This window comes from Aythya ferina (assembly GCF_964211825.1).
Source record: "Aythya ferina genome assembly, chromosome: Z".
In the NCBI taxonomy this organism is placed as follows: domain Eukaryota; kingdom Metazoa; phylum Chordata; class Aves; order Anseriformes; family Anatidae; genus Aythya; species Aythya ferina.
The window spans coordinates 42,109,568-42,181,656 of NC_140299.1; positions in this window are offsets into that span (position 1 = coordinate 42,109,568).

Here is a 72,089-nt window from a genome sequence, read left to right on the forward strand (position 1 = left end):
GATCATTGATAAAGTAATTGAAGAGAATTGGCCCCAATACTGGGCTCTGGGGAACAATACTTGTGATGGGCCTCCAGGTGCATTTAACTCCATTCACCATGTCTCTTCCAGCCACAGAGGCTGCTTTTAACCCAGCAAAGCACACACTTATTGAAGCCATGATCAAGCAGTTTATCCAGGAGAATGCTGTGGGAAACAGTGTCAAAAGCTTTACTGAAGTCTAGGTGGACAATATCCACAGCCATTCACTTGTCCACTTAACATGTCACCTTGTTGTAGGAGATCAAGCTGATTAAGCTGGACCTACTTTTCATAAACTCATGCTGACTGGGCCTGATTGCCTGACAGCTCTGTAGCTGCCGCATGATGGCACTCAAGATAATCTGCCCCATGAACTTCCCCAGTACTGAGGTCAGACTGCCTGCATCCTCCTTCCAGCCCTTCTTGTAGATGGGGATCACATTTGCTAGCTGCCAGTTGACTGGGACCTTCCCTGATAGCCAGGACTGCTAATAACTGATGGAAAGCATCCTGGTGAGCACTTCCACCAGCTCTCTCAGTACCATTGGGTGGATCACATCCGACCCCATAAACTTGCATATGTTTAAGTGGTTTATCAGGCCATTAAACATTTTCTCGTGGATTATGAGGGCTTCATTCTGCTCCTTATCTATTAGTCCTGTTCCCTTTCTACTAGTCCCCCTCCCTATCGCCATCTACTAGTCCTTCTTGGGGAACTAGGTACCTGGAGAACAACTGTTCTTGTTGCTAAAGACTGAGGCAAATAAGTCTTTGACTACTTCAGCCTTTTCCTCATCACTTTTCACTATTTCCCCTCACATCCAATAAAGGATGGAGATTTTCCTTAGACCTCCTTTTCTTGTTTAGGAATTTGTAATAACATTTTTTACTGTTTGTAATAACATTTTTTACTGTCTTTAACAGCAGTACTCAGTAGAAAGGAGGATCCGGGCAACTATAGATTGGTGAGCCTCACCTCTGTGGCTGGTAAGATCATGGAACATATCCTCCTCGAAGCAATGCCAAGGCATATGGAAGAAGAGAAGGTGATCTGAGATAGCCAGCATGGCTTCACCAAGAGCAAATTATGCCTGACCAATAATGGCTTTCTAGTGGCTTTCTATGATGGAGTGAGTGCATTAGTTAACAAGGGAAGACTGAACAATCTCATTTACCTGGACTTCTGGAAGGCCTTTGACATAGTCCGACATGACATTCTGGTCTCCAAATTGGAGATGGATGAATAAGATCACACCCAGAGAGTGGTGGTCAATGGCTCTGTGTCCAAGTGGAGGTTGGTGATGAGTGTTATACCTCAGGAGTCTGTCCTCTGACCAGTACCATTCAATATCTTTATCAACAACATAGATAGTGGCATTGAGTGCACCCTCAGCATATTTACAGATGACAGCAAGTTGAGTGGTATGGTTGATGCAATAGAAGGAAAGAATGTCATCCAAAGGGACCTGAACACGTTGTATAAGTGGGCCTATGTGAACCTATTGAGGTTCAACAAGGTTAAGCACAAGCTGCTGTACCTGGGCCAGAGAAAACCCAGACATGGGAGAATTCATTGAGTGCAGCCCTGCAGGGAAGGACTTGGGGGTTCTGGTTGGTGAAAAGCTTGACATGAGCCAGCAGTGTGCACTTGCAGCCCGGAAGGCCAACTGCATCCTGGGCTGCAACAAAAGAGGAGTGGTCAGCAGATTGTCGGGCATGGTTGTCCCCCTCTACTCTGCCCTTGTGAGGCTCCACTTGGAGTGCTGCATCCATGTCTCGGGCCCCCACACAAGAAAGATTTGAGTCTTGTAAAGCAGGTCCAGAGGAGTGCCAGAAAGACGATCAAGGGGCTGGAGCACTCTCCTGTGGAGAAAGGCTGAGAGAGCTGGGCCAGTTAAACCTAAAGAAGGGAAGGCTCTGGGGGGACCTCACTGAAACCTTTCAGTACTGGAAGGGGACTTACAAAAAAGATGGAGAGCAACTCTGTTTTTTCAATCGCATAATGACATGATAAGGAGGAATGCTTTTAAACTAAAGTAGAAGAGATTTAGATTAGAAGTTAGGAGGAAATTATTCAGTCAGAGGGTGGTGAGGCACTGGAACAGGTTGCCCAGAGATGCTGTAGATGCACCATCCCTGGAGGTGTTCAAGACCAGCTTAGATGAGGCTCTGAGCACCCTGATCTATTGGGTGATGTCCCTGCCCATGGCAGGGGGGTTGGAACAAGATAGTCTATGAAGTCCCTTCCAACCCAAGCCATTCTATGATTTTATGATTAAGGACAAAAGAGGTTTGAAATGCACTCTAGAGTCCAGAAAGGAAGGTAATTATTGACAGCATTGAAAATCTTAAAAGTTAAGGAAAACAAAACAAAACAACTATAATACAAAAACATCAGATGATAATGGTGAACAAAAATAAGGTGTTGAGGTTATTTAAAGTCTCCCATGATATGCCCCCAACAATTAAGAAAAAATGAGAGGACAAGTAGCCAAATAGTGCTGTATGCAATGTTCTGATTTGAGGGAATATGCAGGTGTTCACCTCTGTTGAAAATAAGGCCATTAAATGATAAAATATCTCTTAGATGTAGGTGGCAATGATAGAGAGCATATGGCTGTGAGAAATTAAAATCTCTGTGTACATATTCCTAGCCAGAGACAACAAAATTAAGAATAGAAATTAGGCAACACTGCTGTTCTTAGGATTAAGTATTTGGGTGTATAAGAGAGGTAAAAATGATAACTGATACAGCTGATGGAAGTAGCTCAGAACAGGAGATAGAACTCATTTTTTCAAAAAAGCTTCAATTATGTAGGTATAATCAGTATTCTTACTTTCCAGATGGTAGGAACTGTGAAGATTGTCCTTGGGTCAGGGAAATCCCAAACATGAAGAAAGGCTGGGCAACGAGTGGATTGAGAGCAGCACTGTAGAGAAGGACATGGGGGAACTGGTGGATGACAGTCTCAGAATGAGCCAGCGAAGTGTGCTTGCAGCCCAGAAAGTCAACTGTTTCTTTGACTGCATCAAAATAAGAGTAGCTAGCACTCTTATTTTCTAATAAGAAAAGATTCTCTCCCCCTACACCGCTCTTGTGACACCCCACCTGGAGTGCTATGTTCAGCCCTGGGGTCCCCAGCATAAGAAAGAGATGGACCTGCTGAAGTCAGTCCAGAGAAGGGCCAAGGGGATGATCAGAGGAGCCTGGAGTACCTCATCTACAAAAACAGGCAGAGAATTGAGGTTGTTTAGCATGAAGAAGAGAAGGCTCGGGGGAGACCTTACAGCTGCCTTCCATTACCTAAAGGGGCCTACAAATAAGCTAGGGAGGGATTCTTTGTCAGGGAACATAGAGACAGGACAAGGGGGAATGGCTTTAAACTAACAGAGTGTAGATTTGGATTAGAGATTTGGAATAAATTCTTAATTGTGAAGGTGGTGAAACACTGGGACATTTTGCCCAGATAAACTGTTGATTCCCATGTCCCTGTCAGTGTTCAAGGCCAGGTTGAAAGTGGCTTGTCGTGGTTCCGCTCGAGTGGGCAGCCGAGCTCCACCACAGCCGCTCTCTCACTCCCCCTCCGCAAAGAGGAATGGGGAGAAAATATGTAAAAAGGGCTCAAGGGTTGAGATAAGGACGAGAAAATCACGCAATAATTATTGTAACGGGCAAAACAGACTCAGCATAAGAAGATAGTACGATTTATTGCTCATTACTAACAAGCTAGAGAAGTGAGAAACAAAGGAAAGAAACCAAAAGCACCTTCCCCCATCCACCCTCTTCCACTTCCTCCCCCCCGAGCGGCACAGGGGAACGGGGAAATGGGGGTTATGGTCAGTCTACAGCACTTCTTCTCTGCCGCCCCTTCTAGGTCACTCTCGTCCCTTGTGCTGTGGGGTCCCACCCACGGGGTGCAGTCCTTGATGAACTGATCCAGCGTGGGCTTCCCACAGGCAGCAGCTCTTCCAGAACTGCTCCAGATATGGGTCCGTACCACAGGGTCCATCCCTCAGGAGAAAACTGCTCCAACCTGGCTCCCCTACGGGCAGCAGCTCCTGCCAGGTCACCTGCTCCTGCGTGGTCTCCTCTCCACGGGCTACAGGTCCAGCCCGGAATCTGCTCTGGCAGGGGTCTTCCACAGGCAGCAGCCTCCGTCGGTGCAGGGCCACCTGCTCCACCGTGGTCTCCTCCACGGGCTGCAGCGTGGAACCCTGCTCCACTGTGGTACTCCATGGGCTGCAGGGGGACAGCCTGCTTCACCGTGGTCCTCACCACAGGCCACAGGGGACTTCTGCTCCTGCACCTGGAGCACCTCTCCCCCTCCTTCTACACTGACCTTGGCACCTGCAAGGCTGTTCCTCACTCCCTTCACTCTCCCAGCTGCTGTGTGGCGCAGCGTTTTTTTCCCTGTCTTAAATATGCTTTCACAGAGGCGCAAAACAACATCGCTTATTGGCTCAGATCTGGAAAACAATGGGGCCCTTCCCAAACATGGGGCAGCTTCTAGATCTTTCTCACAGAAACCACCCCTATGGCCCCCTGCTACCAAAACCTTGCCACATAAACCCACTACAGGGCTTTGAGCCCCTTGGTCCAGTGGGAGGTGTCTCTGCCCAGAATCTGTGGAGGGTAGGGGTTCTGGACCCCTAAACTATGATACATTTCTTGTTAGTGTGATTCAAGAGATCAGCAGCATAACAGTAAGGGCAATATTGTTATTCATGCTCCTCTTTCTGTGACCTCTGGCTAAAAATGCTAATCACTGTCTCAGCAGGGAACAGTATCATGAGTTGGTATTTTAAGACAAGATGAACAATCTTCCTAAATGACTTGTATTTCTGACTTGTTGTGGTTGGTAACTGCCATATAGTAAATGTGGAAAGAAAATACAATGCTGAGCACTATGGAGCCTCTGATGATTTCTAATGAGATTCTTAAGATGGATGAACTAAGAGGGAGTATTTAACAGCCAATTTTAGTAGTGATTCAGAAACAGGTAAGCTGGGACATGAGCAGTAGCTTGAATTACGTAGAGTGAAAGAAGTGGAGAATAAGTTAAATGAACATCAAATATCATCTGATGGAATATAAATAAAGAAAATAGAGATCAGGTGGGTTAGGTAATCCAAAAATTACTTACATGCTGCTCTGCACACTGCTCTTTTGCCCCAGAACAAACTATAAGTTTAGCTTCCAAACTCCTCCTGCTGCAAACTGATCAAAATTTTTTTTGTGTGTTCTGGGATAGGAAGAAGTCTGATGACTTTTATTTATCCTTTTCAGATTGCTGACTATCTAGCTACTTTTCTTCTTTCTTTAGGCATCTTGATAGATCTATTGCTTCTGAATTTGTGCTACCACTGACTTCAACCCATGCAACAGAAGAAAGCCTAATAAGGCTATTTCAGTGAACTTGGATGTTTCAAAAGTACTTCCAAAATTTTCCAAAGATAAATCAAAACTGTGTTAGTTTTAAAGGGAAGTGAGAAATTTAATGGATTGTAAAGACAAATCAAAAGCTTGAAGGACAAGTTCAGGCCCAAGAATGGGTTCTGATGGAAAACCTTTCAAGAAAACTGGAGATAGTGAGGAGTTCTATGTTAAAGGGATAATTTCAAAAAAGTTGAAAAATTTTGAGAAAAGGGATAATTTCAAAAAAAGGAGAAGGCAAAGGCATCAAGAGAGCAAATCTGAAAAATTGTGTTGGACACATCACTGTGACAGTATAAATTAGAGTTCTTTGACTTTCTTTTGAAGCCTGTCCTAAGACATTTTCTAGTTTCTAGGGGAAAAGGTGATTATCTTTTTCTATATACTTCTTTGTTGTCAGGAAGTCTGACTTTTCCATTCTTTTTGGTTATACACCTGCATATATTTCAGCACTTAAATGGAAAGAGCTATATGCATTTGGAAAAGATTATTTTAACAATGGTAGAGAGTGGATATGTGGATAATTATTCAGACAAATAATTAAGAAGTGTACAAGACATTGTTCTAATTAAGAAGAGTTCAAGTTTTATTGATAAGTATTTTTAGGTAATCAGCTTCATATTTTTTACAGTGTTTTAAGAAAATAAGTACACCTCTTCTTAGTATATGATAAATGATAAATATTGATATATATATCATATTGAAATATGATAAATATTACACACAAGTTTTATTGATACATGTGTATCACTAAACATGAATACAAAAGTTCATTGTCTTAAACTAATAAGCAAGCAAACAAACAAATAAACAAACAAACAAAAAAAGTCTTTTCCAGAATAATCAGTAAAATATTACTGGTGCTTTTAGCAGTATTGAAGAGAAACTCCTTATTATGTCAGACTTTTAGTGATTCACAAGAAGATGTTCAATGTGTCTAAGAAGGCAAATCATTCAAGTTCATGTGATGCTTAATGCTGCTTCTGTCTGCAGAATTTGTAGAGTCAAGGATTTCCTGAAATTCTCAACTAAGTTGGCAAGCAAAGCCTCTGGGACTTCTAAGTGGTAGAATCACTGACTTTTAGAGTAAAAATTTCGTTTCTTTGCAGCTTTGGAAAAGCAATTTCTGGTTGTAATTTCATTGCTTTGAAACCAATTGTGAAGATATAATTGGCTGCAAAATGAAACACAAATTTGACCTCTTTGACATCACACAGCTACCTGCAAACAGTTCTGTTCACAGAGCTACAGGAATATTAGTTTGTATGTCTAAAACAGCAGAGTATTTTGATGTAAATCTTCACACAGCAGAAGGTAAGAATATTTAATCTGTAAGTATATTTAATCTCTAAATATGCTTTAATGGAGAACTAATAAATATATATATATATATATATATATATATATATAATTTCACTATTTTGAACATACATAAAATCCTTCATTTTCTGCCCTGCCGAATTATCTTACATACATATCCATGTTTTATTTTCATACATTGATCATGTTCAATTTCAAGGAAGAGAAATAAATCTTAGGTTTCTCATTCATCATACATAACATAAAGTAGCAGGACAGCTGAATGAAGAAGATTTGAATTTCCAGATCTCTCTGTATGGGAACCTTGAGTTCTGATACAAAAAGGTAATAAAGAGTCCCAAAAACACAACAATGACAACTTCATAAGGGAAACAAAACTGAATGATTGATCTCATCAAGAGTGATGTGACCATTTTATCCCAGCTTTCTACTAAGTTGTGTCATGATGTGACCATATCGAACTCTATGTTACCTCTGCATGATTAAACAGGGCAAGAAAAAACTTCAGAAGCTTTCAGGTTGTGTGGAAGCATAGTATGTTTTTCTCAGATGCTGTGACCATAGGGAGAGATAAATTTCCTGGCATCATCTTGAATTTATGAAAGAAGATGGGACAAGGAGTGGCACAATACTTTCCAGAAACACTCTTTACAGGTTTAATTTTTTTATTCTTTTCTGCTTGGCCTTGTGAACATTGGAAAAGTGATAACATTGATATCTTTCTTAAAATTACCAAACCTATTTTAACACGTAGAATACAAACTGTTCATTTTTGGGAAAACTTTCTAATGTAGATTTGGAAAGATGACTTTTCTTGTTGTTCTGTTATGATATATTTGGAACTGTGGTCTTTGTTGGCTTAAAATATTATCTTGTTTCCATTAAACATTTTTTATTCAGAATAACCTTTTTACTGTGTTATATTTGATATCATTTGAATAAACTCTTTATCTCTTCAAGTACTTAAATTTGTAGAGGAAAGTCATCTGTGACTAGTACCAGCAGTGAGGAGATATTGCTTCAATATTTTGCTGGGATTACTTTTTTTTCTCTATTACTAAGTCTATAGCACAACACATTGTAAAATCAGTCTAAGGTTTCTAATTCATCAGTGAATAATTTCAGCAGTAAATTCCTTTTTATAAAATTACTGCTCAGCTGTATGCTTTGGTGATATCTCTTTTTATCTGGCATGCCACGTATGCACTGTCTTGGGAGTCACACCATAAGAAAAAAAAGTCTTCCTCCTCGACAAGAGGTTTCTGATGTGATTTCAAAGATGGCTATCTCCACAGAATTCACAATCTGCACAAAGCTGACATTCTTTGTGCAAATGCAGACAGATAATGCATGCACTCTAAATAATTAGTCTTTAAGGTATTGGACCATATTTGGTGTATATTCATGTAATTTTTTGATCACCTTAACTTTGCATAATATATAATAATAATTGGTTGCAAAGACAACCAGACAGAATTCAGTATAATATTCATCCCCATTACTCGGGAATTCTGAGTGTCTGAATGTAAGTAAATTAAGTAGATTTTAACCTTCCTGTAGTGGAAGTGTAAACTTTGCATGATTTTCTTGAAATTTATTGGGTAGTGAATAGAAATGATATCTTGATATACAACCAGAAGAATTTGGTATTCTTGAAAATCTATTGTTTGTCTATTAGGCTGCTTTCCTTTTTTGTTTGAGAAATGAAAATAACAATGTAATATTAGAACATTTTGAAGCACACTATAAACACTGTAAGCACTGTTCATTTTTAATATGGAATTGTTGTTATTATTATTATTATTGTTGTTGTTGTTGTTGCCATTTAGGAAGGTACTACTTAGATCTGCTGGTATAAACTAAAAGGTTATTCTGGTTTAAGAGAACCAAAGCTTTCAGGGCAATCATACATCATCGTTTGTACAGAGTGTTGTAATCCAGGTACTTAGTATTCTGTAGAGAGATTAGAGACCATCAGCACTCATTTTTGAATGAGTTTCAAGAATTTCAATTTTTCTTATTGGGAGTATCAAGAAGATCATACATTAAATAAATAAATAAATATCAGAGCAATTAATTGAGTAATATGTTTAATTCAGATAAAAATAATATGAGTTTTCAGTAAAATGCTAGTAATAAACAGACAGACTTTGAAGAGAACTAGTTATAACCTGAACTGTGAATCTGAACTGGAGAGAGTAAAAGGTTTGTATATAAAAAACTTCCAGTGTTGCTGAAATAGATTGTCTTGATGTGTTATTAAATATTTTATTTCATTTATTGTAAAGGAGAAATTGTGAACAATATGACAGGCTCTGTGATTACAGTCACTCCTTCACTCCTTCACAGTGCTTGGCCAGAAGTTTTTTTGCATCTTGGAGACCATTGTTTTCTACCTAATATAGAGGCACACAAACACAAGCAGATGCTGCATATATCCAGCTGTTGAATCATTTAGGCACCTGGCAATATTTCTTAACTGATGTGGTATATGATATTGAAAAATACAATTATTTGTTTTACTGGGACCTTGCTGAAAAAGTATTAGCTAAAAGCATTCCTTCTGCAGAATATTTCCATATAACAACAATTCTACATGACTAGAAAATCAGTTATGCTTCATGTACTACTTGGTGAGTAGTACAATGTTTTAAATAACAGCAGAGGAAGTCTCTTTAAAGGAAGATTAGTTTTATTATACTGGATTTCTGAAAAGGCTGTAAGTGGATTAAAAGACCAAAACCTACTTGGCCTAGCCAAAGCTTAACAAGGAAAGAAGAATATCCTGCTTCTTAATTCTTCAGTAGGACAAAACTTGGGAGTATATTTTATTTTTTTATTATTTTTTATTATTTTATTTTATTTTATTTTATTTTATTATTCTATTCTATTCTATTCTTTTGTATTCTGTTTTTTATTTGTGAGTACTGCTATTGTCAATAAGGTTTTTGTTGTACTTCATAAGTAAGCACATCCTAAATATTGCTAAATATATACAACAGTTCTTGTATGATATTACAGTACGAATATCATGTATTGTGTTTTACCTTAGAGGTAACTAGTGTGAGATGGAATGCACAAAAACAGTGTCATCAGCAATGGTACTCCATAAATAAGGGCTGGTATTTTCACCAGATGTAAGATACTAGCTTCTAGGTATGATTCATAGATCAGGAGAAAGAGTGTTAGTGTTCATTTGTGAAAACTGTGGTAGGAAAACTAAAACAAGTCAGAATGGAAATCCAGTTCATTTTTCAGCATCACACTAATATTTTAGAATATTAGAACAAAGAATGTTAGAACAAAGTGCAATTCATTATTGACCCAGAATAAAAGTTGTGTTAGCTCATACAGAAATAAATGAAAACTCTATTAGGGTTATGAGAGATTTTCTTTGTTTCATTTATTTATTTCATATTATTTCATTAATTCATTCATATTTGGGGGCCAAAGGAAATGATTTTGAACCCTATACATGGAAAATGATACTCACACCCTTTCAATTTTTTCTTTTATTGTGTTTGTGGAATTTTCCACTTCACAAATTCCAAAAACTTCAGTCTATAGATCAGTCTACACATCTTCTGGACATCTCATGCAGGACTTTATCAGCACTGCTAAGGAGCTTGAATCTAACTCTATGTTGAGACTTCATCTGCTTTTGCATGATGTTGTTGAGTTATGCTCAATATAACATTTGGCATTGATTAGCATATATTTGTGTATTTCAGTAGAAAGTTCTACCATATTTAATATGACCTACAGTTGTGAGATGTTTAAAATTAAAAGATGTGAGTCTACTTCAGGCAAAGATGTAAGTATAAAGGCCTATGCTGACTACATGAGTGCAAATTTTCAAATTTTTTAAACACTGAAAAAAATATAAAATGTAAAAAGTTATGATACTTATAACAAAATGTAAAACATTGTAAAAGGAAAAAAGTATAGTGATATCTGTATTATTGGAAGATCTTTCTGCTCACCAAAGAAAATTATTTGTTTGATTTTTAGTGTTGACCTTGGTTATCCAGGTAAGAGGGATTTAGAATAGAATTGCAATGAACTGATTAAAAAAATAAATAAATAAAATAAATCAAAAACAGATCAAAAAATCACTAACTTTAATGAAAAGTTTCTGTAGATTGTTTTTTTTTTGGTTAGAGTTTTACTTAAACTGGAGCATGAAATTGCTCTATTATTGTTAGCATCAAATCAAGCTATAAATCTTTTAAAAAAGAAGTGCTGTATTTACAATCAGCAGCCTGACCTTAAATTTAGAAATATCTGGTACCTATTCAGCACCAACTGTTCAGTAGCAGTTCAGTATCACTATAACTTGTCTGCTGGAAAGACACACAAAGCATAAGTTTTTTGTCAGGCGTGATCTACTTCTGACAAACTCAGAGTACAGATCTGAACAGTAACTGAATTTTAGTCAAGCATTTCAAAGGAATAACCATATCTAATGAGACCAGATAACTCTCAAGGATAAACTATCTTGTGAAAATAGACATTGGACTAAAAAACACTTCTATATCTTTATATTTCACTTTGAACTACCATTTAAAGCTTTCAAAACACTCAAATACTCTCTCTGGAAAATATGACCAAGGAAATACTAGCTACTATTTGGTGGGTAACACTAATACAAACTATTGAACTATGATTGATGAATGGAATAAACTTTGATAAGTTATGTAATAAAAGCTCCTCTGCACACCCACTAAGGAGACAATGTCGGTATACTTAGCAAAACAAATACCCTGCTGGCTACATAGCAGGAGCCATCAGTCCATCAAAACTGTCACAGGAGACATCTATCCATCAAAATCCTACCTCTGCTCCAGAAAAGTTTTATGCCCAGGTGTGAAACCCACTGAGATGAGTCACCCAGAGCAGCTCTTTGGGTCATCTTTCAGAATAAGGAAGGTTGCTGTCCAAAGGCCTGGGATGTGTTATGAGATGCAGTAGAAGAGTATTTCAGGATAGCACAGAACTTACTATGGTATATTTAGAGGAGGAACTGAAGGTGGGAAAAGAGATGGACCTAAGTGATTTAGGGAGGAAGAAGTGTTGGAAAATAGAGGGATAATTGGATAAAAAGGGCTGGCCAATGTCTGGGGACCATTAGTGGTGTGGTTGGTATGCTTGTCTTGCCATGCATCCCATATCTTATGAAATGCCTTTGTAACTGTTTCCTGGGGGACACTGTATTCAGTGTGTATATGCGTTTCTGTGTCTGTATGGGGCTATACAAAGAAACCAGAGTCCGAAAGTGGTGGGAGGGCTCTGTGCCCATGGCATCTGTATGGGTGTATGAGTGTGTGACAGTGAAATTCATGCTAGACCAGTTGGTGACCAGATGTGGCCTTCAAGAAAACGGTGAGTGGGTATCTTAAAAGCCAGCTCTGGATGTGAGAGCACCTGACTAGCTGTAAGGGTGAAAGTGTACAGGGGTCTGCTATGGTACCAGGTGAGCCCTGTCTTACTCTGCATCTGTGTGTGTGTCCATGGCTGTGTGCCTGTCTGTCTGTAGGTCTTTATCAGTAACTGTAGTGGGTTTGTGTATGTTGATGTGCTGCCAGCTGGGGAGACTGGATCCAGGAATGGCTATTGGGCGGACTGTTTGATCCTGATTGTATATGTGTATATACATTCTTACTAGTAGACCTTGGTCCTGCTCAGCCAGGCTACTGTTAATGTTGATGTGGGTGCTCCATGTGTCAGACCATGGGCCAGCTACATGTATATATAAAAGTATATATGTGGTCTCTTTGTATGTGCCTATTGGGAAAACCCTTTTGATCTCTTTGCTGGTTGGAGCCGGGGTCATGATGCTGCAGCAGCCTCATGTCTCTCAGGTTGTGGGATTGGAATGACATGTTTTCCTCTAACAAAATTCTAGATACTTGTTTTCCTTTCCTCAGATGCTCTATCTGAGTGTGGCTCACTCATGCTGTTTAGATGTTTCAACGTGATTTTAAGAAATAAAATCATCCTTGTGGTGGTTTTACACTGCTGATTAGCTGAATTCCACCACAATCGCTCCTTCTTCAAAAGAACAGGGGTAGAAGAAAGCACACTGGACAGAAAAAAACTGAGGTGTTGAGATAAGGATAATTTAATTAAAGGGAAAGAAAAGAGGGGAAAACAAAACAAAACAAGAAAAGCAGAAGTAAAGAGGAAAAAAAAAAAAAAAAAAAAAAAAAAAAAAAAAAAAACACATGAGCTAGTGATGTTTCATCACATCCTGGGAAGAAATACCTACATGATTTCATGATTATGAGTGCATGTAGCTGTTACGGATGACAGACGTCTTCATAAGGAGAGTCCCCCCTTCTCCTTCTCCTTTTCATTCCCTAGCTTTTATTGCTGAGTGTGACATATGGTATGGACTATGCTTTTGGTCCGGTTAGGTCAGCTGCCATAGTGATGTCACATCTTGCCCACTCCCAGCCTACAGCCTTTGAGGGGGTAGGAGGGAGTCTGGATTATGTGCCATCTCTGCACAGTAATAGATAAAACACTGGTGTGATACAATGCTGTTCTAGCTACAAGTGCAGAGCACAGCACTGTATGGGCTGCTGCAGGGAAAATTAACTCCATCCCAGCCAGACCCAGTACAATAACCAAGACAATGTAGATTCCAGTTTGACAGAAAATTATGTAGGAGTGCTGTAGATCTGATCCATAGTGACTTTAGGGTTCTGTCCTAAGCTGGTGATTAGCTCCCCGTGATGTGGGGGAAAGGAACAGCTATTTTGCTAAGATATTTGTTAGCTGTTCAATGCTGGGTAGCTATCCAGAAAAATGTGCTAAAGAAAAGTCATCTTGAGTACTCGAAGAGATTTTTCAGTGTGAATTTGAAAGCCTGTCTTTAAAACTAAAGCATGGCTCATTGATTGCATTCCTAAGCTGTTTCTGTTAGTCCATGTGTCACCCTTAGCCTCACAAGGAAATCAAACTAACTTATGGAAGATACTCTGTAGGAATTAAGCTATAACAGTGCCAATATTTACACTTAAGGAATAACCCGATGGTATTTTTCTATGATATTTGTGGATTGGCACATGTTTTTTCCCTCCCTTAGTTTGCCTCACAGACTGACAATGATTCCCCAAAGAAATAAGGCCCTGACCACACAAGACTTGCATATAGGTTTCTGTGAATGTGGAGATTAGAGGTGTGATATTTTGAAGGCTGCCTTTCAGGCTATATCTGAGTCTCCTGGTTATTTGAGCAGAATTCAATTTCTTTGTATGTGTTTCTTGAGATGCAAGGACCTACTCTGAAGAGTTGCATCTTCCAATGGTATTAGATAAATGTCATTTAAATACCAAAACACGTAGGGAATATTGTAAATTCTTAGTTACGTAGACCAATCCAAACTTGTCTATTGCTTTCTAATCCTACCAGTAACAATCTTCTCCAGGATAATGAAGTTGATGGGTCATTTACTGTCAATACTGTCTCTAGCATCTCTTCAAATCATGCAGCTTATTAAGATAAAGGACTTCAATGTTCCTCTTGCATTCTCATTATAAATGAAAAAAATGAATAGTCTAATACTTTTGTATGGAGTCGAAGAGCTTAATGTTAGTTGTATTATCATTATGAACAGTTTTTCTTGCCTTGTATTTATTTGCATTCTGACTTAGAAATTGTAGTGTTTACCGTTTTCTTAACATTTTATTTATTTATTTATTTATTTATTTATTTTAAAGTGAAGACCAAAGATGAATAGAGTAATGAAAAAGCATATTCATGGCCAAAAATTGACTGGTTTTGGCTTGGGCAAGACGCAGGCTGGTGTTTACCCTTTTGGTTATGCAACAAATGCATACTTTGAAGAGACTGTTGTTTAAGAGAGTATTGAGGAATTAATGTTCTTCATAAAAAATATTCACTTACATGTGAAAAAAATGATATTTGTTTGGGGATTTCGTATTCATGCTGAAATGATCTGCCTCCTATATTATGAAGGTTTTCCTCAGTCACAGAATTGCCAAGCAGAAACAATGCCATGTAACTCATATGATTTAGTCACACAATACAAATAATTAATAAAAAATACTCAGAGAAGTACAGTAACAAGAGTACATAATTTGCAATCAACCCTTGGGCAGATATGTTCACATGAAGCATTTATGTTGAAATAATGAATACTCTCAGAAAACAGATGGTTCAGAGATCATTTAACAAAAAAGAAAAAGCTGAATTCTTAAGCAATCTTTTGTGATATATGTGTTATACTGGAGAAGAGACATAACATGTTACCATAGGTAATATAATCAGATTTATCTAGCCATTTTGGAGGAGAAAACACAAGGAGTGGTCATAGGTTCAAATAAGGTAAACTCTTATCTGTTTCTTTTTCACAGGCTCTGATGCAGTCAGGCTGTAAGAATTTTGAAGTTTTATGGGCATGGGGAACTCTTTTCACTAGGTATTTATAATATGTCTAGAAGTATATGTTATTCCTGAAACAACTTGACACAATCTCAGTACAAATACAGAAATCATCACAGAATCCTCATGGAATGGCTTGAGTTGGAAGGGACTTTAAAGATAATCTAGTTCCAACCTCTAAATGCCACCCAGTAGATCAGGTTGCCCAGAGCCTCATCTAAGCTGGCCCTGAACACCTCCAGGGATGGTGCATCCACAGCATCTCTGGGCAACCTTACCCAGAGTGCCTTACCACCCTCTGAGTGAAGAATTTCCTCCTATCCTCTAATCTAAATCTCTCCTCATTCGTTTAAATTCTTGTTCTACCATTATCTGATTGAGCAAAAAGTTGCCCTCTGCCTTTTCTGTAAGCCCCCTTTAAATATTAAAAAGCCACAATGAGGTCTCCCTGGAGCCTTCTCCAGGCTGTACAGTCCCAGCTCTCTCCTCTCAGCCTTTCTCCACAGGAGAGATGCTCCAGCCCCTTGATCATCTTTTGGGCACTCCTCTGGACCTGCTTTAAAAGACCCACTTGTGGTGGGTCTTGTGCTGGGGGCCCCAGACTTGGATGCAGCACTCCAAGTGGAGCCTCACAAGGGCAGAGTAGAGGTTCCTCAGCCTGTTGGCTGCTCCTTTATAGAACACTTTGTTGCAGCCCAGGATGCAGTTGGCCTTCTGGGCTAGCAAGTGCACACTGCTGGCTCATGTCAAGCTTTTTGTCCACCAGAACTCCCAAGTTTTTCTTCGTAGGGCTGCTATCAATGAGTTTTTCTCACAGTCTGTTCTCATGTCTGAGATTGCCCTGAGCCAGATGCAGCACCTTGCGCTTGGCCTTGTTGGCCCACGTGGGCCCACTTATGTAACTTGTTCAGGTCGCTTTGGATGGCATTCCTTCTTGCCACAGTATCAACTGCACCACTCAACTTGGTGTCATTTGTAAATTTGCTGAGGGTGTGCTCATTCCCACTATCCATGTTGTTGATAAAGATATTGAACAGTACCGGACAGAAGACAGACTTCTGAGGTACACCACTCATCATTAGCCTCCACTTGGACACAGAGCCATTGATCACTACTCTCTGGGTGCAACCATCAAGTCATTTGCTTATCCATTGAATGATCCACCCTTCAAATCCCTATATTTTTGATTTGGAGATCAGGATGTCATGTGGGACTGTATCAAATTCGTTGGAAAAGTCCAGGTAGACAAGATCCGTTGGTCTTCCCTTATCAGCCGATGTAGTCACTCCATCACAGAAAGCCAAGTTTAGTCAGGCATGATTTGCTGTTGGTGAAGCCATGCTGGCTGTCTCAGATCACCATTTTGTCACCAGACAAAAGACAATCACACCACTTACACCTTACTTACCTAATCTACCTCCAAACTAGTGTTCTTTGTTTTAAATTCATAATTAGATTCAAAGATCTAATGTTTAAAATATGTGGAAGAGTGATCAGAATATATAAGTACTTACAAACTCACTATCCTCTGAATATAATTTTTTATTTTTATATTTTTTTTAGCCCTTCTACAGTTCATTTACACAAAAACAGACTATTTTCACTTTATACCACTGAAAATAATACTAATTGAACTGATGTAGTACTCTCCAAGAATTCTGCATTAGTATATCAGGATGGGTGATAAGACTTTTGTCTCAAAGTCTACTAGTTGTCCAAAACGTCATATTGTTTCCCTAATATTTTTTACATCATGTTTATGTGTTACGAATGTAATAATTAACTAGAAATAGAACAATATGTAATGTAGAAAAATAAAAAAGTAGTGATACTATGGAGAAGAAAACTTGTGTTCTGCTATACATGTTCCAAAATTCTCTAAAAGTTACACTTATAGTAAAATACTTTTTTAAAGTTACATGTGGTAAGAGGAAAACTAACTAGCTCTCAGTTTAATAGCTCTTTCACATAAAATCAATCAAAATTTAAAGCTGTTAATATAAGCAGTTCATCAGTCTGATTATAGATTCACAAAATAGTTTTATTCTAATGTATGTTTGTGTTAAAATGTGTTTTCTGCCACCTATTAATTTGCAGATTCATAAACTGCAATTAATTCAAGCTATTTTTCCATTACACTTGTGTTAAGTGCTTACATGCCTATGCATGCATATATGCATAACTTTCTATTGCCTTTCAAGAGCAATAGTTTCCTTTATATATACATGTATTCCAGTGATCTGCTTTACACATATTTAGTAATGTAGAAGTATCGTAGTATGTAGGTAGTATGTAGTACATAGGTAGTATGTAGTATGCAGATAGTATGTAATGTAAAATGTATTACCTAATGTAAAAGTTTAACTGCTTATTTGACATCATTTGTAATACAGTTTCATTGCTTCCATTTTAAAAGTTTGGTCAGTAATGGTTTCTGATGATTTTCAAAATGTTTACCTTTGAGGAAAAAGCAAACAGGTTTAAACAATGTATATGGATATAGAATCACAGAATCAAAGAATCATTTAGATTGGAAAAGACCTTTACAATATCTAGTCCAACTTTTAACCTAGCACTTCCACTTCCACCATTAAACCATGTCACTGAGCACTACATCTACACACCTTTTGAAGACCTCCAAGGATAGTGACTCAACTGCTTTCCTGGATAGCCTGTTTCAATACATCAGAACCCTTTCAGAGAAGAAATTTTTCCTAATATCCAACCTAAACCTCCCCTGGCACAACTTAAGGCCATATTCCCTTTTCTTATCACTTACTGTATGTATATGTCACAACCACAGAATCACAGAATGGCTGAAGTTGGAAGGGACCTCTTAGGATCATCTAGACCAAACCCCCTGCCAAACATGGTCACCCAGAACACATTGTACAGGATAGCATCAAGGTGGGTTTTAAATATCTCCAGAGAATAAGGCTCCACAGCTTCTCTGTGTGACCTGTTCCAGTGCTCTGTCACCTTCACAGAGAAGAAGTGCCCTCTCGTATTCAAATGGAACTTCCTACACTTCAGTTTGTGTCCATTACCTCCTGTTCTCTCATTGAGCACAACTGAAAAGAGACTGGTTCCATCTTATTGACACCATCCTTTCAGATATTTATATACAGTCATGAGGACACCCCTCAGTCTTTTCCAGGCTAAACAGGCCCAGTTCTCTCAGCCTGTCCTCATATGACAGGAGCTTCAGTCCTCTAATCATCTTCATAGACCTCCTCTGGACTTGCTCCACTAGTTCCATGTCCCTTTTGCATTGGGGAGCCCAGAACTGGACACATTTGTGGCCTCACCAGGGCTGAGTAGAGGGGGAAGATCACCTCCCTAGACCTGCTGGCAACAGTCTTCCAAATGCACCCCAGTACACCATTGGCCTTCCTGTCCAAAAGGACACATTGCTGACTCATCAGCCTGATGTCCACCAGGACTCCCAGTTCCCTCTTTGCAGGGGACTCACTAGCCAGCCAGCCCCCTGCCTGTACTGGTGCTTGGGGTTATTCCTCCCTAGGTGCAGGACCCTGAACTTGCCTTTGTTGAACTTCATGAGGTTCCTCTCAGCCCCACTGCAGCCTGTCAAGGTCCCTCTGAATGTCAGCACAGCACTCTGGGATATCAGTCACTCCTCCAAGCTTTCTGTCATCAGCAAACTCACTGAGGAAGTACTCGGTTCCATTGTCCAGATTGTTGATGAATAAGTTGAATACTGGACCCAGTACTGATCCCTGGGGGACACCACTAGCTACCAGCCTATGAGACCACACCACTGAGCACAACCCTCTGAGCTCTGCCACCCAGCCAGTTATCAGACCACCTCACAGTCCACTCATCTAGCCCACACTTCCAGAGTTGCCTATGAGGATGTTTTGGGAGACAGTGTCAAAAGCCTTGCTGAAGTCAAGGTAGACCATATCCACCACTTTCATCTACCCAGCTCATTGTCTCATCATAGAAGACGATCAGATTTGTTAAACATGATTTCCCCTTGATGAATCCATGCTGACTATTGAATCCATGCTGACTATTCTTGATCACCTTCTTGTCCTCCACATGTTTGGAGACAACGTCCAGGATGAGCTCCTCCATCACTTTTCCAGGGACAAAGGTGAGGCTGACTGCCCTGTAGTTGCCTGGGTCCTCCTTTTTGAAGACTGGCACAACACGGGCTTTCCTCCAGTCCTCAGGCATCTCTCCTATTCTCCACGACCTTTCAAAGATGATGGAGAGTGGCCTATCAACAACATTGGCCAGCTCCCTCAGCACCTGTCAGTATGTTCCATCAGGGCCCATGGATTCATGGAAATCAAGTTTGCCTAAATGATCTCTGACCCAAGGCTCTTCAACTAAAAAAACTCCTTCTTTCTCCAGACTTCTCCTGTCTGCAGGGCCTGAGATTCCTGAGGGCTGATCTTAATAGTAAAGACTGAAGAAGGCATTCAGCATCTCTGCCTTCTCAGTGTCCTTTGTCACCAGGGCACATGCCCCATTCAGCAACAGGCCTACGTTTTCCCCAGTTTTACTTTTTCTACTGATGTATTTGAAGAATGCAAAGAAGAAAACAATGTACATGATTAACTTTTTTTTTTTTTTTTACTGTTAAAAATTCTATTTCTTTTTTCCTATGTGAATTTCATCCAAAAAGTAATAAATATACAAACAAATAAATAAATAAAAATCTGAACACATTTCTGAGAAATACTTTTTAAAGGAACATGTCCTTCAAGTTATTTTCTGTAAATATGCTGCTACTGAAATGCAGGATCTATTTACAAAAGCTAGGGATTTCTTTCTCAAAGGTTGTCCAACCCTGAATAAAAGCTATCAGGCATCATGTAAAACATAAAGAAAATGCATAGCTACATAGCTACATAGGAGAAGAGATACCCAGGTCTGCCCACAAAGATCCCAGGTCAACAGTGTATGGTTTAATTATGCTGCCAATTAGACTCCTTTTTCCACATAGCACAACATGGTCTTCATTATAAGAAAATGAAATTCTATTGGTGCTATCATATCCACTCAACGACCTACTGATTATTCTGCTTTATCTCTATTTTGTATTTTATTTTTGGTTTTGTTGTTGAGTCTGAATCAAGAGATCTACAAAGTTCTTTCCTGTGACTTAGCACCAGCCCAGTGAGAGAGTGGGAAGACAGATATTAGTACACTACAGTGGAAAAAAAAAAAAAAAAAAGAAAAAAAAAAAAAAAAAAAAAGATACCATCAGACCCAACTGAAAAATACGCTTGGAAATTCATTTTACCATGAAAAGTTTAAGCTTGATTTCATAGAATCATGGAATGGTTTAGGTTGTAAGGGACCACTAAGGGTCACCTAGTTCTAATCCCCCTGCCATGGGCAGGGACACCTTCAACAAGACCAGGTTACTCAAATCCAACCTATCCATGAAAATTTCCAGGGATGGGGCATCTACCACTTCTCTCAGCAATTTCTTCCAGTGCCTCACAAATTTCTTTCTTACATCTATATGTCTCCATGTCCACATGGAGACTGGTGATGAGTGGTGTCCCTTAGAGGTCTGTCCTGGGAATGGTTCTCTTTAATAACTTTATCAAGAGAGTTTGAAGATAACATCATGCAGAGTGGTACAGTTGATGGAATACAAGGAAGGAAAGCTGTCCAAAAGGACCTAGACAAGCTTGAGAAGTAGACCCATGTGGACCTAATGAGGTTCAACGAGACCAAGGACAAGGTGCTACAGCTGGATTGGGGGAATCCCAGACATGAGCACAAAGTAGAAGAAGAAATAATTGTATTGAAAGAAGAAGTAACTACAAGTATATTGAAACGGTCCTACAGGGAAGGACTTGGAGGTTCTGTTGGATGAAAAGCTTGACATGAGCTAGCAGTGTGCACTAGCAGCCCAAAAGGCCAACTGCATCCTGGGCTGCAACAAAAGAGGAGCAGCCAGCAGATGGAGGGAGGTGACTGTCCCCCTCGACTCTGTCCTTGCGTAGTGGGTTTACGTGGCAAGGTTTTGGTAGCAGGGGGCCATAGGGGTGGTTTCTGTGAGAAAGATCTAGAAGCTGCCCCATGTTTGGGAAGGGCCCCATTGTTTTCCAGATCTGAGCCAATAAGCGATGTTGTTTTGCGCCTCTGTGAAAGCATATTTAAGACAGGGAAAAAAACGCTGCGCCACACAGCAGCTGGGAGAGTGAAGGGAGTGAGGAACAGCCTTGCAGGTGCCAAGGTCAGTGTAGAAGGAGGGGGAGAGGTGCTCCAGGTGCAGGAGCAGAAGTCCCCTGTGGCCTGTGGTGAGGACCACGGTGAAGCAGGCTGTCCCCCTGCAGCCCATGGAGTACCACAGTGGAGCAGGGTTCCACGCTGCAGCCCGTGGAGGAGACCACAGTGGAGCAGGTGGCCCTGCACCGACGGAGGCTGCTGCCTGTGGAAGACCCCTGCCAGAGCAGATTCCGGGCTGGACCTGTAGCCCGTGGAGAGGAGACCACGCAGGAGCAGGTGACCTGGCAGGAGCTGCTGCCCGTAGGGGAGCCAGGTTGGAGCAGTTTTCTCCTGAGGGATGGACCCTGTGGTACGGACCCATATCTGGAGCAGTTCTGGAAGAGCTGCTGCCTGTGGGAAGCCCACGCTGGATCAGTTCATCAAGGACTGCACCCCGTGGGTGGGACCCCACAGCACAAGGGACGAGAGTGACCGAGAAGGAGCGGCAGAGAAGAAGTGCTGTAGACTGACCATAACCCCCATTTCCCCGTTCCCCTGTGCCGCTCGGGGGGGAGGAAGTGGAAGAGGGTGGATGGGGGAAGGTGCTTTTGGTTTCTTTCCTTTGTTTCTCACTTCTCTAGCTTGTTAGTAATGAGCAATAAATCTTACTATCTTGTTATGCTGAGTCTGTTTTGCCCATTACAATAATTATTGCGTGATTTTCTCGTCCTTATCTCAACCCTTGAGCCCTTTTTACATATTTTCTCCCCATTCCTCTTTGCGGAGGGGGAGTGAGAGAGCGGCTGTGGTGGAGCTCGGCTGCTCACTCGAGCGGAACCACGACACCTTGTGAGGCTCCACTTGTGGGGCATCCAAGTCTGGAGCACCCAGGAGAAGAAGGCTGTGGGTGTGTACAGAGAAGGGTCACAAATGTTATCAGAGGGCCAGTGTCTCACCCCGGTGCCTTTCCGTCAGGCTCAGCAGGGAGTTGCTCCACCAGTCTGTCTCCTACTCACACTCCCTGATAGCCCTTAACTTCTCCACCTCTTCCTTGAGCTCTGCCACCAGGCTGTCCAGGTCACCCACTTGTTCACACCTCACATGCACGATGTCTCTGTCTCAGATGGCAGCAACAGGCTCAGGCATCCCTGCATCCAGAGACCTGAACTGCTGCATTTTTGACAGGGCAGTCAGTCTGGGTCACCACAGACTTTCTAGAAAGAGCATGTTGTTGCTATGATTTAGGCCCCAGAGATGAACTTAGTAGTCCAAGTGGAATCTCACAAGAGCAAAGTAGAGAGGGAGAATCACCTCCCTTGACTTGCTGGCCATGCTTCTTTTCATGCAGCCCAAGATACAGGTTGGCTTTCTGGGCTGTAAACAAACATTGAATAGACATGTTTGTTTTTTTCAGCAAGCAATACCTCCACGTTTGTTTCGTTAGGGCAGCTCTCAAATCCATTCTCCACCCAGCCTGTATTTGTGCTTGGGATTGCCCCAACGCAGGTGCAGGACCTTGCACTTGGCCTTGTTGAACCCCATGAGTTTTGCACAGATCCACCTCAAGCCTGTCCAGGTCCCTCTGGATGGCATCCCTTCCCTCCAACACGGTGACCCCACCACACAGCTTGGCATAGCTGGCAAACTTGCTGAGGGTGCACTCAATCCCAATGTCCATGTTGCCAACAAAGATGTTAAATAACACCTGTCCCATTACCAACCCCTCAGGCATGCTACTCATCACTGGTCTCCACCTGGATATCAAGCCATTGACCACAACTTTTTGAGTATGACCAGCCAATTCCTTACCCATCAAATGGACCATCCATTAGATACAAGTCTCTCCAGTTTAGGGACAAGGATATCATGGGAGACAGTGCCAAATGCTTTGCACAATTCCAGGGAGATGAAGTCAGTTGCTCTTCCCCTATCCACCAATTCTGTAACCCCATTGTAGAACAGCACCAGATTTTTCAGGCATAATTTGCCCTTAATAGAGCCATGTTGGCTATCATGAACCACTTCTTTGTTTCCCAAGTGCCTTAGCATAGTTTCCAGGATGATCTGCTCCATGATTTTGCCGGGCACACAGATGAGACATACGAGGTGAGTTTGCAGTTGTAACTAAATTAGGACTCCCTTGAAAGCACAGAGAACTTACAGTGATATCCTGCCAAATTAAAGGGCTGGGCAATCACCAAACACATGAGTTTCAACAAAACGAAGTGCCAGATCTTGCACCTGGCTATATGTACAAACTGAGAGACAAGAGGTTAGAGAGCAGCCCCATGGAAAGGGATCTGGGAGCTATGTGTCATGCTGAGTTGGTTATAAGTAAATAGTGTGCCCTGGCATCCAAAAGGGTCAACCATACCCTGGGGTGCATCACACACAGCACTGGCAGCAGGTTGAGGGAAGAGAGTCTCCCACTCAGCTCTGTGCTGGTGCAGCCTCACAAGTACTGTGTACAGTTTGGGGCACTACCATGTAAGGACATAAACCTATTAGTGTCCAAATGATGGCAACAAAGATGGCAAAAGGACTAGAAAGGAACATGTATAAGGAGTGACTGAGGTCCCTTGGTTTGTTCAGCCCCGAGCAGAGTAGGCTGAGGGGAGGCCTCATGGCAGCCTGCAGCTCCTCACAAAGGGAGGAGAAGAGGAGGCACTGAGCTCTGCTCTCTGGGGACAGGACCCGAGGGAATGGCATGGAGCTGGGACAGACTCAGGTCAGGAGCTGGGTCAGGCTGTGTGTTAGGGAAAGGTTCTTCACTGTTGTGGTTGCACTGGGTTGTGGGGCACTGGGACAGGCTCCCAGGCAGTGGTGCCTGTCCCATTACCAACCCCTCAGGCATGCCTGCTGAAGTTCAAGAACTATTTGGACAATGCTCTCAGACATAGAGTCTGATTTTGGGGTGTTTGCACCCAAGCCAGGAGTTAGATTCAATGATCCTTGTGGGTCCCTTCCAACTCAGGATATTCCATGATTCTATGATTCCATGAACTTAGAATAATGAGTGTTTAAGTACTTGGGGTTTAAAGGGAATCATGAAAGCATTATTAGAGTGCACTAATACATGAAAAGAATAATATAATACGTTATATAATATTATATAAGTAATATAATATTTATTGTTGCATATGTTAATAAGTAACATTAATAATTTATACTATGTGTTAGAATATTATAATATTATTATAATCATTATAATATTAATAATAATATAAATATTTCCATTCTAGATTTGAGAAAAAGCTAAAAGTATTATTTTCATGCTTTCGGAAAGATGTAAGATATTAAAGTGTTTGTTTTTAAAGTTTGAAGTTTTAGATTCTGAATTGTATAAAATATCTGAGCTGTCTGTGTGTTATGGAATGCTGGGAAAATTCTAGGGGACTGAAAAAAACTAATCCTGCGACGATATTTAAAGAAAGGAAATAAGATGACCAGGGTAATTAGAAGCTTGTCAGCTTGTGTAGATTGTGGACAACTGGAATGGTGGATAACAGCTGTGACTTTAAGAGTTAAGAGAAGTTAATGAATGCCCACAGACATGGATTTATTGAAAATATATTTTAAGCTAACAGGAAAAAAAATTAGTAACCGTAAGCTTGACTGCTGAAAGCGATGATGTTATACAGTTAGGGATATGAAAGGTATTTTAACTGAAGGGTATTACAAAGTGTTTTGACTAAGGAGCAAAACTGATATGAAATCAATAGGATATGCATAAGATAAAAACATTATGCAGAAAGTGTGTTAGAACAAACACTTGTAAGAGGGAATCCTTGCTGAGCGGATGTTCCTCTGGATGAGTTCCATTGGTCCAGAGTTGTTTAACAGTTTCATGTAAGGCATAAAATCATTATTGATCAATTCACTAACAACATTAAAATTGAAGGATCAATATAAAAGAAGTCAGAGAATTGATACAAAACACTCCACACTCTAAGCTGAGTGGAACCAGTGATATGTTATACATATGTCATACAGAGAGACACAAATAATGCAAACTGTTTTTACATTCCGTAGTGTTCTGGATTCAAGGTCCTCCTGGACTAATACAGGTGTCTACCTTCTGTACATCAGAGCTTCCTGTGACAGAAAGCAGTACTTCTGACAAAGTACTTCTGACAAAGACTTGCAACTCACTGCAGATCATCAACTGAATGTGAAGATAGTGTTGTGACCAAAGAAATAACATTGGGAATAGTTTGCAGTTATTTCTGTGTTCGGTTACCACCCGTGGTTATCATTGAGCTACTGCATCAAGGCCAGGTACCAACAATTCAAAATGTAAGGTACCAACGTAAGCCTGAATATAAAGCATGTTGAGCCACACATATTGTAGATAATGTTGCATCGTCATGCAATTTTAATGACTTAAAACAAAAGAGAAAGCTTTATATTTAATATACATAAAAAAAAAAAAAAAAAAAGCAGGGAAAAATAATCATTTTAAAAAGGAAAAATAATCATAACCGAAGTTGCAATGTGATAATGTGGCCAGTTAACACCTAATCCTAAGGTTGATGATAGGAAAAATAAATAAATAAATAAATAAATAAATAATGATATTCAAAAATAACTGCTAAAACATTCTTAAAGATGCTAGGTTGATCACCAGCCCAGTGTTAAAAAGCTGGTGAGGAATACATTCTGAAAGCTGCTTTGCAGGCATCTGGACATCATCCACATCAGCTCTTGTACTACCCAGCAGAGACCACTATAAGGTGGATCTAAATTTATGCTGCGTTTTCATAGCCCCGTGGGACATAACTGAAAGCAAGAGACTCTGAGATACAGAGATATCCAAGATATTGTTCCTTTCTTCAACCATGAGCTCGTACCATAAGCCTGGAAACATGCTGCAACAAGAATTAACTTTTCAAACTCACACTTGCCAAAGTTCCACCTGCAGATGCAGTTTATGTTTTTAAAAGATGATGTTAGGTACTTTCTAGGGGGACCAGTAAAATTACATTCTCCATTGAGTGTATCCTTATAAGACAATCACATTTTCTGGACAGCATACTCAGCCCTAACAGTAAAAACTGGTTTAGAAAGATTCATTCAAGTGCTCTTGCATTAATACTCTTCCATGAGCAAAATTCTTATGTCCTGGTGACAAATACATGCAGATAAACTCATTTCCTATTTCAGTGATTATGGAGCAATACCAAGATTTTCAATTGTGTGTACACCATCAGGTATATCTATGTTACAGTTAAATACATGTTTTTTCATTGTTTTCTAGACTGATAGATGTTCTTTCTGGACACCATTTTCTCTGTGTGTCCTGCTTCACGTGTTCTGACAGTTTTGCTTGATTGCACTATAGATAGAGTAGGTTGTTGGGGTTTGTTATTTTGTTTGTTTGTTGTTTCTTTTCTGTAAGTTTAACAATACAACCACTCAAAATCACCTCAGCAGCAAGTTATTTTGTTTTGTTTCCACGCAGTAATTCTGAGATAGGCTAGACAAGATCACTGAAGACAGCTACCCTATTATAACTGCAAGTATCCCTCAAACCTGTGATCCTGCCCAGTATATCTTTCAAAGTTTATATTTTCATCTGAAAACTATTGGCAATACCTAAACATATTTACAGGTATATACTTATGTTATTGTTATGCATACTCAGGATCTTAATAATTTTTAAGTACCAGTAAGATAAGCTACAGAGAAAGGAAAATCTGATATGATTAATTTTATAAATCAGCACATTTCTATTAATTTTTTATCTGAAATAAGTTGAAGACTGCAGTCTTAATTCTGTTTTTATCCACAGAAATAACCCAATATAGTATCAGACTTTGGAGAATAAATGTTACATACAGCAATGGATTTTGCATGAGTGAAGTGTGGAATGGATGAAAGGCCATGGCTTCATAGTCACTAATGCTGAAAATGTCCACTGCTTGCTTGCTGCCAAATTACTTAGAGTTTGCAGTAGCTTTATTATTTAGCGTCGTGCTAAGTGCAGGAAACAGGGAAAAAACATATAGTACAATATTCGAAGCTCAATTTGTTAAACTATATGTTTTGAACAAAAGTGAATTAGGAGAATGAGTTTCTGCTTCAGGAGTGTTTTGCATTGCAAGTCCAAAGTGCTTCTGTTACTACATTAGCCCCAAAGCCAGACTTTAGTGCTCATTCTCAAAGTCCAAGTTGAAAATAAAAGCATCAAGGTTTCTGGCTCTGACTAAAGCTCTGCTGCTTGTCTAGGTTCATTTACCCTCATACCTCTAAACATATCAACTCTGTAGACCTGCTTAGGTGATGTTTCTATATCTTATTTCTATTACTTTTCCCACAAAGTAAATGTCTACCAAATAAATAAATAAATAAATAAATAAATAAATAAAATTAAAAAAAAAAAAAAAAAAAAGTCAATTCAAATGCAAGCATTAAAACAGAGATTGGTTGTACCAGCTTCATAGCACCCAAATTTGCACTCACATTTTATGGTCACCTTGTATCTCAAGACCTCATCTTATCCTTACCAAGGACATTGGTAGGCATATGACCTATTTCATATAATCATTCTAAATACAAGAAATAGAGTGAGAAAAGAGGAGAGAAATAATGAAAAGGAATTAAAATAGTGCTAAGAACATAAACAGCCTTGTTAATGTGGGTGTAGTTCTTATTTTAAGGCAGACAAAATGTGAATATTCAGTCTTTAAGGGATTTTATGTTTGGTTCCACATCCACTTTCTCCTTTGTTCCTACATCTGCCCACAGATACCCTGCCAATTAACTCTACTCTCATTTGAACAGTCAGATTGACTGTGGGTTCATATGCTGTGTTCACACAGGGGTGATGATATTTGCTCAGTTGAGGTAATAGACATACATTTCCAGCATGTTGAAGTTCATGGTACTATAAAGTCCCATGCTAAAGTGAGAAGTCTTGCTGTGTTTTTTGTTTGTTTGTTTTGTTTGTTTGTTTTAGTTATCATTCAACATAGTACTTGAATGTTTATCTGTCTAAATAAACTTGTCTGGACATAGCCACAAGATATTTCAGTAATCAGCAAGTGTCTCAAAATGATTGTAAAAGATTTTTGCCCCACCTTTCTCTCATGGAATAGGAAGTTATTTTAAAAAAGGTAAATGTGACAAGGGTTAAACTAAGGTAACTGTTAAATATCAAAATGAAGGTCTTCAACTATACCTGTGTCTCACAAGTTTCCTTGTGCTGTCTGTTATATACCACTGTTCTGCCCTATACTCAAGATTAATGTCACGTTTTTTCCCTCGCACTGTACTCAGTAACTTAAAGAAGGCCTAACGACCTCATAGGAAAATGAGATATGTAGCTATGTTCATCTTCCTTGTTCAAGTTATTGAAAAATGTAATAAGACCATATTTCTCAATGCCACCAGCCTATGCCAACAGTTTCTTGATAAAATATACTGATAACCATAGCAGTATTCTATGGGTCCCAAAGCAACAGACTCAGGTGAACAGAAGTTGATAAATGTACACTGGAATTTCATGAAAATTATTGATTTCATACAGTAATACAAAGAAATCTACTAAAAAGTGTTATGTTTGTGTGGTTGCAAATTATATACATTGCATTGAACTGAATAAAATCATGTTTAAGTGAACTTTAATGCAGTGAAATGTCACTTCATATGTTTGAATTAAAGTCCAGTTAGTTAAATGAATCAGGCTATGCAAATTGCAATTTTAATAATAATGAACCTTTAATTAGTAATGTTAAGCTGTGGGAGAAAGACTTTCAAGATGAGCATGAACATGACAGTGCTGTATTTGATTGCTAAGTTAATGAAATGTTCCGTCATTTTCACAGCTTAAAACTTCTTCAAAGTAACACCAACTTTGAGCACTTTGAAAAACGTCAGTAATACTTTTTTTTTTTTTTTTAAGGAACCATATAATAGAACTTCCATAGAAATAAAGAAGAAATAAATATTAATTAAAAAGAATTAGAATTAAATTATATAATTTATTCTAAGGATAGAACTTTTAACACTTAAAGCCCATGAGTTTGTAGATTTGGACTAATTTTGTTTTCCTTTTTTTTTTTTTTTTTTTTTTTCTTCCCCAAGGTAGAAGAGAGACTATTTTACCAGTTTTGGTTTGCACCTTTAAAAACTTGAAAAATAATTTACACAGACTGGAATAATTGAAGTAGAGCAAATATATCATGGCTATATTTAGTTTAAATATAGTTTTATATATTAGTTTATATATATTATATATATATATAAATAAATATATATATATATATATTAGTATATATAGTTTTCCCCCTGTACTCGGCTCTGGTGAGGCCGCACCTCAAGTACTGTGTTCAGTCTTGGGACCCTCGCTACAAGAAGGACATCGAGGTGCTTGAGAGGGTCCAGAGAAGGGCGACGAAGCTGGTGAGGGGCCTGGAGAACAAGTCCTACGAGGAGCGGCTGAGGGAGCTGGGCTTGTTCAGCCTGGAGAAAAGGAGGCTCAGGGGCGACCTTATTGCTCTTTACAGATACCTTAAAGGAGGCTGTAGCGAGGTGGGGGTTGGTCTATTCTCCCACGTGCCTGGTGACAGGACGAGGGGGAATGGGTTTAAGTTGTGCCAGGGGAGTTTTAGGTTGGATGTTAGGAAGAACTTCTTTCCCGAAAGGGTTGTTAGACATTGGAACAGGCTGCCCAGGGAAGTGGTGGAGTCACCATCCCTGGAAGTCTTTAAAAGACGTTTAGATGTAGAGCTTAGGGATATGGTTTAGTGGGACTGTTAGTATTATGTCAGAAGTTGGACTCAATGATCTTGAGGTCTCTTCCAACCTAGAAATTCTGTGATTCTGTGAAATTTTCCCTTTCTGACTCTTCAACATCTTGAGGAAATCCAGAGATTTGAAGTATTTTTATTGACCTGGAAAGCATCTAGAGACAGACATTTTTGCTAATCTAGAAGGAGTCAGCAGAGTTTAGGCAAGATACTTGCTGACCTAGAAACACTGTTACTTTAGCCAGGCTTGTTACCGAATGATTATAAAAGACTTTTAGCAACTTTGCTCTCACTAACAATGTTCTATCTTGTCAAACAATGTGGCAGTTATCCATATTGCCTTGGTTTCTAAATGGACTCTGAGAGGTCAGACATTATTTAAGAGAATACTTCAGTGCATACACAATTCTTAATGGGTGAATTATTTAGTGTAGAATATTTCTATTGTTTTAATTGTATTTGCATTGTATTTTTATTAAATTGTATTTGTATTGTAATAATTGTTTTGTTCAGTCCCTGTTACCGAAATGTAACCTGCTATCTGAGACCCCTTTACTATTTCTAGGACTTTTCAATGGCCTATTTACAGTCTGCCAGAAAAGATCAATTCAGCAAAACTAAAATTTATTTTAGTCACATATTTAGCATTGTGTCACAAGAATATTATCCCAAAAGGTTTCTTAATTTTAAATGGTATTTCTGAATATTATCAGTTGTGGCAATGGATCCAGGATTTGGGATTTATGCTTTTTATAAACATAACACATTCACCAGAGAGTTGACAATATATCAGAGGAAAAGAATCTAATGAAAACAAACATCCTGCTATTATATAAGTATTTTAGTTTTATAGAAAATGGCCAATACATGCCTTATATTTTTTAAAAGCTGCCTTGCATAGCTACATCTTTGTTTGCTATCTAAGGTTCTCCTTGTTTAAAATTAGCTTACATTCAAGAACAGATTTAATTAATTCTTACAAGACAAGGGGTTTCAAGCACTGTGACTACCTTAAATACAAAGTACAAAAGGACTTGAGGGTACCAGAGGAAATTTTACAAGAATCATACTCTAGAACAAAAAAATTATGCTATTCATCTTTGACTATAAGCCTATTGGTTATTCTAGATACTTCATCTCCAAAAACTACAGAAGATCCTACTTCCACACTGACATAAGTGTGCTCACATTATTGCTACTAAAACTTGTTTAGAACATCAGATGAATAGAAAATAAAATTATGTACAATGGTAAATAGCATGCAAGTCTTACAGATATTCTCTAGTTCCACATTTCAACTGTGAGTGCATATATTGCATCAGAAAGTACTGCAAAAATAATTTTCTCACAGTCATTACCTGCCTGTTTAAAATATATAAAAGGAATGGTAGGAGAAACTTAATTGGTTTCAGGCAGGAAATATGGCTTCATGGAATGACTGATCATAGGCTGTATGTTTATGGGTACCAACCAATGCCACTAGCACAGGCAAATACATGTATGTGATTGACTAATAGATGCAGTGCAGCAGCAACATGTAACCAGGCCGTAAATGTGTGATATTGTTTCTGAAGCAATAATTTTATCTTATTTGGGGTCAAAAAAATAGAGAGAAAACAGGATTTAGTATTTAGGTAAATAACTTAGTTTTAAATTGAAACTGTTTCTGTTCAAATATTCTATTTCAGAATTGACAGATTTGTGGTTTCTTGTACTCATGGAAATGAACATAAAACAGTTTTATTATTCACCCCAGGAAACAGCTATTACAGGGATTAAACATTTTTTATCACATTCTGTGATGAGCAAAAGGTAAATATCAACAGGATTAGTATAAAGGAAAAATTGGAAAGATTTCTCAACAATCAGATGACAATACCTCCCAAGGAGACAAAAACAGCCTATGCTGGTGTGATGGTTCAGCAATTTTTCCTGGACCATGAAAAACACAACAGGTATCCACACATTGGGCAAGAGTCATAACTAAAGCAACAGCTGTTTGAGGGAAGGGTGTTTGCAAAGCTCTCTCTGCTCTTCTTTTTTTCAAATATCAAATATAATTTATCACTAGTATGGAAATAAAAATGTCAAGAGCAAATCAAGAAGAGATTTTCCTGCTTGCAAATAAATAAATAAAAATAAAATCATAACTCCATTTTTTCTTCCTTTAAAAGATGAGGCTGTGAGTTATTTTTTGAAGGTTCCTGAATTCTAGTATACCATAAAAGAGAGAATGTGCAAAAGTGATAGACAAAGGAAATGCATTCACTGTGAGTAAGGAAATATTTTCTTTCAGATTTTTAATTTATAAACTTGAATGACTACTAAAACCATTTTAATTTTCTTTTAAATTAAAAATTGAATCCCTTAACAGAAATGAAGACTAGAGGAGAGAGAAAAAATATTTATTAATCACAAGTATTTTTATATTTCTCTGATAGACTTGGTTTTGATTAATTTCTTTAGCCAGAGTCAGAGGAGAAAAGATTTTTCTAATATTATAAAGAAAGCTCAAACAGATAGAGCATGCTTATGTGGTTAAACTGACAGTCAATACATGGCAATTGCTTGGTATCCAACATGATTATTGTCAAACTGTTTCTAGAAAAAAAAAAAAAAAAAAAAAAGGAAAAAAAGAAAGAAAAAAAAAAAAAGTAGGATGTAGGACTCCATAGAGAGAATGCTATTCCTCAGCAGTCTTATGGGAGCTTTACTTTTTACCAAGGAATAATATAAAAAGGTATAAAGAGGCTTTATTAAGACCTTAATGGAATTTCTTACTTTAAGATAGTTAAAGATTATTAAAACTGTAGTTACAGTAGGCCAAATCCTACTAAATCATTTTAAGTGGGCCTACCCTAATTTACACGAAGTATAGATTTGACCCAGGCAGTTTTTCATGAAAAGTGAGAGGTTGAAAGTTCAAACAGGCTAGCTATAGAAAGCTTTTGTTATTTAACTAGTAAATTTTAAGATTGGATGATGGGATGTTTGGAGGGAGAATGGGATAAATGGGGGATTAAAAGTAAGAAAGAGACCATAAAAACAAATCTTTGTTGTTGAATTCAGAAGAATATTTATAGAAAATTCTTCCAACATCTGATCACCTTCTTGTAAAAAATGTTAAAAACATGTTTTAGAAAGATACATAGAAACAAGTAGCAAGCAATAGATTGGTCATGTTTCTGAGGAGAAGCCCAGGCCCAAATACCAAAATTGACTTGGTCTTGGTGAATGATAGGGAAAGTATCAAAAATACTCCTTTGTAAAAGCTGCAAAATCACACTGTGCTTTGACAAGGTGTAAAGTTCAGTAAATCAATTAGTTACTGGAGAAAGTCATCGAGAAGACTTTGAGAACAATAGAGTAATTTAGATGTAAAAGACTTCTGGATCTCATTTAGTCTATCTTGACTTTGCAACTCCATTCAAAGCAGGGCTGGCTTATAGCAATTATCTGGGGACCTTGTTTAGTTAAATTTTCATTGTCTCCATGGATGAAGTTCATGGAACACATCCTGGAGACTGAACTAAAGATTGTAGAACATAGCATTAATTGATTTTTTTTTCTTTTCTTTATATTTTCCCTTTATGTTAACCGCAGTTCTTATAGGTACAAAGCTAGAAGAGGTTGTGAAATAAAATCAGTGATTCACTTTCACCAAAAACTATTTATTTTTGTGGGGATTGACAATGAGAAAGAGTGGTTATAGGAACATGTGTCCATTGTCTCACTCAAACAGTCTAGGAGACACTCAAGATAACCACTTGCCCAATTCAGCAACTCTTACCTCTGTTCTGATTTCCTGGAGTCGGTGCACTGTTCAGTCATTCTCTACTGCTGTACAGCAAAGGCCTCTCCAATAAATAAAAGTTCTCTCATGTATTATGAAATGTTAATAGAAGTGTCCTAGGTTATCAACTGACCTTTTTTCTGTTAACCTCAGCACTAAAAGTGCACATCAGCAACACATCACAGACAAAAATATTGTGTATTGCTCAGTTAAAAAGAAAATGTTACCATATTATACAATTTTCCCCCCACTGAAATAATCTTAATTTCCTCCTTTCTCCTCCATTTGATCACATTTTAAAAACATTTTTTCCAGTTTAGACAGATTTTTTATTTTATTTTATTTTTTTTGATTCATTACATTAGATTTTCCCTTCCCTCAATTCTGCAGTGAGCAGACAGCATGCACATGCATGCACACCCCCCTCTTTCTCAGTCTCTCTGCTTTTAGCAATAATTTGCACATAATGGAACAGCCAGAGGGGGGTTTGATCAATGACCTCTGTCTCAGAGATGCTGTTCCAAGGGAAACACATCTGCCAACATAAAGTATTGGAGCAATCATAGCTCAGTGAGCGCCGTAATAAGCAACTGTTACACTGGAGCCATCAGTCATGTTCAGTTACAGACCTGAAAGGATACGGCACCTCAGGGAGCAATGTCCTTCCATAAATTTGGGCAGCAATGAAGAATGATTTGCAATCAAGTAATAAAAGGCCTAAAAAAGGTCCACCATGCATACTAACATCCAATACAGCTGACAAAGAAAATAAAAAACCTTGGCATTGTTTGCTCGTTATGTAAACTACACAGCTGTCCAAGCAATTAAGATATGATTTTGGGAATTCTCTCGTAAAAATTTGCTAACAGCACTTCCACTTGTGAAAGTGACATTCTTCTTTATCAGTAAAGTGCATTTCATTAAGGTAATGCAATTTCATCTAGCTTAATAGTAGGAATTGCTTAACCTTATGGCAAGAGTACGTAAACAACATAAAATTAATGACACTCCGTGCATTGTGGGAATGTATTTGCATTAGTGACAGCATTGATCAAGTAATAGGGAAACTAACATGCACTTCCAATTGTTGGTGCTCTAGGGATTTCTGTTCACTATCTGCAAAGTCATATTTCTGGTATCCTGCTTGCAAAACTGTTTAAAAATATAAAAATCACAGTAACACCTGCAATTTTTCAACAATAATACTAATTAAATAAATGTGAGAAAAAAGCATAATTCTGACAAGATCCATCTTCAGGAGCAAGCTAAAAAATAGAAATGAAACAGAAGTGACATGTAAGGGTCTTTTAGAAGTGGTGATTCATTTTAAATATGCAACACCACCATGATTCAAGTGTGGTTTTTTTCTTCCATTCCCACAGAAAATTTGTAAGTACTGTTGCTGCCACTTCATGTTCTGATACTTTTATGGATCCAACTACAGAAATGCTTATTCTGCTTTTATGAGCTGTTCTTCTACCATTAACAGTATGGCCATGTGTCCTTATGTGGTATTGTGGCCACGGTCATTCTCTAGTACATGAGATGTTTTGCATGCCAATCTCAAGAAAAAATGCTAAGGGCATCAGAAGTCACATCAGCTCCCAACATGACCCTCAGTGTATTGTACTTCCTTGTTCCAGTAATAAGACTTCAGAGACAGATGCATACATCTATGCAAGCCTACCAATAAAGTCTGTTGAGGGTAGTCTGACCCCATTCTTATCAGGAGATGTGTTTTTTTTTCTGGTCCTTCTTGATGCCGGAGGTTAAGAAATTGATGACTTATTAGAGAAGTCTTGTGACTTCCTGAAAAGTCTCATAGGTCAGCACAAACACGTGCAACCACAGGAGTAGCCTCTGTTAATGTAGTTGAATGTTTATTAGTAGAATTTACATGCAACATTAAAGACTTGCTCTCATCTCATCTTTGTTCAAAGGAATTTCCTAATACAACTTATCTGAAATGCTCTCACTTGATTGATTTTACTGCTATGAGTGTAAGCAAGAAGCCCATCAGGTTGATGGGAAATGGGGAAATGTAGAGACCTTTAGCTGAGATCAGCAAGTCACTTATGTCATCAAGAAACACCACTTCTGGAATTTTTTAGTGCTTTTCAGTGTTGTTTTGTTGTTTTTGTTTGTTTGTTTGTTTGTTGGTGTTGTGGTTCATTTTTTTTTATTTTTGTGGTGGTTTGTTTTCTTTTCAGTTTGTTGCTCATTTTAAAGCTTTTATTTTAAAAGAAAAAAATAATTCTCTTTCTTTTAGATAAAGTAATTATTAATTGTAAAGCTTCATTTAAATAATTTTGAGTTAGAAAAATGCCTAAGGCTGCAGAGATTCCTTCTAAAGCAACATACACAAGGTAGACAATCTGAGGAAGAAATCTCCTTAAGCTAGACAAGACAAGGGGTTATTTGAAACAATAGTGGGTGACATTTTCATATAATATTAGGTTAGAGTCTTTGTTGAAAGTGTCCTTTTCATATCAAAGTAATTCTTCAACAGGAAAAAAAAAAAAAAAAAAAAAAAAAAAGAAGTAAAAAAGTAAAAAATTAAAATATAATAAAAAATTGAAGCTGTGAAAGCAAGAGACATACACCTAAGGGGAAAGGACATTTTAACAGCAATCAGCAGGTTCCTTGATTATACAGTCTTAGGGTGGAAAATCCAACAAAGACCAAATTCCTCTTAGTTAATAAGTGCCAGGATGTCATTCCAGATGGCAGGCCAGACACATTGCTGGACTAAAGAGAGCAGGGTAGAACGAACATTAGAAATCTCAAGCCTAAAAAGCCTAAACCAATCTAATTCCTAAACCTAAACCCATTATCAGGACAATACCTAGGTAGAGACCAAACAGGTTTCTGTATGGACAATTGCAAAACCAAGTTAGAAGTGGATTAAGAAGATGCTGTATGCAATTCCCCAAAGACATTTTAGTCTTAATTAGTTTATTGCACATCCCAGTAGGAGTCCAGGATGCTGCAGTTCATAGGGTTAATGTATAACTAGAGAACTGACCAAAAGCAATGCTAAACAACTTCTGTGAGGTTAAAACCTGTGGGGTTAAGTCTGAGACTCATACTTACAAAATAAGACTTTCTACAACTACTCAAAGATTATTCATTTCCCTCTCAAATGCTTTTTAGTAAAAGTAACTGCTTTTAGTAATGACTTCTTAGTGTCCAGTACTTTGCAGCGTAACTATGAAGATATTTTTACACCTAATATGACATAACTGTCTTCAGATGAAAAGGAATTAACAAATATATTAATTTTATTTCTCTTTGCTCTTCCTGTGTATATTCGTTCATATTCTGAATTTTTTTATAGAATATAAATATTTTTATATTCTTCCTGTGTATATTCTTTCATATACACAAGTCTAACATAATCTAAATGTTTAAGGTTGAACAGTACATGAAAAACAGAGTTCTGTGGTGGTTTTACCTTGCTAGGCAGCTGAACTCCACCATAACCATACTCTCACTCCCCCTCCTCAGAAGAGGAGGGGAAGAAGAAAAGGAAAGAAATAACTCATGGGTTGAGATAAGGATAATTTAGTTAAAGGAAAAGTAATTATTAAGGGATATTTAATATTAATTAAATAATTGAACTAAAGGGAAAAAGGGAAAAAAAGAAAAAAGAAAAAAAAAAAAAAAGGCCACGTGGAAATGCAGAGGGAAGAAATTACTCTACTTCCCAACAACAAGTGATGCTTGACCACATCCTTGAAGCAGCGCCTCAACACACATAACTGTTGTTCAGGAGGACAGATGTTTTCACAACAAGAACCCACCTTATCACTCTTCTTCCTTTTTCCACCTTTTATTGCTGAGTATGACAACACATGTTATGGGATATCCTTTTGGTTGATTTAGGTCAGCTGCTTTGGTCATCACTCTTGCCCACCCCCTGCCTGCAGGCTCTAGGGGGGTTAGAGGAAGTCCTGATGCTGTGCCAGTATTGCTCAGCAGCAGACACAACACTGGTGTGATACCACTGCTGTTCTAGCTACAAATGCAGAGCACAGCACTGTACAGACTGCTGCAGAGAAAGTTAGCTCCATCCCAGCCAGACCCAGTACAAGTTCAGAACACAAAATACATGTTTGTATCACCACAAATGGACATCACTCAACTATATTTTCCTGATGGATGAGATTAAGGGGAACTGCCATTTTAAGGAAGACACTTAAATTTCCTGAATACTACAAACAGCTTTACATGAGATAATGATTAAACAGGGTTTAGATATTTTAAAATATTTTATAAAATAGATCCTAGAGCTGCTGAAGACCTGGCCCTTCTGTTTGATCAAGAACCTGTAAACTCTCTATCCTTCTGCTTTAAACATGTAGTACCTTATCTTTGGTACTTGTTTTATTTAAAGACAAGACCATTAAAGTGACACTCTAAAGATCTGGATTTTATAATTTTTATACTTTGATTTCATTCAAAACAACACAGGAAATTTTCTAGGAAAAGTCCCTCTATTTTTTCAGGAAAGTCTCTATTCAATCTCATCTCCTGCCACTACAATGCTCATGGTCTCCTTTGAAATATTTTATAAGAAGCTGTAAAGGTGAAAAGTTTTTATACTAGCCATTTGTCTGTCAAAGCTGTTGTTCATTCCAAGTGACACCATAACTGGATATGCATTAACTGCCAATAACTATTCCATCCTAAGCACACACGGCCTACTTAATTACTGATGAGCTGCAATTAGAAGCTTTTTCTCCCTTTGATTAAACAAATATTTGCTACATTGTTTGGGCCAGATTCATATGAACTCAAAGCTTTGAAGCTGTGGAAACTGTGGAGAAATATATATATATATATATCTTTTGGCATTACATTTTGGCTTCTGAATAGTAAAGTTGGGTGAAAAAAAGCCACAATTAATACATCAGAGAGCTCTGCCAGGCTTTTATAGCATTACAGGATTTTTCAGCTATAAAGAAACATATTGAATCTTTAGAGCACAGCCCATTCTTCACTGCTTCAGTTGTCTCCTTTTGTTTACAAGTCCCTGCCACCTTTCTCTGTGAATTGAATGCTAAACTATCTCTGGAGAGACGTTATATTGCTTACAGAATGCCTCAACAGATGGTGTTTCCTCTTGCAACAGAAGGCTGTGATTTCACCTGAACTCTTCAAGAACTCTAACTTAAACAGAAAAAAAACAAGATAGATTAAAATCTTAAAGCTTTATCTTTTCTTCCTCCACTGTTTTCCCACCTTCAGAAGAAAAAGAAAAAAAAAATATATATATATATGCACATAAGTATGTGCTATATATATATATATGTTTGGAAATTCTTAACATTTTACCAGAATAGTTTGTCAGAGTACCACGGACACAACCTCCATTTCTAATATTTGGTCACTCCATACTTTGTTATAGCACTGTTCATTATGGTTATAAAATAGAATAGACCTCCACCAGGAAGAGTCCATAAACACAAAATGAAGTACCACAAACACCATCTGGATTCAGAAGTTCAATGTTCTATAGCAGTTTGCCACTGGATGTGCAATGGCCTCTTTTACAGAAGATCTATGAAATCTTCATAACAATGTTCATTCTGTCTGTGTTCATTGCCCTGATCTGTTAGCTTCTGTAAAATTAATCCTTATATCTAATTTTAGTACCATACATTTTAAATCCAATAACAAACAATAAAATAAAATAAAATAAAATAAAATAAAATAAAATAAAATAAAATAAAATAAAATAAAATAAAATAAAATAAAATAAAATAAAATAAAATAAAATAAAATAAAATAAAATAATAAAAAGTATTATAAACATTTGACAATGAATTTTTCCTCTCAGTAATTAGCAGATATGAAATTATTACTAAAATACAGCCATCTCAAATAAAGAATTCCTGTAAATTTTATTCCAATTGTCTTTATATCCCAAGAACTGTCCTGTATTTTTTCTACAGACAGTCCACAGAGTTGGACAAGGCAGGACAGAAATTCATCACTTTTACTCTCTCCATGTACTTGTCCTACAAACGAACATCATTTATCTGGCAGAGAAAGGACATTTTCAGTTGCATGGCTGCATTGTACTCCACCTGCTACTACCATTTTTAGGTTTTATGGTCAGAGATCCCTCAGCCATCACCCAAGTTCAAATCAAAACCAAAACCAATGTTCGATTCATTTGTAGTGTTGCAGGTGGCCATACCACCTGGCACAGTGAAAAAAAAAAAAAAAAAAGACAAAAACAGGTTCAGGTCCTCCTCTTATGGGAGTTGAATTATTTTGCTCTCAAACTGGTTATTTCATGCTAGAGAAACAAAGCAGCTGTATTTTTCACAAGGGGTACAGGGTGCTACTACTAAATGGATCTTCCACATATCTGACATGGCTTTTTAATGAAACAGGAAAAGCTACTTACATCAAGTTCTCATAGACACATCACAATATTTCTACCATAAATTTCCACCACCACAGAAAGCCCTCCCAGATTGAACTAAATAGGAAATTAAATTTATATCTGGGTTCAGTGAGTTTTACCAACCTTTCAGGCAAACAAAGGATTCACTATTTTCATTGCAAATCGTAATGGAATTAAGTAACTGCTGTTTTCACTGAGCTTTCAAAACTGAAGTTTCACTACATAGAAGTTTTTATAAAAGCCAATTGTATTAATAAATAAATAAATAAATAAATAAATAAATAAATAAATAAATATTTCTCTTCAGAATCTTACTGGTTTCAAAGCTTTTTTTTTTTTTTTTTTTTTTTAGCTATTTTATGGAGGCATGTTTTGGCATGTTTTCCCCAAAAGGTAAATTGGAACAGACCTGGGTAACTATCGAGTTACCCAGGTGGAGTAGTTGGATAGTTGGAAGCAACTATCAAGTTCATTTCTTGAAATGGGGACAAAAATCTTAACTTATCAGGAAACCATCAGTGAAAGATAACCTCTTTATGAGTTCTCTTGCATTCTCAGAATATATCTGAACAGTATAACGAAGATATCAAACAGTTGTATGGTGTGCACAAGGGTGTACACAGGCTTATCAAGTTCTAAGCAGCACCCTCACATCTCTCCTGCTTCCACACTGTGCCTTTCTCCTGGTCTCTGCTCTTATGTCTCCTCCTGCTTCTCTCTCCAGTCACCCTTTCTCTGTACCTGCAAATCTCAGATGGAGGCCCACACAGTCCTAGGGAAAATGGTGTTCTCATGATCTTCTGTTCAGTGTCTCACTCCTCACCAACTCAGATATCTGGCTGGTGCATCTCTTCATAGGGCACCCAAACAAAACAAGACAGCAACAAAAAATAATGTTTATTGACTGATCATCTAATGTCAACTCTCAGCACAAGCCTACTTAACAATACAAAAAACAGGCCACAGAATGGGGAGGAAGAGAGGAATAATTAAAACTCAGTTCAAATAACTTTTTGTTTTAAAGGTAATACTTATTTTGTTTTAAGTTAACTACATCAACCACTTTTAGGTGTCACCGTAGATATAGATCTGCATAGCTGTATGACTACATAAACATATAGGCAAATACAGAAAAAAAAAAAAAAAAAAAAAAGGAAAAAAAAAAAAGACAAAAAAAAAAAGAAAAAAAAAAAACAAGGTTAGAATGCAGAAGAGAGAAATTACTTCACAATGACTAGGTCAAGCACCGTTCTAGGGAGTGATACACACTTAAACACAAGAACAGATAGCAATGTTTTCAACTGCCCTCATTATACAGAGCCGAAATCTGATGGTCATCTTGGATTCCATCATTTATTTTCCTTTCTCCTATATATCTGCAAAAATGTTAAATTTTTTCACTTCTCAGTTACAATATTCTAAAAATCTTCTCATCAGTCATCCTCCCGTTGTGGTGAAATCAAAAATGTACCTCAATTCAGCTTCTTATGCTATCATTAAGATATTATATCGCATGATTCTGTAAAGGTCCTACCTCATACATTCTGTGTCTTTGCATGCTTCCTTCAGTCCACCTCAGTCTTGATGTATGCTCATCTGCTTGCTGATGTCAGTTATATAAACTTTTATCTTTCTTATATTTGTCTACTGTTTTCCTACAGTTTCTCCTCTGTTCTTGCTACAAGAAGGACAATGAGGTGCTCTAGCTTGTCCAGAGAAGGGCAACAAAGCTGGTGAGGGGTCTGGAGAACAAGTCTTATGAGGAGTGGCTGAGGGAGCTGGGGTTGTTCAGTCTGGAGAAGAGGAAGCTCAGGGGTGACCTTATCAATCTTTATAAGTACCTTAAAGGAGGCTGTAGCAAGGTGGGGATTGGTCTATTCTCCCATGTGCCTGGTGGTAGGATGAGGGGGAATGGGCTATAGTTGTGCCAGGGGAGGTTTAGTTTGAATATTAGGAAGAACTTCTTTACCGAGAGGGTTGTTAGGCATTGGAATGGGCTGCCCAGGGAAGTGGTTGAGTCACCATCCCTGGAGGTCTTTAAAAGGTGTTTAGATGTAGAGCTTAGTGATATAATTTAGTGGATGACTTGTTATTGTTAAGTCAGAGGTTGGACTAGGTGATCTTGGAGGTTTCTTCTAACCGAGATGATTCTGTGATTCTGTGATGACAGTTAAGTAATTTCATCTCTCATATATATCTATAGTTGACCTCTCTTGTGCCTCTCCTCAGAATAAAAGCTCTACCTCTAAGTTATAAATTCAGGTAAACTTCTATATTACATTTTCTATTAAAAAACAACAACAACAAAAATCTATTTCCAAAGTAATAGGAGAAAAGAACAAATAGATGGAAAAAAAAAAAATAACTCCTTAGTCTCTGTAACATATCGTTACCCTTCTTGTTTGCTGAGGAAATAAGGTGTCTCAGTGACTGCAGAAAATAGGAACATTGCTTTTTTCAAATGGGAAACATAAGCCTCAAACCCAGACATATCAAAGAAAGTAGTGTGTTCTCAACTACCAATCCAAATATAGGGTAGGTTCATTTTGCATGGTTAAAATTGTTGCAAATTAGCAGGACAGCTTCATTAAGCCAACAATCTACACCTAGGGGAATATTTTTTCACACTGGTGACACAGTGCAGTCAAAGCATAACTTGCCTTGAATATCAGACAAGCCCACTTCCTTCTTTCCCCTCAGAGCAGTTTAGAAATCTATTATATTAAGTTCACAGAGCATTTTCACACTTTTTTTCCCCCATCATTATGAAAAATAATGTTTCCTGTGACTCTCTCTAATTTATGAGCAGAAGTCTGATCTCCCACCAACACAACAGTGGTTTCACTGTCACCACCACATCTTCTTGGCTGAGATTCCAACAAATTTTAAATTGAAAAGCTTCTTCCCAATACACTTTAGCAGGTAAACATATAAGCACACCATGTTCTCAAAAAGTTTGAGTACTTCAAGCATTTTTAAGACTGTTGCTATCTTCTCAGGTGACTTCATTGGTACTTTAAAGAAACAGTCTTATCTAACAGAATTCAAGTGCAGGAACAAAGAAGTCTTAGGAAAGTTATCAGATTAAGAAATGACAGGCTCTCTAAATCATTGTTATTCTGTCTCTGTAACAAGAAATTTGAGCATTGAGAAATAGGAGATCTAGAGGAAGGATGAGATTTGAGAACACCTGACTGATCTTCAATCTTCTTTTCTAACTGTATTATCAGACTAATAGATTTGAGTCACTATGTGAAGCTGTATAATGTATTTATTTGTTAGTTTGCAAATTTGCTATTTATTTTCATGAGTAGGATAACAAATGTCAAGCAGGTCTTCATAAGAGGAAGTTCTGCCCATAAACTAAGCTCCAATTATGTATATATTAATGTTAATTTTAAAATCAATAGGTGTGCATACTATAGAAAGAGCAGAAAATATTTTTTTTAATATGTTTAAACAGAATTTATATAGTGTGTTTTTCTAGCATGAAGTCAGAGAACCAAGGTTTTCATGTTAGAGATGAGAGCTCCAGAACAGATAATCATTGTCTGCATTTCCCCTTTAAAGTCAAGAGAAGATCTGGAGGACACAATTCTCAGGAAAAATAACAGTGAATTCCCCTGGGTTCCTAAGGTTTAGAGCACTCCTTTAAACATATATATTTTAAAACACTGTAAATGTTTTCACAGTTTTCATTGTACAGCTCCCTCCCCACCTCCTGAGAGCTTTCAGTCAAGAATTATGCGTTGGTCATGACGACCAAAAAACTTCCCTTCTGTTTAACATCAGATAAGGACTTCAACAGAACCACATAAACAACACATGTTAGTTACAAAATTAGACATTAAAATTCTATAAAAATGTTGGATGTAGGTGTGTGTCTGAATTACAGCCATGGATCATAGTAAAGTGAAGAATATTCATAAATACACTTCAGTCAGGTGACAGCTATAATCATTACCAGACTTAGCAAAAAGGACATTGAAAATGTCCTTTTTTTACCTCCTTTTTGAAAATAAGAGGTAACTTTAGTTGAGCTTCTCTGATTTAGCACTTTTAAATATGGGACAAATTTAAATTGGAATCCTGATCAATATTTTGCTATGTGAACTTCTAATGGGTCCAGTCATGAATGCTAGAATTAAATCATGTTTTCTACTTTTAAAGTACCTACACATTTTTACACAGTCTGTGAAGACAGTTGTATTCATGCTAACAAATTAGCAAATGACATACAAAAATTAATTTTGCTTGGTCAATTAAGAGGGAAGGAAGGAAGGAAGGAAGGAAGGAAGGAAGGAAGGAAGGAAGGAAGGAAGGAAGGAAGGAAGGAAGGAAGGAAGGAAGGAAGGAAGGAAGGAAGGAAGGAAGGAAGGAAGGAAGGAAGGAAGGAAGGAAGGAAGGAAGGAAGGAAGGAAGGAAGGAAGGAAGGAAGGAAGGAAGGGAGAGAAGGAGGGAGGGAGGGAGGGAGGGAGGGAGGGAGGAAGGAAGGAAGGAAGGAAGGAAGGAAGGAAGGAAGGAAGGAAGGAAGGAAGGAAGGGAGGGAGGGAGGGAGGGAGGGAGGGAGGGAGGGAGGAAGGAAGGGAGGAAGGAAGGAAGGAAGAAAGGAAAGGATGTTGCAAAGTTCAAGAGTTCCATCACACAGAGCTCACTCCTCTCTGCTTCGTTTACCTGCACTACCAGCTCCAAGACTGACACCTAGTGCCAAGGCCAGGTATGCTGCTTTGCTACTAGGCAAAACACCCATCCACGTTAACGTGTCTGGTTTTCAATAAAATGAATAGATTCAACAGCATTAAAAGTCTCCCGCTCTTTCTAGCTCCCAGTTTTTATGCATATTCTAATTCTCATTTGAACCTATTTAAAAAGTTGCAAGCTTATGAACCATGATTTCAGCATCGTTCATCCCTTAGCAGTTAGAGTTCCTGGATCATTAATATCAATAATGAGCTAGAACTGCAATTAGCATCTAAATGAAATATGCCACGAATTACTGATTTATTATTTTGTTTGTCAGTAAAAATATACTATAGTACAGCAGGCATAATCACAGAAATTATATCTTTCCAGAGATTTCAAAACTACTCACTTGTCCTAGAAGGTATCTGAGCACGATATTCAGAAAAACTGCCATTTTACTGCTAGGCAAGTTCTGTGAAAGACACAGTACACAACACAACAAGAAAATCCTTTAATTCTAGTCTAATGCAGTAAAATTGCAAATGTCGTCCATTAAACAATCATTTGCTCATCTGACACATTTGCCTAGTTCCTCAGATCTTTCTCCTTTCACCAGTTTTAAACTCTTCATACTCTGTTTGGACTATGCTTCAGACACTTTCTCTTAATCATACTGGTCCAAACAAAAATGGCCTGGCTGTATCATCGCTTCATTAGTCTCCTCTTTCTTTGGTTTATTTTGCAAAATCAGTAGCAAAGCTAAGTTTGATCCTCATATATTATTCACACATTTCCAAATAGAATCAGAATGAAATACTGATCTCACAGAAATATATGCTGCCTATAGTGCAGGAAAAGTCTTTGTAATTCCAATCCATACAGATATCATTTCTACCATTTAAACTTTTAAAACATTTCATTACATCAGAAAGAATCAAGCTGATCTGAATAAATAAATAAATAAATAAATAAATATTAAAATAAAGTTATATCAAGGGTTTCTTCTGCATAAGTTTCAATAAATTCTTCTCCGAACTGCTCTCTTGTCCTTCTCCTTTTAAGATATAGACAGTTTTACAGAGTGGTAGGCATTTTATTTTTTTATTTTTTACTTGCTTAGGCATTAATGTATAAAATATCCTGAAGGTTTTTTAAGTTTATTGTACCTGGAATTATTGATTACCAATAAAAACTTTTAATGCTGTTAGTTTAGTTTCAGTTTATAGTAAGAATTCCAATTATTGCCATAGATTTGGATATGACATAATAACAGTAAGAGAGATGTTTATATGAAAGTTTGTGTCAGACATTAAAACATCTTGATTTCTAATGTTCAGCTCCAAGGAAGAGATTTACACTGCAGATTGCCTGTTACTCAGTAAGACTCACAGTATTCCTTTCGCAGTTTCCAAAAGTTCTCTGAGAAGATACATGCAGCAGCTTATGAACTCTAACTGTAAGAGAAGATAATACAAACTTGCCTGTTCTAACAGAACAATCAAAATATGAAGACTGAAGTAAAATGTTTTAAAAACTGCCACACGGGAGAGACCCACAATTAGAGCTAAGGTGTATTTGCATAGTATTTCCTGAATATTTATGATGAACATGGGGAAAACATTTTGGAAATGATTAAGTAGAAAACTTACACTATTAGAACATTTATCACAAGTAGAATGCCAAGACTTAAACTTCTCACTCTACCACAACTTTTGACACTATAGAGGTTCTTCCCAAATCAGATTTCACCTCTGAAGCAGTACTTCATACAGAGGAATACTAGAACACTATAAGATCAAAAATCTGGAGTTCAATATGGATACCATCTCATAAAAAGGATAAATTTTACCTCATTATTATCTTGAAGTACAAACTCATATCCCTGAGGTTGGACTAATTGATCATTAGACACCCACACCCTTTAAGAAAGTTTTGTGCATTGGACTTATTATAGTTATACAGGAATAAAAAAAAAAAAATTAAAAAAGTATCTATATCTTATTTTGCACTGAAAGTCAAGTGTCCCTGTGAATAAAATGTAGAGTACAATATGCATGTCTGTCCAGCTTGTTAGATTTGGTTAGCATACGGGTTTACTACCCCTCAGATTTTCAGATGGCCTTCCAATACCTTCTCTTAGATAAGGCATGCTATGAGAAGAAAAAGTGGTCAGTCATTTTCTACATGAAAGGCAAAAGACAGACATGACATTTTGTCATTTACCCCTAGATATGTCCTTGTCAAAAAGATCAAATTTTCTGTAGAAAATACGATAGTGTCACTTTATTGCCATGGGATAATTTGTTCTCATATTAGGCTCTTGTCTTCACTGTTTACTGTTCAGCATCAACATCATACACCACCCTTCATCATCATCAACATCAGAGAAGCTAATTAGAAACAGGAAAGCCACTGAAGGCTTGGAGGCTCAGTTCAAACAAGCATCCAAAAGTTCAACAGTTTATCAAAATCATTTCCATTTGTAAAGCAGACTGGAAATCATATAAAAATAAATTGTGTGGTGAGCTTAGGCCAAGACATACAGACAAACCCTTAAAAGGAGAAACAAATACATTAAGTTAATATTGTGAGTAAGCCTAGAAGATTTTTCTTTCTTTCTTTCTTTCTTTCTTTCTTTCTTTCTTTCTTTCTTTCTTTCTTTCTTTCTTTCTTTCTTTCTTTCTTTCTTTCTCTCTCACTCTCTTTTCAATTGGTGATTTCTATCATTAATGCCAATCTGGAAAAAAAAAAAAAAAAAGGGAAGGGGGAGGAAGGGAAGGGAGAAGAGGAAGGAGAAGGGGAAGAGGAAGGGGAAGGGAAAGGGGAAGGGGAAGGGGAAGGGGAAGGGGAAAGGAAACAGAGAAGGGGGGGGCAAATTTGACTTGCCAGTGTGAGAAAACTAGCATAGAGTCCGTTAATATGCTCACTCACACATCCTGCTGTGCAGACAAGCATAAAACCCAGCAAACTGTACACAAAGCTCTGCAGCTTATTAAAAAGGAAAACACATCAACCTTGGCATTATTTTTAAATATTGGCAACTGTGCACTCAAAGGGGATAATTCTGGTGATTCCAAGTGATTGAAGGGGTTGAGTTTCATATTATTCCTTGAAAATATAAGAAAAACTTCAGGGACAATCTATGAACGGAAAACCTCAGCTCAAATATTGAATATTTGTGACAACAGTTGGAATGGAAATTTTTTAGCAACTTTTCCCAAATTTCAATGTGAAAAATATCATTAAGGTGCTTGCTTAATTTTGTAATTGTTGCAAGGCTGACGTACATGGAAAAAGTCTGGACAAGAAATCACCGCAGTGGACTAAACAAGGAAAACCAGAGAATAATGAGGTTTAGATAAGTGTTCAGGTATTTGATGAAAGTGAGTTGAAAATACATAAGTGAACTGTGCCATTTTTTATTCATGAATCCTAAAGGATTGACAATGCAAAAGCTGTTGGCTTTGGTTGTTCACAGCAGCACAGCAGCACAATATTCATAATGCACAATCTCATTGCATTAGCCTGCTAGTGAGTGCCACTGCCTCTGAAAAGAAAAAGTGTGGTTATACAAAGTCATTCTGAATCAGAGTGAGCAAGAGTAGCCTTTTCCTTCCCCTTCCTCAAGAAGCTGCCAAGCATGTCAGATCATTCATGTTAAATTATGCTAGATGGCATTAAGATGTGCACTACTGTCAACTAATGGCTGAGTTGCATCTGTCAAATACTTTGCACTGTGAGCCTCCTATAGCAGTCTGACAGTGGTCCAAAACACAGGAACAGGTATTTATCTGCTAATTTATGGCTAGTTGAAACCTTACAACATAAACACCATGCATGACAATCAGACCTTCTGAGAAGGAAAAATAATCTAATCAACTCTTACACCTTCTGCTGACCTGCAGACAGTCTAGTTCATTAAAATAATAATAATAATAATAATAATAATAATAATAATAATAATAATAATAATAAAATCTGGCTCAAAGTACAACATCTTGTTGACTTAGTCAGCAGAAAATTTGGCTATGTATTTTACACCTTTCCAACAGGCAGAAAGAGGGTAATTAACTGAAAAGTAAAAAGATTAATCATACAAGCAAAATATTTGTCTGTATATATATTTGAATTGTGCTGTGACTTTAACAGTCTAGCTCAAATTAAATTAAAATTACTGACTGAGGCTCAGTAATAATTACGTTTGTGCCTTTTACATATTTATTGCCCTTACTGACTGCTCTATTTACTTAGTAAACAATCTTTCTTCAGCTTTCCTACAGTTCAGTCCATGCTAGGAAAACACTAATCTCTCCCAGGTTTTAGCTTTCTCATTTCCCCTACACCATGGTTTGACCTGCAGGCAAATGAAGCCGTTCAAATATTTGCTTATCTTGTCATCTGTTCTCATCAGACCTTGCAATTCCTGTCATGCCCCACATGTCAGTTTAAAGCATAACGTCATTAATACCTCCAGTGCACTAATGGATGCTTCACACATCAACGCATTAATGAAATGTGTTATTGTTTTTCCTCACAGGACATTAACAATCTCGCTCACGCTGAGCCCCTGAAGCCCTGCAGTGCTGCTGAAAACCACTAGCTATCAAATGAACCCTCAGTTACGCGTCAGTAACTTTAAGTTCAAGTTTATCACTGAAGTGTCACTCATGTGAGGAGAAGATACAAGCCTCTAAGGTCTTTTGGGCCCAGCTTCAATTACCATAAAGAGTAACAGGAGGCAATAGCTGCAAGGGAAAAATGCACCATCGTATAAATGAAACCCTGTCAAGATAAAACAGGGAAGATCTGGGTGTCAATGTAGTCATTTGTTTCTTTCTTCTCCCCTTTGTCTGTGGACTGATGGCTTGGGTAATGAAGACAGGATCAGTTTTCTAAAGCATAGGTACACAAATAATCAGTCAAGTTTCCCAATAGAGATGTTAAATATAAGATGCAACAAAAATTCCTTATGCAAACCATGTTTAAAAATCACTTGTCTGTACCTTTAAGATTTATTTCCACTGGAGTGGTGAAATGGCCCACAGCAAGTTATGCAGCTTTTACATACAAGTTCCCTAAATAAGGCTGCTTGTCTTCTGTTAGGCTGTGATTGCAGAGCACTCTGGCAGCAGAAATAGGGTGGCAGCTTTTTCAAATCATGAATAACGTCACTACTTTTTCTATAGGTCAAAGGAGAATTCAAACCAAGCTTATTCCTGTAATCACATCCACTGTAGGAACCAACCTTTAAGCATGCATTCTAAGTTTGTATTTTACAAAGCCATTGGTCAAAGTTGTCCAGCGCATGTTTAGCCATAGTAATGTTCACAGAGTTGCTGTGAACTTTGAATTTTCCACAGAGTATACTATACTGTACTGTGTAAAATTCTGAAGTGGAAAAATACCAAAAAAAAAAAAAATGACTTCCACCTATAGTTTCAGGTAGAAGATCAGTAAGTTCTCTCACATTTCACCAATCCTTTGACTCTCATTTTATTTTCAGGAAGTGTCACACCTCTATGGCAGATATGGGCATAGCAGTGAGACCATGCTGGGAATAATCAAGATCCTTGGCTGTAGAGGGCACAAGTCAGCTACTCCTGTGAAGGACATTTCTGCCTTAGTATAACATCTGTGGAACTTCAAGGAACATCTAGCACCCTCCAACCTTTCAAATACACTGAAAGACCCATTTTTCCTAATCAATCCAAGACATGGGCATGAATCTCAAAGCTCTCAAGCACAGGAAGGTTCTGATGAGCAGCCTGGAAGGAAGGTTAGCCACCCCTATTTCAGCTTATTGGCTACCTCTGAAGATCAGTTCCTGAATGCATTCACGATGATATAATTTAAGTCCCAGATATATTCTGTATATTCTGGCCAAAAAATCCTGCAGAAAGAAATCATAAATGGAGAGAACAGCTTCTGTAATCTTAATTAATCAACTAGCCCAAGAACTTGCAGCACCATGAATATATAGCTGTCTTCTATAGAATAAAGGGGGTTGCCATGAAATACTAAAATCTGTCCAGGGTACCCAGAAATAGTTGCTATTTCTTGTTTCTAAAATTCAGAAAAGTTGAAATATTATTTCAGAAATTCTAATATTAAAAAATGCCATTTTTAATTTTAATAAGAACCATTACTCAGAATCACTCTGTGATTCACACAGCCAGCCTTTCTGCTCAGAATGTTGTGTTTTCTCCATCATAAATTTACATAAAGAGAGCTCTAAAATTAGTGTCAGCAGATGAGAACTTTTTCCTCCCTGTGGATTTATTAGTATACTATGTCCTCCTTCTCAGGATCTCACAGATCAGTGATGGATCACAGCCTCTCTGGCTGAGATATCACAGTCTGTCTGCAACATCCTGATTTTTCTTTTTATTGCTATTACCTAATCAATATGTCCCACAAACCTACAGCCACCTAATGCTATTACATGCGTTACTGGACTTCATTTCTGAATATTTCCATCAAAGTATTTTTCATTACATACTTGTTTCTTCCTCTTAGTTTGTTAATGGGAAGGCTGGTTCAGGAGTGAAGAATTTTTAACCCATTCAGGGCCAAACATGCTAAAACAGAACAGGCACCCCATCCAAAGAGGATTTTTAAATTATTTTCCCCATCACCTTCTTTTTTGATGTCTTCTTTACACATACACAAAAGAGAGGTATGTTCTACCACCAGAAATGTCAAATGACAGTTGTAAGGGAAAGGATGAATTACCTACAGCTTGGAGATGTCACACAGGACAGAGTTTAGTACACGTTCACACACTTTCTACATGGCTGTGAGCACACTCAAGTAGAGTAGCTCAACCGTTTCAACAATTTCTTTGGTAAAAAGCACAGTATTAAATCAAATCTGTCAGAAAAAAATTCCTAGACATGGAAATTCAGTAATTTCTAATAGTGAGTTTTCGTAATGGCTCCTACTATTGTCAAAAAAAAAAAAAAAAAAAAAAAAAAAAAAAAAAAAAAAACAAAAAACTTCCAGACTCTCAGCTCAGGAGTCAGGAAAGGTTTCTTGCCCTCACTAATTTTCAATTTGGGAGCAGCCTTTGTTTTTCTGATGTCAGCATTTTAAAGGAATATGGACATAAGGTGCTCTGTGTCAGGTAGCTGTATTATCAAAAAAAAGATCCAGCTCCACTTAACCAACCAGAGCCATAAATATCACTAAAATAAAACCATAGATATCACGTAATATATATGTGTGTATATATAAAATGACACAAACATGCAGACTTACATGCACAAATATGTTTCCACATTAATTTTTTACCAGTTTCTTCATCTCTGAACACTTGTATAGGAAAATAAATACATGAAATTTTATGGTATGTTCAGATACTACTGTGCTACTTGGCATATCCAATGAAGGAGAAAGTACAAAAAAATGTGCCTACATTAACAGGTATTTTGGTACATTTAGAAAGACACTCACAGTAGACACTCATGTAGAAACACACTCATGTAGGTGCTGAGGCACCTACATACACACAACATGCACAAAAGGGAGTGCTACATCTGCTTAATCTACTACCTGGGACTGAATGTTCCCAGCAAACATGAAGTTTAAAGATACCTCATTCTCCACTGTATATGGAAAAAAAATAACCTTGAAAACTTGAGCACAGAGAAGTTCTTTGCCCTCATTTGCTTTATAAGTTTGGATTATTTCTAGTTCTTGTTGCCCAGGAAAAGTATCCCCAAAAGGCCTGTCCAAAGACAAAGAGTAATGAAGAATGTCTTGCAGAGGCCAACCCTTCACCTAATGGAGGTGCATTTTAAATGCAGATTCTTTTTAAAATATATTCAAGTGTCTTAAGAAGTGTCAAACCGATTACAGTTACAATTAAAAAAAAAAAAAAAAAAAGACCAGATCACAGTTGTTCCTGTATTAATTCTGTATTTGCATGAATGTTCTTAGTGCCATTTTGATTTGAATGAAATCCAGTGCGAGAGAAAAAAATTTGAAAATACTATCACACATATGTGGAAGTAAAACTAAAATTTGTTTAATCAGCAGATATTTTTTCCCTTTGTTTTGCATTTTCTTCATACTCTGGGAGCAGTTGCCGCTTTTAATCTTTCTTCCCCATCAAAACATGCACAAAGCAGATCCTTGGGCAGAGAAGTTCTAGCCAGTTGGTACCGCCTGCCTGAAGCTATTCATTTTCAATATCTTTAGCCAGAGTAACATCTAGCCAACATTTTCATTGGAACAATGCCCAGATATGCAACATTAATTCAGGAAACTACCTTTTGTCAGTGAGCATTAGGGATTATTACCTTAGAACCCTGCGGTGCAATATATATACAGAAAAGTAGCCAACTTTCTATTAAAAAATGCCCAAGGGCCAGATTTTTAGAGGCATTCAGGTGCCTAAAAATTCAGTTCCCATTGTGCCTATAGGTAGTTATGAAACCTTCCCCTTTGATACATTAAGATCAAATTTTAAAATATTTACAGATATTTACAGATTTAAAATATTTACAATACTTACAAAAACATTTAAAATATTTAGATAAATATTTAAAATATTTATAGATGCCTTCATAGCTGTAGGTAAAAGGATAAGAGAAGGGGAGGGATACGTAGCCCAAAGAGGAAAAAAAAAAAAGCTAGACATCTGAGCAGTGCCAACTCTTTCTGGTGATGTCTGTAATTCCTCTAGTGAGCAGTCTTCAGAGGAGTTGTGATCACAGTGTGCCTCCTGCCCATGTGGCAGCCTGCTCTGAAGTGTCTCCCAGGTGGTGTCTACACCACCAAACACAAACACAGAGCTTCACGCACTTTGTGGGATGCCTTCTGGCTATTTCCCAGGCCATGTTTGCAGGGTTATTGTCTGTATGGGCAGTAAATTCAGTCTTAATGTCATGATAAAAACAGTCACCAACAACAGAAAGTAATCCTACAAGTGTGTGAACAGTGGTGACCAAATACCTCAGTTTGGGTTGTATTTTTTAAATATAATCAGACGTAGTCAGTTGTAAGTCTTCAGTTTCACTAAGTAATTTTTCTGGGAAAGACAGAGAAAGAAAGAGAAAGTAGTAAATGGTGATGGCAAGATATGACAGCAGAAGGAGAACTCAACGGTAATCATGTGCTGCAGATAGAGTTATTCTTCCTACAAAAGTCTAAGCTAGACCCGTGCTGTCATAGTATCCTACGCTCTGCTGCTTCTCTCTCATATCTGATCCAGAATACATTTCCCAAAATGGAAAGTGTGGTAGTATGTTTGTGAGGTAACACAGACACCTGTCAGGAAGTCACAGGTGGTATAATCTAGTTTATGGTCTTATACCAACAAATGATGACATTGAACTTTTTAACTAACATAAGGTGAAAATTGCTCTTTTGAAAATGGACTATCCACATCCTTTCAGAATTTTTGATGTATTTCTATTAGATCTACTATTTCAAATCAATAAAATATGTTGAAATAAAATTCTTTAAATATATTAATGTATTGTTGAGAATACATTATGCTTTCAATCTCTACTATTCTTGATGGCTGCATGTGTTGGTAATATCAAATGCTGCATAGGCAGGGATTATACAGCTGAAGCATATGCAAGAAGAATTTACCATTTTCAGGGGCAAGGATAAGATTTATACAATACTTCCAGCCAAAAAAAAAAAAAAAGATAATCGAATTTCTTCAGGATTACTGCAGAATTTTATCTAAAGTGTTTCATATTTTCTGAAAGTTGATAGACATTTCACAGGAAGTTCCCTATCTAATAGTATATCATTGAAGCAAGAAAACATTTTTTTCCAGGATTAATTGCCTTGTGTTCAAAATACATTTAAAGATATAATGGATGTCATCTCATTGACAGATCACACATGAATTCTATACTGATTTTGTTATAATTAGAAATTTAAAATACTTTGCACTACTGAAACTAACTTCAGAAATAAACTTTTGAGAGCACTTAAATATGTTCAGGAGTCTAACAAAAAATGTCAATAAAAGTAATTCATTTATTTTGATTGTATTATTCTTTCATTTACTGAAATGGTTAAGATTTTGATCCTCAGGTAAGAGCCTAAAAAAAAAAAAAAAAAAAAAAAAAAAAAACAAACAAAAAAAAAACACTAATGTTTGTACTAATCATTTCACTAACATCAGCTACCTCAGAAGCCCCAGAATCTGAGCAGTCAGGATCAGGTGTTGTACCACAGTATTTTGGGAAGAAAACAGTACACAGCACACTTTAGATAAAATTCTGCAGTGACCCATAATCAAGAAAAGCATACATTATATATATCTAAATACTGTACTTGCACAGCTCTAGATTTTGGAAAAACACCACAAAAATATTATGACTAAACATCACAATGAAGGAAATCTCCTCTTGGTTAAGGAGAATGTGTTTTATTTGAAGAAAGTGTTGCATTTAGATTTTGCATACATTCTGGAGCAGATGCTATTTACAATTGTTGAGCTTTGACTACCTTCTGCTCCTGGTTAAAGGTCTGAGAACACAATCATTATTCAGATAGGTGTGATCTGAGTTAAAATAAATCACCATCTTTACTCATGATGGTGGAAATGAATGAAAAAACAAATTACATCTCCCAAAGCTTAACAAAATGTATCTTGTATTTGCACCACTGTAGGCCATGTGTCACTAACAGTTGTGGAATCAGAGACCAGCTGACCTTACTGTTATTATCTTTGTCCTGTTAATAGTTAATCTTATCAATAAACCTAAAATTCAGTCAGAGGAATCAGAACATCGAATATTTATCATATAAGTAATCAATTGTAACATTTGCAAGGACAAGGGAAAACATATTCTAAAATTTTTTTAACATCTCCATATTAAATAATCTATCCTCACTTAGAAGCAAATATGTTTGAATAGTTGCAGTGATCCTCAAAAAAGCATCAGCACAAGAAAAACATTATAGACAACATTAATTAGGTCACGTATGTACTCAAGGCTCAAATGGTACTTCATTATAGAATTAATGCATTAATGTAGAGAAGATTAAATTGCAAGAAAAAGTTAGCACATGGAAAGTTATAAATTAGATGTCTTAACATTTACTATTTTTACATACAGAGAAATAAATGTCTAAGCCTCAATGTAGCTATCTAGACTTATGGTAAATCTCCATTTTGTTAGGCCTGGCAGCACTTTTAATTCTATTTTAGTTTAAGTATCCTGCAGCATTGCTTTTCCTTTGGCATCTGAAGCAAACCAGGTAGTTCATTACACTTTTTTGTGAGGATGAAACCTTTCAGCCAATCTTCACAAACCTCAGAAGGACCAATACAATAAATCACACACCTTCCCTAGACTTGAAAAAAAATCCCTTCTCAAAAATATAGTATTTATCCATACAGCTCTGGATTCAAACTACACTGCTTGGTGCACTTTTTTAGGCCTCACATATAACACACAGAAAATGAGTCTTTATTGGATGCAGAACAGTGTTAAAGAAAAATAAATACAAATAAAAAAGAAGGAAAGAAGGAAAGAAGGAAAGAAGGAAAGAAGGAAAGAAAGAAGGAAGGCAGGAAGGAAAGAAAGAAAGAAAGAAAGAAAGAAAGAAAGAAAGAAAGAAAGAAAGAAAGAAAGAAAGAAAGAAAGAAAGAAAGAAAGAAAGAAAGAAAGAAAGAAAGAAAGAAAGAAAGAAAGAAGGAAAGAAGGAAAGAAAGAAGGAAGGAAGGAAGGAAGGAAGGAAGGAAGGAAGGAAGGAAGGAAGGAAGGAAGGAAGGAAGGAAGGAAGGAAGGAAGGAAGGAAGGAAGGAAGGAAGGAAGGAAGGAAGGAAGGAAGGAAGGAAGGAAAGAAAGAAAGAAAGAAAGAAAGAAAGAAAGAAAGAAAGAAAGAAAGAAAGAAAGAAAGAAAGAAAGAGAGAAAGAAAGAGAGAAAGAAAGAGAGAAAGAAAGAAAGAAAGAGAGAAAGAAAGAGAGAAAGAAAGAGAGAAAGAAAGAAAGAAAGAGAGAAAGAAAGAAAGAAAGAAAGAAAGAAAGAAAGAAAGAAAGAAAGAAAGAAAGAAAGAAAGAAAGAAAGAAAGAAAGAAAGAAAGAAAGAGAAAGAGAGAGAAAGAAAGAAAGAAAGAAAGAAAGAAAGAAAGAAAGAAAGAAAGAAAGAAAGAAAGAAAGAAAGAAAGAAAGAAAGAAAGAAAGAAAGAAAGAAAAAGGAAGAAAGGAAGAAAGGAAGAAAGGAAGGAAGAAAGGAAGAAAGGAAGAAAGGAAGGAAGGAAGGAAGGAAGGAAGGAAGGAAGGAAGGAAGGAAGGAAGGAAGGAAGGAAGGAAGGAAGGAAGGAAGGAAGGAAGGAAGGAAGGAAGGAAGAAAGAAAGAAAGAAAGAAAGAAAGAAAGAAAGAAAGAAAGAAAGAAAGAAAGAAAGAAAGAAAGAAAGAAAGAGGAAGGATAATATGCCCAAAACAATTTCTGATTTTCCCAGCTGTAATTGTCTAGTGTATTACTACTAACTGCAATCTCTTCAAAAAATAGGACACCTTGGATGCATTAAGCCATTCTCTTAATGACTGTGGTGAATTCATGTGGTCCCTCTTGGTGAGATGTCCTGGATAGTAACGGCTGATATGATGTGTGAATATGAAGAGCATATGCAGATGGCATACCCAAAACTGTCAGAGAGCATTTGCCCAAAACCTGATAGCATTTTGAAACATTTAACAAAGACAAAGCTTGCATAAGGCTACCTTTAGCCAGTTCAAACTGTAACAAAAACATTACCAAAAAGCTATTGAGAAAGAAGAGTCAGCCTAAAGAGAAGTACAAAACAGAATTGTGATTGAACAAGAAGATCTTGATAACAGAACAGTGGTCAAAGTGGATTTGGCACAGCCAAAAGTGACTTCTGTTTAGACCTGATGAAGCAGTCTCCCTGTCAGACATGTAGCCTCCACCTCTGCTGATGGTGCAGGGCTCAGTCTGTATTTGTGTTTGGGATTGCACTGGCCTAGGCTGTCACTTGGCTTTGTTGAATGTCACAAGGTTTACACAGGTCCACCCCTCAAGCCTAGACAGGTCCTTCTAGATGGCATCCCTTCTCTCCAGGGTGTTGAACTCACCACACAGCTTGGCGTTGTCAGCAAACTTGCTGAGGTTGCACTCAATCCCAATGTCCATGTCTCCAGCAAAGATGTTAAATAGTGCCAGTCTCAATACTGACACCTGAAGAACATCACTTGCTATTGGTCTCCACTCAGACATTGAGCCATTGACCACAACTCTTTGAGTATAACCATTCAGCCAATTCCTTACCAAATGGACCATTCCATTAAATCCATGTCTCTCTAATTTAGAGACAATAATATCATGTGGGACAATGTCAATCGCTTTGCAGAAGTCCAGTGAGATGATGCCTGTTGCTCTTCCCCTGTCCACCAATGCAGTAACCCCATTGTAGAAGTGCGTCGGATTTGTCAGGCACAATTTGTCCTTAGTGAAGCCATGTTGGTTGTCATCGATCACCTCCTTGTTTTTCATGTGCCTTAGCAGAAATTCCAATAGGACCTACTCCCTGAACTTGCTGGGCACAGAGGTGAGACTGACTGGACTGTAGCTCCCCACATCTTCCTTTTTTTCACTTTTTAAAAACGGGGGTTATTTTCCCCTCTTCCAGTCAATGGGAACTTCACCAGACTGCCACAGCTTCTAAGATATGATGAATAGTGGCTTAGCAGCTACATCTGCCTGTTCCCTCAGGACCCACAGATGCATCTCTCATGGTCTTGTATTTATTGCCCTCAGCTGGTACCTTCCCTCCTGGAAGCTGTAATAGTTAGGGAGAGCATACAAATCTTCATGGATTCTTTTCAAAATCAGGACTTTTCTCTCTCTCAATCCTCTTTTGCTCTGAGCCAGTTAACTCTGAACTAGAAGTGCTAACCGACTGCTTCTCCCGTGTCAAAGATCATGCTTCATACCTTCCTCCTTCATAAATTGCTCTCAAAATTAATTTTTTGGGAATGTTACTCCACCATGTAATCAGTCAAGCTATTGTCTGTCTTGCTGAGAACTATTTTCTTATTCCATTTAAGCCACTTTCCTTCAGAGAAACTCAGTTATGCTTGCCCATTTGGGTACCTCCCAAGGCCTTGACAGAACTGCAAACCGGTGAAATGATGATACTGAAGAGTCTATAGTCACCATTCCAAAGAGCAACTTCACTTAATTGCACAATATGAGCCAGAATTCAGGCATGGTGCATCTTTCTTAAAATCACCATGGAATATAAATAGGCTAATTAGTCCCAAAGTTATTCAACCCTAAACACGTACAGTAAAAACAAAATGTTTGATGCTAATTAGCAATTCCTTTGTAAATATAACCCCCAAAACAGTCCTTCCTTACACTTAATTTAATAAGAATGTTGCTTATCACTAAGTCTATCAGAAAAGCACAGCCCTGTGGGTAATTGCCTTATCTGTTTACTAAAATTGAATCCATCAGTTCCTTTCAGTACATTCTCTCCAGCTAATCTGTGTTCAGGCAGAAAACTGTCTTATCTGTATTTTCCCCCATCACTTCTGGGACAGCGATTCTGCTATAATCATCTTTTCTGGTTTTCATGTATGTCACATCTCATCTTATGTCATCACTTAACTTCAGATCAGCATTATTCAGTCTATTACCTTCTTGCATAATTTTCCCAGAACATTTTATAATTAAGAGATTCTTAATCATAGTTTAATCATATTTTTTTTAAGTAGAACAATTAAAAAGTGATCGCAATGCACATCAGACAGAAGCCAGGGCCCAGGAAATAAAACAAATAAAACAGAAGAGTACTAACCTTCTTTTTTTTTGTTGAAAGAGAAACAAAGAATGTCATTGATTACTCCCACTAGAAATATAAGACATATATTTGGAATATCTCTAAGAGGAATATTTTGTTTTTTAAACAATTGAACTATTTAGACCTTGCTAAGAGTTCTTCTTCAAAGTCTACCATCTGTACAGGAAACTGTTTTTTGTAGGATAAGAATTTCTGAGTATATAACAACCAGCAACAGCTGAAGTTTTTTTAAATTAGCATAAATCTGGACACAGTAAAAATCAATTCCAGGATCTGTAGGAGGAAGTTTCACTTTCACAGTCCACATTTCACTTTCCACAGAACTGTGGAACACAGAACACAGTAGTACAAAGCATTTGAAAAAAACAACTATTTGGTGTCACAGAACAATGGCTCTTTAATATAAAGGCCTCAGGTAAAAGCAAGATGCTCCTTCAGCTCAGCAGGTAAAACATTCAGAGGAATTAGTAGTACAAACACTATAAAAAAGACTTCCACAGCTGACAGCTTTATAGCTGAAATTAAAGATGATAGTCTTTTACTCCAGAAATTTTGGGTTAGCTTTCCATTGTGATCTAAGGAAAAACTTACAGGTGTTTTACTGTATGGTAGCATAGTAAAAAGATTTTGTTACAGAAATCTTCATGAACAGTAACAACTGTTTCAGTTTTGACAATGTGGTAGGTCTATAAAGCACTTTTTATCATTAGAAAGAAACAAGGTAAAAAAGTCTCAATTATATGTAACCGATGTTTTTTCAAAACACAAAAGTCTGGTCATTTACCTTTATAGACTTCTAGTCTACAGGTTCTCTAAAGCAAACTCACTGCTCCAAAATAATGGAAAAACTGAAAAGAAAAAAAAAGAAAAAAAAAAAAAAAGAAAAAAAAAAAACAGGAAAAATAAAATAAAATAAAATAAAATAAAATAAAATAAAATAAAATAAAATAAAATAAAATAAAATAAAATAAAATAAAATAAAATAAAATAATAAAATAAATGACTCTACTTGTACTGTTGAGGAAGAAAGACCCTAAAGACAAAAAAAAACAGTCGATTATCATTTCTCATCATTAATGTAAACAATATTTTATAGACCAACACCTTGCAAAGCAGATGAAAGATAATGGATCTAACTTAATCTAGATTAGGTAAATACAGCTAGATAGGAATTGCAAAACTATTTGAACTCAAGATCAAAGTTAAGTAATCAACTTGAATAGTCATTGAGAATTCAGTGCCAATATATCTATGTGGAAATGGCTCTTAAGATTTAAAGCAATACATGAGTTCTCTACATGCAGTTTATAGTACATAAACCTGCAACATAACTTCAGAGATGTCTATGCAAGCATTCAGTACAACTATTATTTTCCCCTCATATTAGTGCAATGAGTTAGTGAAAGGTAATTTACTTGTACTTAGTCTGATATAAACTTCTTTCAGACAACAGTGCTGCAACTATGCACATGGTGGATATGGGGAGAATATTTAGTACTTGTCATTTATCCTTCTGTTATAAATTAGTGGCAATGAAGCACTTCAAATTAGTGGCAACTTGAGCACTTCAATATCTTTTTTTTAGTGAAAGGCCTAAAGCTGAACACAGTACTGAACTCACAGTGCGGCCTCACCAGAGCTGAGTACAGGGAGACAATCACTTCCCTAGTCCTTCCTACTGGCCATGCTGTTTCTTAAACAAGCCAGGATGCTGTTGGCCTTCTTGTCCACCTGAAATAATACTATATCTGACCATAAAGAGTTATTATTATGTAGTTTTAAAATATTAACAAAATCTCATAAACTGTGACAGCTGTCAGTAATATGAAAGAATTTATTGTACTACAGAACATTACAGAAAAGGAGAAAATAACCCACCTCTACGCTCATGGGAGGACCTCTGAATCCCTGGAGTGCATCTCCAGCCTTTTTGCAGGAGGAATTCCCTTCTCTGGAGCCAGACAGTAAATGTCAGAGGAAAATATTATCTTCACGAGTCTCATTTTGTGCCTTCAATAGATGTATGCTACTTGACTTGCTGAATTTCAAAACAAGTTACTTTTACTCTAATATTCTAGGCAATCAAGAGTCACATTTATAATGCAGACTGTAGACTTCATAATACTTTTATTAATATTTGTATACTCTGAAGTTGAAAGTTGAAGAGAGAATTAATTGTACATGTTTATTTACATTGCTGAAGCTATCATCATCTGTTTATTTATTACTAATTTTTATACATAGCAACCTCTCCATAAATCAGCAGTACTAAATCTAGTACCCAGTGAAAATGTTTCAGATAAATTTATGGTTAATTTGCTAGAATCCAATGCATAGTCAAATGCATTAAATTAAATGTTCTATAGGTTTATGGTTTATGCTCAGTAATGAGTGTGCATTAAAACTGAAGAATCACAAGATGCTTGTAGATAACCACCAAATTAAAATATAGAAAGAACAGCAAAGCTGTATTACCTAATGTGGAAAATTAGAGAATGGTAGAAAATAATACCAATGGGTGGAGGGGTGAATGGGAGATGGGAAGATGGCAAAGTGTTGAAAACAATTAATGACTGAAGCATACTTAAGAGGAAAACTACTTTAAAATTCATAAGTACCATCATTAATCAATTTAAGTTGTTTGTCTTTTTATCAAACAGCCTTCTACATTGGAAGACTTCTCTACATGTTGTGGATAGCTGTAATACCTTCAGAATTCCTTTGAGCTCAACTGCTTACCAATATATTGACTACTAAGGACATGAAGTTCAAATGCAGATTCTAAGAAATAGCTCTTAATCTCAGACAAAAAGGCCATGGCAAAAGCAAGTCTAGTAAGAGCCAAAAGTACGCAGGAAAAAGGAGACAGGAGTGGAGGGAAATTCTGTGCAAAGGGGTCTCCAAGTGTACCAGTACAAATTCTAAATTTGGATCAAATAGAAGATAAGTATTTACTCTACTCTCTATTGTTGCTTTAAATAAGAAAAGAAATAGAGTGTATGGGGGTATGGCAGTCAAGTTTTTGACCACCCATGTATTTGTGCATACAACTTACAACCTAACAAGGAGGTTGCTGTTTGAAACCCATGTTTCCCAAAATATGATCACAGATCATTTCCTGATCTGTTAAGACCTGACTGGTTACATATTCTGTTATTTTCCTTTAGTTGTCATCAGCTATCACCACATTACACATTCTCTGAAAGATTACTCTTCTCTGTAATGAGAGAAGTGAGAGTAATGAGGGAGAGACTAATGAGCTGGTCTCAATTAAATGTGCATCTATGGTCTGGAATTATTTAATGTTCCAAAATCTAGATATAGTTTACAGCTGTAGGTAAATCAGTGCTTTGACATGCAATCATTTTTTCAACCAGCAAAAATAATGATTTTCAAATAGTACTTAATCCCTTCTTTCAGATTTGCAGTAGATAGTCCATCAACCTGGCATTTCTGCTCCAATGACTGCCCCAGCATGTGTTTTTTTGCCATTGATAGGAGTACTGCCCAATTTGCTAAAATATGAGTCAAAAGATTTATCTCAGGCCTAGCAGGTATTACTTTTGTCTTTCATTTATTTATTTTTGTTGTCGTTGTTTAATACAAATCTGAACAGTTGAATGCTGACACCTTTTATTTATTTATTTATTTATTTATTTATTTTAATGTGAGTTTAACATATTTAGGCCTTAGTTATCAGCTATTTGTAAACCCAGGTCAACTAACATGCTTACACCTCATTCAAAAGTCTAAATCCCCTTTCTCTAACCAACAGATTTGAGCACAAACTTCACAAATAAACATTTTCTTGGCTAGATTACATAAAGGTTGTTCTAGCTGTGGTAGTAGAACACAACTACTTAAAAGCCCTGTCAGTTAACAATCAGGACATAACTCAGTTCAAACCAGTAATTTTCATACCTTAGTAGAAAAGAATTATATACATTGGCCTGAGCTTTGTCTGTCAAAGTAGTTGGATGCCAGACACGTTTTAATCCATGCCACAAAATAATCCTTTTTTATTGAGAAAAATAGACAGAAAAAAATGAAACACAATTCAACAGCAAATCAGTAGTTATATAATTCTTTGGCTAAACCCTTTGTCATGGTTTTGGCCAGAATAAAGTTAATTTTCTTTGTAGAAAAATTAGTTTTGGATTTGTGATGAAAATAGTGGTCCTAACATACCAATATTTTCAGTCGATGCGGAGCAGTGCTTGGACAGAGCTGAGGACTCCTCTGCTACTCATGCTGCCCTGCCGGCAAGGAGTCTGGGGGTGAACCAGGAGCTGGGAGGGGACACAGCCAGCACAGCTGGCCCAGGCAGACCAAAGAGACACCCCATAGCATACAGCACCATGCTCAGCAATAACAGCTCGGTCATGGGAGGAGGAAGGGGGGATGTTGGGTGTGATGATGTTTGTCTTCCCAAAAAACTGTTCTATGTGTTGAGCTCTGCTTTTCTAGAAGTGCTTGAACACCTGCCTGCTGTGGGAAATACCAAATGAATTCCTTTTTTGACTTTGCTTGCGTGCTCAACTTTTGCTTTCCCTAGTGAACTGTCCTCCTCTCAACCCATGAGTTCTCATACTTTCACCTTTCTGATTATCTCCCCTATCCCACCTGGGGAGTGTGAGTAAGCAGCTGTGGAGCAGCTAAATATAGGTGCCTTCTGGGGTTAAACCACAACACTTCTGTATATCTTTTTTTTTCTTTTTTCTTTTTTTTTTTTTGGGGTGGGGGGGGGGGGGGCAGTAATAGTAAGGATAAATAGTAAGGATAGCCAGTAGAAGCAGACACTGGGATTAAATTATATTGTCATATTTTTCCCAAGAAAAAAATAATTGCCATCATGTGCAGACTTCTCTGGTCTGAAGGATACTTTGGATGTGTCAGCTATGAGCATACCTCAAGAGTGACTAAGGACTTTACCATATGTATAGTGAACTGTTTACTCAGAATCAGAACAAATAGAAGTGAACAATATGTTTATTTAACTCTGCTTGATTTCTCATTCCTTTATGTATATTCCTTAATACTATACCTAGCTTAATTTTAAATGTGTTAGTTTTCTTGTTCAGTTTTGGTCCTTTTACAAGTTTTGGATAGAAAAGGAGATCTATTTCACAGAATCACAGAATGGTTAAGGTTAGAAGGCACCTCTGGTGGTCGTCTGGTCCAACCACCCTGTTAAAGCAAGAAAACCTAGATCAGATTTCCCAGGAGTATGTACAGATGGCTTTTGAAGATCTCCAAGGAGGAAGACTCCAATAACTCCCTGGAAAAGTCATTCCAGTGCTCCATTACCCACACAGTAAAGATGTTTTTCTTGATATTCAGATGGAACTTGTTGTGTTCTATTTTGTGCCCGTTGCCTCTTGTCCTGACACTGGGCACTACTGAAAAATGGTTTCATCCTCTTCACACCTTCCCTTCAGGTATTTATAATCATTGATGAGATCCTCCCTGAACCTCCTCTTCTCCAGGCTTAAACCCCAGCTCTCTCACCCTCTCCTCATAGGAGAGGTGCACCATTCCCTTGATGATCTTCACGGCCTTACACTGGACTCTTTCCAGTATATCCAGGCCCAGAACTGGACACAGTACTCCAGGTTCAATTTCAATGAGAGTAGAGAGGAAGGATCACCACTCTCGACCTGCTGGTGATACTTTGCCTAATGCAGCCAATACCATCACTCTTCTTAGCAGCAACAGCACACTGCTGGCTCATATTCAAACTGGCATCTATCTGAGCTCCTAGGTTTGTTTCTGCAGAAATGCTTTGCAGATTGTCATCCCCCAGCATGCACCAGTGCCTGCAGTTTTTCTTCTCCAGGTGGAGAAGATCCAGGGATCCTCCTTATTGATCTTTATGAGATTTTTTTTTATGAGATTTTATGAGATTTTAAATATTTTATGAGATTTATGAGATTTTTGTCAGCCCACCTCTCCAGCCTGTCATGGTCCCACTGGATGGCTGCACAACCTTCTGGAGAGTCAGCCTTTCCCCCTAGTGTCATAGAATGTCTTGGACTGGAAGGAATCCCAGATGTCAACTGGGATCACCACATGGCTGATATGTGCAAGTCCAGAAGGTTCATAGAGCACCTAGGAGATAACTTCTTGGTGCAGGTGCTAAAGGAGCCAACTAGGAAAGGTGCCCTCCTAGATCTGTTGCTGGAGAAAAAAGAGGATCTTGTGGGAGACATGGCAATTGGTGGCCATCTCAGTCATAGAAGACCATGAAGTGGTTGAGTTTAGAATTTATGGTGACAGAAGGAAAACTGCCAAAACATCAGCCCTGGATACGGGGAAAACAGACTTCAGGCTGCTCAGGGAACTAGTCAGCAAGGTCCCCTGGGAAACTGCTTTTCAAGGCATTGGCATCCATCAGTGCTGGTCAGTCTTTAAGCACTGCCTCCTAAAAGCAAAAGATCAGGCAATTCCAAAATATTGGAAGTCAGGTAGGTGGGGCAGAAGACCAGCCTGGCTGACCACAGATCTTCTACTGGAGCTTAGGAGAAAGAAGAAAGAGTATGGCTGATGAAAGGAGAGTCAGGTGATGAGGAAGGAATACAGGAATGCTGTTCATGTTTGTAGGGAGAAAATTTGTGTGGCCAAAGCCCAACTAGAGTTGAAGCTGGCCATGTCTGTGGGAGACAATAAAAAAGGTTTTTTTAGATATGTGAACAGGAAAAGGAGGAACAAAGAAGACCACGTTGGTGGGAATGACAAACTCCCAACCGACCCTGAACATGTGTGGGATTTGCTTCTCTACCTGAATCCATAAGCGTCCATGGGTCCAGATGGGATTTGGTACTTAAAGAGACAGCTGATGTCATCGGGGCACCTCTCTATTATTTTTCAATGATCTTGGGAATCTGGAGAGGTCCTGGTAGACCGGAAGCTGGCAAATGTTGTGCCAAATTTCAAGAAGGGTAAGAAGACCCTAACAATTACAGGCCTGTCAGTCTCACATCAGTGCCTGGTAAAATTATGGAGAAAATGATCCTTGAAGTTAATGAAGCACACCTGGGGGGACAATGCAGTCATTGGTCTCAGCCAACATGGGTTCATGAAGGGTAGGTCCTGCCTAACAAATTCGATTTCCTTTTATGATAAGATAACCCATCTAGTCAATCCAGGGAAACCAGTTGATGTGATCTTTATGGACTTCAGCAAAGCCTTTGTCACATAGTGTCCCACAGGATCCTACCGGACAAAATGTCCAGCATTGGACTGGAGAGCAGCCCTGCAGAGAGGGGTCTGGGGGTTGTGGTTGACAGCAAGTTGCGTATAAGCCAGCAATGTGCCCTGGCAGCCAGGAGGGCCAACCGTATCCTCAGATGCATGAAGTACAGTATTACTAGTCAGTTGAGGAAAGTGATTGTCCCACCCTACTCTGCACTGGTGTGGCTTCACCTTGAGTACCATGTGCAGTTCTGAGCACCACAGTACAAAAAGGATGGTAAAACTGTTGGAGAGTGTCCAGAGGAGGACAACAAAGATGGTGAAGGGCCTAGAGGGGAAGACATATGAGGAGCAGCTGAGGGCACTGAGCCTGTTCAGCCCGGAGAAGAGGAGGCTGAGGAGGGAACCTCATTGTGGTCTACAGCTTCCTCACGAGGGGGAGTGGAGAGGCAGATAACCTATTCTTAGTAATCACCAGTGATAGGACCCATGGGAACAGTTTTAAGCTGAGGCAGGGGAAGTTTAGGCTTCACCTAGAGGATGGTTGCACACTGGAACAGGCTCACAAGTGAAGTAGTCACTGCACCAAGCCTGTCTGAATTTAAGAAGTGATTGGACTGTGCACTTAGTTACATGGTCTAAACTTTTGGGTAGACCTGTGTGATGCCAGGAGTTGGACTTGATGATCCTTATGGGTCCCTTCCAAGTTGGGATATTCTTTGCTTCTATAATTCTATGAATTTAAGAGATCATCTAATTCCAACCTCTCTGCAATGGGCAGGGACACCTTCCACTAGATCAGGTTGCATAAAGCCCCATCCAGCCTGTCTTGAACACTTCCGGGGGTGGAGCATCCACAGCTTCTCTGGGCAACCTGTTATTGTGCCTCATTACTTTCATAATAAAGCATTTCTTCCAAATATCTAGTCTAAATCTAAGCTCTTTCAGCTAAAAGTCCCTCTCCAGCTTTCTTGTAGGTTTCTTTCACTCACAAGTTTACTGAGGGTGTATTCTAGCCCACTGATCAGTAATGAAGATGTTAAACAGGACTGGACCCAGTGCTGACCCCTGGATATTTTACTCTTTACTGGCAGCCAACTAGACTTTGCACCACTGACTGCTACCCTCTGGTTCTGGCTATTCAGCCAGTTTTCAAAGCACCTCACTCTGTATTCATCCAATTCACACTTCAACAGCTTCTCTATGAGGATCTGATTGGGACAGTGTCAAAGGCCTTACTGAAGTACAAGAAGACAATATCCACTGTTCTCCCCACCTCATCTATCAGGCTGGTGATTTTATTAGAGATTTTTTTTCAGGTTTGTCAACCATGACTTTCCTTTAGTGAATCTATACTGACTATTCCTGATGCTTTTCTTCTCTGTTAGCTAGAATATCGAAAAATCACCAAATACAAATCTATTAATCTTTTCTGAATATATAGAGTACTGGCATACACATTCTATACAGCAGACTGTTAATGTAACTTCAACTCAGAAGATAAGAACTTGATTCATCTCTACTGGGATGGTAGAGATTCAGTTGTTTCCTGGAAATTGCATATAGAAATAAGATATTGTGCTGTACAACGTATGCCCAGAAAATAACAATAGATCTGCACTGCACAAATAGTTTGCACGTGTGCCACTAGCTCAGGCTATCAAATAGGTTATCAGACCTTTGGAAATCTTGGAGACCTGTTCACAATCCCTATATTCTGCACAAAAGAGTTCAAGGAGGATTCAAAACTAATAAATAAATAAAACATTCTAAACTTGTCAGATGTTCAGATTTTCCCAAATTTGGCAATTTGGCAAATGACTGATTTTATGTCTTTTCTGTCTACATACTTACATCTCCCTTCTACATACTTGAATGACTATGTGCTTCTTTTCTCTGTGATCTCTCATTATACTCTGGGAATTCAACTTTTCTGGTTTGATATATTCTATTGTATTTGTTTTATCTGTCCTCACACATCCTTCCAATTTAGCAAATCCTGAGTGCTCTGCTTATTAGGTGCTCATAACTAAACTACATATATATATTACCAAGACCTACATGACTGTTGGTATCCCTCAAAAAAAAGACTACACACTGATCAATCCCTCCCACTCCTCAGATTATAAAGCATACTGTATCCACAGTAATTTGAAGTTCACAAAAGACTATTAAATATTCTTAAAAAAACATTTTGCATATTCTTTGTTGGACATTTATGCAGTAAATGATCACACAAGAGTATGATTTTACATATTTATTATTTATAGAAGCAATGATTTTGTTACATCTTCTCTCCCTATACAACATGCGCGTCATTTCTACTGACATTCGTTTTCATTTGTGTTGCAAGGGAAGTTAAAGTTGCATTACACTTGTTATAATTCTGTCCCTTGCTTATAACTTCAGCAAATTGTACTAGTTAAGACCAAAATTTTCATGCATCTCTGCTTAAGGCTATATTAAATTTATTTACAAGTATCAGCAGAAACATCTCAACCATTTCCCAGAGAAAGGTCAGTGGGAAAAATAAAAACTTTAAAAAAAAAAAAAAAAGACAACATTATCCATTTAATTCAGATGACTTGCTTAACATTACCAGTTACTTCATGACTTGCATTCTACAGGAACTGAACAGTCATCAAAACGCAACTTTTGCGATCTTGATTAGCATACATGTATTTGACATAACATTTGGAAAACAAAGAAATCCAAGCTTTTGTACTTTTGTCCAAGCTTTAAATGAAACTGGTATCTTAATATTTCAAATGGTCTAGCCTTTCCTGCTCTACTCTGTGCTGGTGTGGCCTCACCTCGAGTAGTGTGTGCAGTTCTGGGCACCACAGTAAAAGAAGGACATTAAACTGTTGTGTCCAGAGGAGGGCGACAAAGATGGTGAAGGGTCTAGAGGGGAAGACGTATGAGGAGCAGCTGAGGTCACTGCGCTTGTTCAGCCTGGAGAAGAGGAGGCCGGGTGGGAGGCCTCATCGCAGTCTACAACATCCTCGCAAGGGGGAGTGGGGAGGCAGGTGACCTATTCTCTGTAAACACCAGTGATAGGACCCACAGGAATGGTGTTAAGCTGAGGCGGGGGAAGTTTAGGCTGGACATCAGGAAGATTAACCTTCAAGTTAAGAAGATTAATTCTTCACCGAGAGGGTGGTTGCACACTGGAACAGGCTCCCCAGGGATGTAGTCACTGCACCAAGCCTGTCTGAATTTAAAAAGTGATTGGACTGTGCACTTAGTCACATGGTCTAAACTTTTGGGTAGACCTGTGCAGTGCCAGGAGTTGGACTTGATTATCCTTACGGGTCCCTTCCAACTCATGATACTCTATGATTCTAGCCGTCCTTGAAGTGCACAAACTGGCTCAGACAGGCATCTCAACTCAAGTTACTCACTTGAAGAACTTGAAAAACGGCTTGGATCAAGATTATCACAAGTGCACCGCCTAAGGTTTTCTTAGAATTGACCTGAGTTTTGCAACACTGAAGTGGTCAAGCTCTAACCTGCAGAGAACAGCTGTCTTTCATCAACTTTCAAAGAGTCTTTATCATGTACACCATTTAAAAATATAAATCCATACAAACAAGTAATGAAAAATCATTTGTCTCCAAAATGACAGAGCAGGAAGTTCTCTTATCCAAGTGTTTAAAGTTCTTGCTCTGAGGTCATAGGCAGTTTACCTCCCCATGGTAAATAGGCAATATGTTTACATATATTTCTGAACCATAAACAGAAGAATCCTTGAAAGTACGGTCCCAAGATAACCATAAAAAAGGAACAGCAAACAACTGATGTCAATACTTCCAGTCAATACTTTCATTTTGTGAATAATGAAGCAAATCTTCAATATAGAGTTCCAGACATTTTTGGCAAGCATTTGTATTTTATAAGCTAGACTTTGTAGAGTAGACAAATAAAAGTTATTATGCAGTCCCCTGACATGTTTCTCCTGATAACCTCTCTAACTGATATCCATTTTCTTGCAAGTGAAAAACCCTCCTAGACACTGCTAACCTCTTATTTGCTAGATTTTGAGAGAGTAAACTGAGCGAAAGCAACAAATCTGTAGATTTTATTTAATAGAACTAACTAACTCCAGCATAGGCAAGTCATCCAGAAGAGAGTTGCCTGAACACCTGTTGCATTCCTCCTTTTGTAGGTGAAGTCATAGAATCACAGAATTTCTAGGTTGGAAGAGACCTCAAGATCATCGAGTCCAACCTCTGACCTAACACTAACAGTCCCCACTAAACCATATCCCTAAGCTCTACATCTAAGCATCTTTTAAAGACTTCCAGGGATAGTGACTCCAACACTTCCCTGGGCAGCCCATTCCAATGCCTAACAACCTTCTCGGTAAAGAAGCTCTTCCTAACATCCAACCTAAAACACCCCTGGCGCAACTTTAGCCCATTCCCACTCGTCCTGTCACCAGGCACATGGGAGAACAGACCAACCCCCACCTCGCTACAGCCTCCTTTAAGGTACCTGTAGAGAGCGATAAGGTCGCCCCTGAGCCTCCTTTTCTCCAGGCTGAACAAGCCCAGCTCCCTCAGCCGCTCCTGATAAGACTTGTTCTCCAGGCCCCTCACCAGTTTCGTTGCCCTTCTCTGAACTCAAACCTTGATGCCCGTCTTGTAGTGAGGGGCCCAAAACTGAACACAGTACTCAAGGTGTGGCCTCACCAGACCTGAGTAGAGGGCGATAATCACTTCCCTAGACCTGCTGGCCATGCTGCTTTTTATACAAGGCAGGATGCTGTTGGCCTTCTTGGCCACCTGAGCACACTGCAGGCTTCTATTCAGCCAACTATCAACCAATACTCCCAGGTCCTTCTCTGCCTGGCAGCTTTCTAAGCACTCATCTCCCAGCCTGTAGCTCTGCTTGGGGTTGTTGTGCCCCAGGTGCAGGACTCGGGGCTTGGCCTTGTTGAACTTCATACAGTTGACCTCAGCCCATTGGTCCAGCCTATCCAGATCCTCCTGCAGAGCCTTCCTACCCTTGAGCAGATTGACACATGCACATCTAACTTGGTGTCATCTGTGAACTTACTGAGGGTGCACTC